This window comes from Mustela nivalis (genome assembly GCF_964662115.1).
Source record: "Mustela nivalis genome assembly, chromosome: 7".
Taxonomy (NCBI): Eukaryota; Metazoa; Chordata; class Mammalia; order Carnivora; family Mustelidae; genus Mustela; species Mustela nivalis.
Window position 1 is genome coordinate 119418874 of NC_139026.1, and position 72089 is coordinate 119490962.

The 72089-nt window shown below is 37.2% G+C and overlaps 1 protein-coding gene across 2 annotated transcripts; it reads left to right on the plus strand.

The window, feature by feature from the left end:
• Window positions 1–8754: 8754 nt before the first annotated feature.
• KIF5B (kinesin family member 5B) lies at window positions 8755–55812 on the plus strand. Of its 2 annotated transcripts, none has more exons than XM_082740783.1 (26): window positions 8755–9340; window positions 17481–17568; window positions 26013–26086; window positions 27035–27139; window positions 27815–27863; window positions 28430–28485; window positions 28578–28665; window positions 28851–28975; window positions 30044–30148; window positions 30433–30578; window positions 31327–31475; window positions 31914–32107; window positions 33534–33602; window positions 36197–36403; window positions 38857–39000; window positions 42986–43174; window positions 43756–43873; window positions 44408–44473; window positions 44572–44677; window positions 45553–45654; window positions 46690–46750; window positions 46863–46934; window positions 47106–47210; window positions 48114–48330; window positions 48856–49005; window positions 53303–55812. In XM_082740783.1, exons 1-25 carry the CDS (start codon window positions 9215–9217, stop codon window positions 48984–48986), a joined length of 2892 nt encoding a protein of 963 aa, XP_082596909.1. In that variant the 5' UTR covers window positions 8755–9214; the 3' UTR covers window positions 48987–49005; window positions 53303–55812. The 2 variants fall into 2 exon arrangements, with proteins under 2 accessions (XP_082596909.1, XP_082596910.1); XM_082740784.1 differs by having other exon boundaries at window positions 44408–44469; window positions 44568–44677.
• Window positions 55813–72089: the final 16277 nt, after the last annotated feature.

Here is a 72089-nt window from a genome sequence, read left to right on the forward strand (position 1 = left end):
CAGCTGATGTTGCAGGTGAGTTGCCTTACTGAAAACAGGGAGATGAAAGTGTACAAACTGAAGGCTGAGATCAGCCAATCCTATTCACTTCAAAGAAAACTGGCCACCAGACTAACGTTCATCTTGCAAGAAATTGGAGAATTCCTCTGTGGGGAAACTGACCAGTCCAAAAGAGATGTCTGTGCAAAATGACATTTATAATTTCTCTAGGGAGGTTGCTAGATCCTGCCTGATCCCAGGGCAGTGAGGCTATTAACCTACAAATACAACCTACATGCACAGAGCTTCCAATAAGTGTTTTAGTTTCCTACTCAAAGATGTTAGAATACCCGGGTCACCACACATTTGAGAGAGATGAAAACAAACCACAGAGAAAATTTACAAAACAGAAAAAAATCTAAAACCTAAACAAAATAGTTCCGCAGAATGATGAGAAGATACTGTTCTATGAAGCAAGAACAAATTTAAAACATTCATTTAGAGAATACAAATTCAGAAAAACATACACACACACTAACACATATACACATATGTATACACACACACACACACACATAAATTTCAGTCTGGGATCAACATACCAAAAACATGAGCATTTCCAAGAAATTTTATCACATATATGTGTACATGCACATATAAAATAACCAAGATAAGACTTAAAAATAAACATGAGGGGTGCCTGGGTGGCTCAGTGAGTTAAAGCTTCTGCCTTGGCTCAGGTCATGGTCTCAGGGTCCTGGGATCGAGACCCGCATCGGGCTCTCTGTTCAGCAGCGAGCCTGCTTCCTCCTCTCTCTGCCTGCCTCTCTGCCTACTTGTGATCTCTCTGTCAAATAAATAAATAAAATCTTTAAAAAAAATTAAAATAAAAAATGCACATGAAAGAATCTTCCAAAAAGAAGAACAAATCTCAGAGATGTCAAGTAAGAAAGACAAGAGAAGTATAGATTTAAAAAAAACCTAAAAGCTGCCTGGAAGAAAAATGCAGATCACATACAGATGATCAGGGCCAGAGGGAATCAGACTTTTCAACAACAAGAGAAGCGAGAAGACAGTTAAAAAAAAAAAAGTTGCAAAAGAAAGGCAATGTAATTATAATGCACAATTTCCTAAGCTGTGAATAATAATTACTTAGAATGTAAACACTGGGGGGGCCGGGCTGGCTCAGTCAGTTAAGTGAACAACCGAACAACCAACTCTTGATTTCAGCTCATGATCTCAGGGTCATGGGATGGAGCCCAGCACAGGGCTCCATACTCAGAGGGGAGTATGCTTGAGATTTTTCTCCCTTTCCCTGCTCCAGCTCTCTCTCAAAATAAATAAAATTAAATTAAAAAAAAGAAGAAGAATGTAATTGCATGCTAATTAACTAACACTGGTGATGGAAATATGTCGGAAAGATAAGGGGAAGAAAATATGTGTTTAGTCAGATGAGGGGCAGTATAAAAGAGTTATAATTTCATTTAAGAAGAATAGTAAATCAAAAAGTAGTAGAAAAAATGTCATTTAGGACATGGAGATAAATATCAGAAAAACTACAAGAATTAAAGTGATTGCTCTGGAGAATAGAAATGAAGATTAGAGCGGGGGGAGCAAGAACTTCTGTTCTTCACGGTTGTAATTTTATTTTTAAACCATGGATGTGCGTTATTTTGATAAACACGTTTTACAAGGATCTTCTAAAGAATTAAAATATGGTAACAAATAGAGTGCCCAGGTTTTCTGTCTGATTTGTGAAAGAATTCTAGTCTGGGAAACCAACTGCACAAGGTGGGATTTGGGGAAAGATAATAGGATTTGGATGGATGTAAGGTAAAGAAGTTCAGGGTGGGGAAAAAAAAAAGGTCAGGGTGAGATCACAGGACCTTGAAATTAGCAAGGGCCAGTTGCCAGGTGTCAAGAAAGTAAGATATTCAACAGTATGAAAATCCTACTTAAGTAAGGGAAAGTCAGATGATAAAAGGCATCAAATTCTTCTAAGCAGAAGAATTTGATTAAGTAAGAAAAAAGGTTCTTCTGTAGGTTCTTGGGCAATAAAATGATGTAATAAAAGCAAGGTTTTAGGAAATTTAATGTGAAAATTATTGTACATGAGATAGCGGACATGGGTGGGAATTGCCTGGTTTCTATCACTACTGTATCCCCAGCACATATCTCAGGTGTGTGACTCAAAGTAGGAGCTTAACCCATACATACTGAATGATCAAATGGGAAAGAGGCTGGGTGGGCACCGTTATAGTTATCCAGGAATGTAGTAGTAAAGGCTGGGACTAGGAAGGGGTAACAGCCAGGGAGAGGGGCAGGCATAGAGGGTGAGAGAGAGAGAGAATCTTAAGCATGAGCTCATGGTGGGGCTCAATCTCATGACCCTGAGATTATGACTTGAGTGGAAAGCAAGTTGGGTTGCTTAACTGCCCCTCTTGTGCACATTTCAAAAAATGAGACTAGAATTTCCCATTCTAAATGCCCATTTAAAAAGTCATTTCACAGTAAATTAAAAACAAATTTTCTTATAATAATGATGTTATAAGCAAGGGTTATATTCTTAGGCCCCCTCCAACTATAATTAATCTAAAATATAGTCTCATCTAAGTATATATACCATGAATAAGTAACATTCTATAGAGTCATTTCCAGGAGACAAATTTTAAGCTCTAAGTTGTGGGTTATTATGCCAGTTGTCTATTGTCATGTAGCAAATCTTCAAAACTGAGTTTCTTTAAACAAGAACCATTTTATGACATCTCGTGATTTTATGGGTGAGGAATTTGGGCAGGCCTCAGCTGGGTGATTCTTCTGTTCCAAGGTTGTCAGTTGAGATTACTCACTGATATTCATCTATTGGGTGTGCTGGTTTGGATAGTTCAAGGTGGCCTCCCTTACAAGTCTGGTGCCTGGGTAGAGATGGTTGAAAGGCTGCGATAAGCCGGGACTGTGGATTAGAGGACCTACATAAGTATAGCCTCTCTAGCATGGCATTCTCAGGGGAGCTGGTCTTTTTATGTTGTGGCTTAGACCTCCCTGAAAGAGTGTTTCAAGAGACCTAAGTGGAAGTAATAAGACTTCTTCTCATTTCATCTAATATAGCATGCAGTATGTCACACTTCTGAAAAGGCCAGCCTTCAAGGAGAGAGGTCTGAACCCAGACATGCATGGTTTACTGGAGGACCATTTTTGGTGGCTATCTTCCACAATGGAGATTCAGTGTTTGAAATCTGTATAGGAACTTAATTCCTATTCTTCTCAAACTATTCCAAAAAATACAAGAGGAAGGAAAACTTCCAAATTCATTCTATGAGGCCAATATCACACTGATACCCAAACCAGATAAAGACACCACAAAAAAAGAACTACAGGCCAATATTTCTCATGAATATAGATGGAAAAATCCTCAACAAGATAGTAGCAAACCAAATCCAACAATACATTAAAAAAATCATACATCATGATCAAGTGGGATTTACTCCTGGGATGCAAGGGGGTTCAATATTCCCAAAACAATCAATTTGATACATCACATCAATAAAAGGAAGGCTAAAAACCATATGATCACTTCAAAAGATGTAGAAAAAAATCATTTAACGAAGTTCAACATCCATCATGATAAAAATCCTCTGCAAAGTAGGTTAAGAAGGAATATACCTCAGTATAATAAAGGCCTTATATGAAAAACCCATAGCAAACATCATACTCAAACCTCAAACTGAGTTTTTTCCTCTAAGGTCATGAATAAGACAAGGATATCCATGTTAACCACTTTTTTTTTTTTTTAAGATTTATTCATTTTAGAAAGAGAGAGTGCATGTGCCAGCTCACATGTGCAGGGAAGGGGGAGGAGCAGAGGGAGAGGGAGAGAATCTAAAGCAGACTCTCTGATGATCCCAAAGTCAGGCTCAATACCATGACCCTGGGATCATAACCTGAGCTGAAATCAAGAGTTGGACACTCAGCCATTTGAGCCATCCAGGCGCCCCTCTTACCACTTCCATTTAACATAGCACTCGAAGTCCTAGCAATAGCAATCAGACAACAACAAGAAGAAAAAAAAATTATTAAAAGGCATCCAATTGACAACGAAGAAGTAAAACTATTTGCAGGTGACTGGAAAGAAAACTAGAGACAACCTGAAAGACTACTAGAACTGAAAAACTACTAGAAAAACTACCAGAACTGATACTTGAATTCAGTAAAGTCATAAGATACAAAATCAATGTACAGAAGAAATCTGTTGCAGGACACCTGAGTGGTTCAGTCAGTTAAGCATCTGTCTTTGACTCAGGTCATGATCCCAGGGTGCTGGGATCAAGTCTTGGGTTGGGCTCCTTGCTCAGTGGGGAGCCTGCTTCTCCCTCTGCCTGCCATTCCCCCTGCTTGTGTGCACGCGCACTCTCTGACAAATAAATGAAATCTTAGGAGGAGAAGTAGGAGGAGGGGCAGGTAAGAGGAGGAGGAGAAAGAATCTGTTAACATTCCCGGGCATCTGGTTGGCTTAGTTAGAAGAGCATATGACTCTTGGTCTCAGGGTTATGAGTTAGAGCCCCACATCGGGTATAGAGATTATTTGAAAATAAAATCTTAAGTAAAAAAGAAAAGAAAAAAAAAATCTATTGTGTTCCTATACCAACAACGAAGCAGAAAGTGAAATTAAAAAAACAATCCCATTTACAATTGCATCAAAAACAAAAAAAATTTGTTATTTGTAACAAGTTAATCTAGAAATAAGTTTAACCAAAGAGGATGACTTTCTTTCTTCAGTGTTTTATAGAAGAAATTCACCATGATGTAAAGAAATGGAAAGACATTCCATGCTTATGGGTTGGAAAAGCAAATACTGTTAATATGTCTATACTGCCCACAGCAATCTACAGATTTAATGCAATCCCTATCAAAATACCAATGTACATTTTCAGAACTAGAAGAAACAATCCCAAAGTTTACATGGAACCATAAAGAACTTGACCAAAGCAATCTTAAAAAAGAAAAACAAAACTGGAGGTATCACAACTCCAGACTTCAAGTTATATTACAAAGCAGTAGTAATTAAAACTGGCACTGGCATAAAAATAAACACATAAATCAATATAATGCAACAGAAAACCCAGAAATAAACTTACCAATATATGGCCAATTAATCATCAACAAAGGAAAAATGAATATACAATGGGAAAATGACAGTCTCTTCAACAAAAAGTGTTGGGAAAATTAGACTGGATACTTTCTTTCACCATACATAAAAATAAACTCAAAATGGATTAAGGACCTAAATGTGACACATGTAACCATAAAAATCAGAGAAATTGGCCATACCAAAGTTTTTCTAGATATGTCTCCTGAGGCAAAGGAAATAAAAGCAAAAATAAACTATTATCACTACATCAAAATAAAAAGTTTCTGTACAGTGAAGAAACCAATCAACAAAACTAAAAGGCAATCTACTGAATGGGAGAAGATATTTGCAAATGACATGACAAATGCAAATGATAAAGGGTTAGTATCCAAAATATTTAGAGAACTTATACAACTCAACACCCAAAATACAAACAAGCCAATTTTAAAATGGGCCAAAGACAAGAATAGACATTTCTTCAAAGAAGACATACAGATGGCCAACAGACACATAAAAAGATGTTCAATATCACTTATCATCAGGGAAAATGCAAATCAAAACTACAATGAGATATCATCTCATAACTGTCAGAATGGCTAAAATCAAATATACAAGAAATAACAAGTATTGGTGAGGATGTGGAGAAAAGGGAACCCTGTGCGCTGTAGGTGTAAATGCAAACTGGTACAGCCACTGTGGAAAACAGCATGGAGTTTCCTCAAAAAGCTGGGATCATACAAATGTAGTGATTCAGAGGGGCATGTGCACCTGAATGTTTATAAAGCAATGTCCAAAATAGCCAAACTATGGAAAGAACCTAGAAGTCCATCAACAGATGAATGGATAAAGACTACATTTTACACACACACACACACACACACACACACACACACGCAATGGAATACTATGCAGCCATCAAAAGAAATGAAATTTTGCCACTTGCAACTACATAGGTGGAACTAGAGGGTATAATGCTGAGCAAAATAAGTCAATCAGAGAAAGATAATTATCATATAATCTCCCTGATATGAGGAATTTGAGAGGTAGAGTGGGGGTGTTGGGAGATAGGGAAGGAATAAAATGAAATAAGATGGGATTGGGAGGGAGACAAACCGTAAGAGACTCTTAATCTCAGGAAACAAACTGATGGTTGCTGGGGGGAGGGAGGTGTGGAGAGGGTGGTTGGGTTATGGACACTGGGGATAGTATAGGATATGGTGAGTGCTGTGAAGTGTGTAAGCCTGACAATTCATAGACCTGTACCCCTGGGGCAAATAATACATCATATGCTAATAAAAATACTTTTTAAAAAAAGAAAAAAAGCTGGCGTCATGACTTGACCTGATGGCAGCCACTTAACTGAATAAGCCACCCAGGGGACCCTATGAAAATAATTCTTAAAGCCTATTGCTTAAAACCACTATTCCTCACTAATGTAACAGGACAACTTTTAGAAATATTTTGTTTTTCACATAGTATTTTTTTCCTTCTTGATCCTGTGCAGGGTCAGGCTTTTTATGCTTCCTTGTCCAGAAGAAGTTATGTATGTCATATCTGAAAGCAGAAGGTTCTTGCAAGACACTTCCCTTTCTGGATTTTGTTTTCATAAAGTTTGAGCTTCCATATCTGCTATGCAGAAGGAAGGAAGAGGCAAGAGTTGCAACTGAAGTGCCTTGAATAGCAGATGCTTCCAGAGCCTAATTCCTTGGCCCTTCCATCAATCTCCTTTCCTTCCCCATATCATGAAATCCCAAGTCACCTTTTTGGAACCCCTACACCATGGAGAATTTGCAGATCACTGCTCTGGACCAATAATTCCCCAGACCTTCTGAGCTGAAGACACATGGACATGCTGGAATAGAAGCTGAGGGACTTTAGAGACAGACTACCATATTTCTATTCCTCATGTATAGAAGATGAATAGTGGAGTGATAGGTGACTGGAACTGCTTTAACCTGGGAGTGCAGAAGAATGCTGAGGCTGGTAATCAAACTGGAAAGTTGAACTGAGTATTGGCAGGAAGAAGAGGATAATTAATTTGGTCTCTGGAATGTCAAATTTGACATGCATCCTAAACAAGGTAGCCTGTAAGCAGCTAGAGAAATGGGAATATTTAACATGCATCCTAAACAAGGTAGCCTGTAAGCAGCTAGAGAAATGGGAATGTCAGGTCTGTAGATAAGAAGATAAGAGAGTCAAGCAATTGTTGAAGAAATGGGCTCAGAGCAAAGAGCAGAGGGAAGAGGAGAGGGTGTTCAAGAGATCCTGCAGCAAAGGTAGAAAACTAGTGGCCCACGTGCCACGACCTCCTTCTTTGAGTGACTGCTAGTCTCTTGTTCACTGAAAACTTTGTTCCCTAAAATTATAGACTATCAGAATCACTGAAACTTTATCAGTATAAACAAAACATCCTACTCTTGCTTGGAGGATCTAAGACCTAGAGAAGCAGCACTGATGGACTCTCAAGCCTGGTGCAGAGCTTTGGGACAGGGGTTTCTGAAGACAACATTCCACATCTGCCTTAATTTTGTAGTTCCCAGGGAAACAGGACCTAAGGTCCACTTGTAGTCTAGACGTGATGTCAACACTTTGCTTTATTTAGAGCCTACTGAAACACAACTTCATCAAAATTTTGCCCTAACTCCACACTTCCTCCAGAGCTGTGTAACTCCATCTTTTCCTTTGGTGAGCTGCCCCCCAGCTCCTCAGTTGTGAGCTTTCTATTGCTGTGGATCAACAACAAACCTCTATCTGTTGACCTACGGGTTAACTTCTGGAGGCATGTCTTGAGCGAAGACAGAGAGCTCTGGAGGTTTTTATAATGCAATCATTCTTTTTACAAACTATAATTGAGACCCAGACGAAGGGTTCCTGATTGTCTTCGCAGTTCTCCTTTCACAGTACCTCAGAGCGACTTCCAGTTGAGAGCCATTATGGTTCTACCTACCATTCTATCCACCGTTCTAAAAAACAACTTCAACGGCTGAGTGGTTTCCCTTTGACATGCAATCCACAAATTTATCCAGGCCTTTCATCCAGGAATGACTCAGGTCAGTCATTCCTCCGGGCTTGAGTTCCATATATTTATTACCAGAGAAGTGGGACCTCTGACTGACTGAGGGCCTTCTCCCCGCTCACCCTACTTTTCACCTTTGTTTAGTAATTTTCTTCATTCCTTAGGATAAATTTCCTTTTTCTTTCTTGACTCGCCAGCCCACTCTCTCAGGAAATTGTAACCGCTTCAACTGGAGAGCCACGCGTCACCCTTCATTCAAATCTTTTCTCTGGCAAGGCGCTCTAATAAGGCGGACTAGGAACCAATTTTATCTCCAGACCAAATAGAAAGCAAACACTTCCTTATTAGGAATATAGTACTGTATTTAAATAAACTACAACGTAAGTTTTAACAAATCCCTTGACCCCTGAAGAAAAGAAAGCTAAACGCATCTGCCTTTGCTCTGGGAAGTTCTGCGGTCAGGTCAGGCATTGGAGTAACCGAAGGCACCTCTGGCAGTGAGCGGCCGGTAAAACTTGAATCCGCGACCCCTGGGCGAAGAGTGGCGGTAGGGCGGCGGCGCGGCCGGGCGCGGACGCGGATTGGTTGTCAGGGAGCCGGGACCCGCCGCGCTTGCGCCGTGCTCCTCGCGCCCCGCCCATCCCGACGCCCAGTCGCCGGTCTGCGGCCTCGGGAGTGATCGGGCGGCTGCCGGCGAGCCGGCGAGCGGACAGCCGGTCGAGCAAAAGGTGTGCCGGGCCTGCTGTCTCCGAAGAAGTAGGGGGGCGACTTTCCCGGGGTCTGGAATCCTTTTGAGCCCCTGTAGTTTGCCCAGTCCGAGGAGAGAGAGAAGCTGAGGAGCCGCGGACTCTCCACCCGTGCCGCCGCCGCCATGGCTGCCATGATGGATCGGAAGTGAGCTTCAGGGCGACGGCTACCGGCACCGGTGCTTCGAGTCCGGGTTTCCCGGCCACTCCCGCCGGGGGAAGCGCGGCGCTGCAGACTGCTGACTCTCCCGACCTTCGCGACCCTTACTTTCAGCTCGGGCCCGCTTCCTTCCAGACTGAGTGGCGGGGAGTGGCTCCCGGCCTGCGGCCCCGGCAGCGAGAAAGATGGCGGACCCGGCCGAGTGCAACATCAAAGTGATGTGTCGCTTCAGACCTCTCAACGAGTCTGAGGTGAACCGCGGCGATAAGTACATCGCCAAGTTTCAGGGAGAAGACACGGTCATGATTGCGGTGAGTGAGCCCGGTTCCCCCCGTCCTGCTCCTTTGCTCCTGGCTGGGCCCGGAGTTCTGGGAAGTGGCGGGGTGCAGAATTGAGAACGAGCAGTGGTGTCCCCAACCCCGCCCCCCGGTAGAGTTTGCCGGTTCAAATAACCCTGGGGAGGGAGACTGCGCAGCTCCACGGGTGTTGCTGGATCGCCCTCACCGGGTCTTAAGTTCGGAGAGAAGGGAGGCGCCTGGTCTCCGTGTGGGACACTCCCCCACCTGGGGCGCTGGAGGAACTGTCCGGGGAGAGTTTAGTGCATATTTGCGTACGTTTCTGCTTGTATGTGCGCACTTGCTGTTGGTGTTTTGGACTGCCCGCAAGTTTACCATTTGTAACACGTGCAGGATTAAAGTTCAGCTAGGAATGTTGAGGTTCAAGACCAGCCCTACTGTACCTTAAGTAGTAAACATACCTAGTTGTATAGAAACAGAAGGCACAGCTACGTGATGAACCATATTTCTCTCGGGAGGAGGAAAAATTATCGAATGACTGCAAATATACCTGTATCTCTTACGTTCACCCACCCGTCCTTTGAGTGATGAATGAATGCTCACGTTAACTATTAAAAATTGCGAATCGGCGACTGTAAAAAGACTGAGTTCTCTTTTGAAATAGGAGTGATCAAGTTTTCTTCAGTTTTCTAGCTGATCTGGCCAACTCAGACTGGGTCAAATAGGTGCCCAGAATGACCTATATACTCTTACTGGGTTTTATGGGGTAGCAGTATAGCAAAGAGTGTTAACTTTGTATCAGGGTATTACAAATGCAAGCTTTAAAAAGAAAATAAATTTGATCAGTAAATTGGATTTATTGTTAGTACTAGATCCCTACTTCTACCTTGAAAAATCGATTTTGATAAATCTCAAGGATGGAGAAGTAGTGTCCTTTGTGGTATAAAACATGACCAGAGTTGGTTGATTATTGTCAGGGAAACCAGAATATAAGGTTGATTTTTTTTTTTAACTTATTTTATTTTAGGTCTGATCTCTGGTCTTGAAAGGTATCTGCAAATATTTTACAACCCCCGTTCAGGAAGGTTAAAATGGGTAGGTAGTAGGACACTGCTTACAGAAGAGTGAATTGTGACTAAAATAAATCTATCTTTTTTGGTAATGCCATTGTGGCAGAATTTTTTCTACGTTGCTATCATGGTACAGAATCTAAATGTTAGTTTTTTTTTCTCTGATGGCATTCCATATTTAGCATATTGTTTGCACAGTTTAGTTTGGAAAAGCAACAAAGGGGGTCATAGGAGATGGGACACTGATGGTGAAGAGCATTGACCTACAAGACAGGATTGAAGTTCTTTTAAGAATTTTTATGTGAAAGTTTGCAAAGCTCAGCTTTAGAAATTGAATGTCATAGCTCTCTGTTGCTCTGTAGGCATTTGGCAAAGAAGTCATTAGATTACCAACAACTGCCAGCTACTACTGTGTGGCTGGTTTTTTTGTTAACAAGTTCATGAGAAAAACGATAAATGACATTGGTAAAACTACGAAGTTAATTAAGCACAGTAGTCATCCTTTTCCTTTAGGATATCTCTGACATGGAATCAGGAAGCTTGCAAGGCCTGGGTTAGTTGGCAAACTGGCTACTAGTTTCTCATAGTTTTTGTGATTATTCAGCTGCTCAACAGTGATTGATACATCAAAACGATTTTCCTTTTAGACTTGTATAAAGAATATCTTATTTTTGCAGATTTTTGTGTGTGTTTAAGCAAATCTGTAAGTATTACCAAGATTCATTGTTGGAATGATAGGATTCCCAAAATACATTGAGAAGGCAGCTTTCTGCCCAAATAAGACATAGGAGGAAAGAGTTAAAATAGTTACCACAGTAAGCACACTTGTATTTTAGGTTGTTTCCTTTGAATAAAGTTCTTATAAGTTCTTATTTAAGTTTCCTGAGCAATGTAAATAAATATAAATAATAATAGAAATAATGGATAAGTGATTGAGTTGTGAATCTGTAATAAACAGTTGGCCTTTAGGTAAACTTGTAAGCATCTTTAGTCTTTTTTTTTTTATTTTAAAGTTTAAGCAGAAATACAGCAGAGTCACCTAGCCTTAAGAAATGTAAGGCGGCATGTTTACTTCATTATTTTCAAAAGCTAATCCTGCACATACTAAGTTATTGGTTACAAGACATCTCAATTTTTTTTAATGAATTTTTTCAAAGGCTGTTGAAAATTTATGAGGTATAGCTGGGAGAGTGAAATTTTAAAGTTCTAAAAATCTCTAGATTTGTTTTGTTCATTTTACTGGATCCTGATTCCAAATAAACAGTTTTAAGAAAGGATTGCTGCAATGTGGCATTTAAAACTAAATTATTTTAAACGTGATCTTTTTAAAACATTTTGTATACAATCTTCTGGTTAAATCAAAATGTAAAAGGGTAAGTATTTTAGTTTATAATGTGATCGAATTATAGATATAGTCTGTGCTCCTGTAGAAAATAATTTCTGAGGATTCTCATTTTCATCTAAGTTCACTTTTGTCAAAACTTTATTCTTGTTACATCAGTGACTTTAATATAATATATCCTGTGGCAGGCAAATCTTGTAATCCTGTATTGTTGCTCTATGTTTTACAGTCTTTATACAACTCTTTAGGGTAATTAAGTGCTTGTTGAAGAGGTATAAATACCACATCACAAAAATGAATTAAGTGAATTATTTAAGGAAAACCTTTACTTGATAAAAATAGAATTTGCTTTAAATAAGAGAACTTATTATCCACAAAAGAGGACAAGGGTAACATCTTATGTAGTTGAAATAAGCCTGCTGAAACCTCCAGGAAAAAAAAATAAATAGAAAAAGTTACTCTTTTATGAATTGTAAAAGTGGAATGTGCATATTTGTATTGTTAAGTATCTTGACCAATCATGGTTCCTTATATGGTATACTGAATAGACTGTCAGAACCAACAACAGGCTGTTGCAGTTCATTGAAATTAAAGGAAAGTAAAACCTAATTAGATCATCTTGTCTAGTCCTTGTCTATAGCTCAACAGGATTTCTCTTTTCAAATGAACGATGTTATGGTGTTTGATCCTCATTACCATAAGAGTGAAAATTGAAAGAGAAGAAGCCTTCCTCCTGACTCTTGTTTTCAGCTCAGGTCATGTTCTCCTGGGTCCCAAGATTGAGCTCTGCCTCCTGCTCCACAAGGTTCTCTGCCCCTGCCCCTAGCCCAGGTTGCATGAGCATTCACACATGTGCATGCATGCACAGGCGGGCTGCTCTGTCTCTCAAATAAATCTTAGAGAAAGAAGCCCTCATCACATACCTGTACAATTATGATATGTTAACTAACAATCATTGTCAGACTAAGCAAAGTCTGGTAAGATACAATCCCATGTGATCTGAGGGTCACTATTCAGAATTCCAGAGAAAGGTATATTCCTGCTTAGGAGGGTGACCTTTATAACCAGATTTGGTGTTCAGTCTGGTCTCTCCAGATATAGACAGGAGCCACTTCACTTAAGAAATCTAAGATATAGGGTCCCTGGCCGGCTCAGTCAGTGGATCTTGTGACTCTTAACCTCAAGGTTGTGAGTTCAAGCCCTAAGTTAGGCATAGAGACTACTTTAAAATAAAATCTTAAAAAGAAAAAAAAAAATCTACGTTGTGGTTGCAGTACAAATAAGCTTATTCCTATTTGGTTTTGTCCCTTTGAAGCCTGTCAGGTGTGAATATATTTTATGAGTTGAAGTATCTTTGAAGGTTCATAGAAATAAGACTACCTAATATACATTTCAAGGCCAAGAACCAGGTTTTTAAGATACGGATGTCCAGATAATGAGCTTTCCTTTCTTTAATTTGTTTGAAAAGTTTTGGTTAGGAGATGTCCCTTAATTGTAGACTATTAGAAGTAATTTTTATATTTCATAAGTCTTGTTTTTCATTCCAGGAAGCTATTATCAGTTAGTAATTTCATGACTAGATCTCTAATTAAACATTTACCTTACATACCAAAATTATAGTTTAGTTTTGGAATTAAAAGATCTTTGTCAACTTAATGCTTAGCACTTAATTTTTGATTCAACAGTGATAGAACATAACACTTAATCCCATCTTAGTTATTTTTTAGTTTGCATGTTTGCTGTAAGGAATGCCATAGTAAACACCTGCATAAAGTACTTTTTAGGCAAGTTTTACTGTTACCCTCTTTTTTCTTTCTTTCTTTTTTTTTTTCTAATTTGTCAGAGAATGTGCAAAAGCAGGGAGTGCCTCAGGCTGAGGGAGAAGCAGGCTCCCCTCTGAGCAAGGAGCCAGATGGGGGACTCGATCCCAGGATCCTGGGATCATGACCTCAACTGAAGGCAGATGCTTCAGTTGACTGAGCTACCTGGGTGTCCCTGTTACCCATTATTTTTGGTATATTTCTTTCTAAATGGTTTATGACCACTCTTTTTACTGATGTAATAATGGGATAACTTCAAGCTCAGTGGTGTTTGTTCTTTATATTTTTTAAATGTTTATTTTAGTATGTTATTACTTCTTTTGGAAGGATGCAGTTTTCTTCATGCTATTGCCTATTTTCTGTTGATCAATTCAATTTGCTTCTTGCAAGCACAGTTTGAGTTAATCAATTTTTAATTTTTGTTTTCATAGTATATTTTTATGCATTTTTATTAAATGTGTATTTTGGCTAGTCGCAGTCTGTTCTTGACTCTGCCAGATTGTGAGTTCTTTAATGCTAGAGGTTGTTTCCATTTCAGTTCTGTTAACATTACTGAACCACTTGTATTTGATCCTATTTTACACAGTTTCTTAGCTTTATATTCAAGATTTTTTTCTTTTTTAAGATCTTACTTATTTATTTGAGAGAGAGAAAGCACAAGCAGGGGGAAGGGTAGAGGAAGAAGCAGACTCCCTATCCAGCAGGGAGCCTGATGCGGGGCTTGATTCCAGGAACATAGGACCTGATCTCAGGACCCAGGGATCATGACCCGAGCCAAAGGCAGATGCTTAACTGATTGAGCCACCCAGGAGCTGTATATTTCAAGATTCTACCCAGTCTTATTTTCTGTTCTTTGAACCCTATAGTCTGTACTAATTAAATAACATTTCTAAAATTCTTTTACTCGTTTACAATTTCTGATAACCTTACAGGTGCTAAATAAATGTTTTCTGGATACATGAAGAGGAAAATTTATTTTCTTTTCACATAGAAAAAATTAGTGTGGTTTATCATTGGCTGCTGATTGTTATTTTGAATGTACTTGTGTTTTAAAAATTGTTTATCACAAAAAAAATTGTTTATCACAAATACGTCTTGTATAATCACTAAAAGAATAGATTGTCTCTTTTTTTTCGTTGCACCTGTAAAATTGAAGGTTAATGTCTTTGTAGAATTTTAGCAAAAGGACACTTTTAGGGGTGCCTGAGTGGTTCAGTCGTTAAGTGGCTGCCTTCGGCTGGGGTCATGATCCCAGAGTTCTGGGATAGAGTCTCACATCGGGCTCCCTGCTTGGTGGGGAGTCTGCTTCTCCTCTCTGGCTCCTCCTGCTTATGTTCTCTGTGTGTGTCTGTCTGTCTCTCTCTGCCAAATAAATCAATCTATCTTTTTTTTTTTTTTTTTTAAAGGACACTTTTATGTTTGTCTCACAGGCAAAGAATAGACATTAAGATGCCAACTTTTAATTGATGCCAAAGTGAAGTCATCATAGTATATCCTTTAAGAATGCTTTCTGCTGCAGAGGGCAAACAAACAACAAAGAGATTTAAAGAGATTATTCTTACATGTTAAAAGTCTGGGGATGGGCCCCTAGTGCTGCTGCTTACTGAATCTGTTATCTATTGTCATCCTTAAGCTATTGATTTTTCTTCATGTTTTTAAGATGGATGCTACAGCTTCATCATTCCAGAAAGGAGAAAGGGCAGCTACAGCTGAGATGGTCCTTTTTATCAAAAAAAACAAAAAAACAAAACCCTTTCCCAAGACCCTTCAGCAGACCGTCACTTACTTTGTAGTATCCAGAAATGGGTCATGTGGCCACTGGTTGCAAGGAGACTAGGCTATCAGGTAGTTAGCTTCCCAGCCTATGTAATGGGAAGCTGCAAAGGGAAGGAGAATTATTAATGATTTTGGATAGCCATTTAGGAATGTCTGTTTCATTGTACTTTTCATTTTAACTGTTATTCCAAGTTTTGGGGAAGGAGATTGTGAAGCATAATTCCTAAAAAGTAAGGTCTTTTTTAGCAGAGGCCTAGGAAGTATTCTATAAAGTTAAGGATTTTTTGGATGGCCATGATTGTTTTGTATTTAAGGTCTAGATTCCTTCCTTTCCTTTAAGAAAGGGTAGAGAGCAAGCATATACTTTCAAATACTAGACCTCCTTGCTCTCTTCTTACATCTGTATATGTTATTTTTTCTTTTAGTTTACTAGATTGTTCTGGCCAACATTTAAACCTGCTCAGATCTTGTCCTTTAAAAAAAAAGTCTTTAGACCCTCAGCCAGATTTCTCTACTTGTTACTTCCCATTCTTTCTTTCTTTTTTTTCTTTTTTTTTTAGGACTTTATTTATTTGTCAGAGAGAGACACAGCACGAGAGGAAACACAAGCAGGGGGACTGGGAGAGGGAGAAGGAGGCTTCCCTCTGAGCAGGGAGCCCAATGGGACTTGATCCCAGGACTCTGGGATCATGACCTGAGGTGAAGACAGATACTTAAGAACTGAGCCACCCAGGTGCCCCTACTTCCCATTCTTTTTTAATCTCTTTCCACGCTAACCTTTTTAAATGGCTATTTTTCAATTTTGTCTTGACCTCACAGCTATATTTGACACAATCACTCCCTCAGTAATTTTTCCTTCACTTGCATGGATGCTATACTCTAATATTTTTCATTTCATCCCTCTGGCTCAACTTCAGACTGTGTCAGTTCTTTAAATGAGTCCCCAGGATCCTTTCAGGAGGCCCACAAGGTCAGAACTTTTCAAAATAATACTGCTGTTATTTGCCTTTTTACTGTGTTGTCATATTGGAGCTTTGCTCCATAACTTCCAACTTAACTTTTGGTTTATTGCATTCTGCAGCCTCATTTCTGCCTTAGGATCTTTTTTTTTTTTTTTTTAAAGGTTTTATTTATTTATTTGACAAGAGAGTGTGCACAAGTAGGGGGAGCAGCAGGCAGAGGGAGAGGGAAAAGCCGGCTCCCTGCTGAGCAGGGATCCAGATCCTTGGCTCCATCCCTGGACACTGGGATCGTGACCTGAGCAGAAGCAGCTAACCAACTAAGCCGCCCAGGCGCCCTCTGCCTTAGGATTTATGCGTCCAGTGCCTAGGGTACTTCCTGCATTCACCCTCCCGAGACTAGTATATTGAAGAGGCAAGCAATGAGCTAGGTGCTACTCTTTTTTTCAGTTCTTAAATATCCCTTCTCCAGAGTGGTTCCCTGGCATTCTTCTGCCTTCTCCCAGATTCAGGTTTTTCTCTTATATGCTCTCATAGCATTCTGTTGCATGAGTCAGAATGCTAGTCACATAATTATTTGTCTAATGTTTGTCCCACTATTACTTAACCTCCACTAAAGCATGTCTCTGTCTTGGTCATCATTCTAGTGAGATGTATGTCTAGTGTATCGGGCATCCCATAAAAATTTTTAAATGAATGAAATGACTGAAAAGCTATTGCAGTAAAATGAAAAGCCTAATGGGAGTAGTGGAGGGAGCTCTGAATTGGTGGGAGATTTGAATTTAAATTTTAATTTTGTCATTAACACCTTTTTTACATTTCAGGATTCTAGTTTCTTTATCGGCAAAATGATACTATTATTGAAAGTATAGTCTTAGTGCTTGCCAGAGTAGACAGTCCTTAAATAAAATTCACTCAGCAATATATGAGTGCTTGTTATAGTAGTGGTAAGCCCTGGAAATAGAGCAAAGACAAAAATAGACATTTTTGGTTTTGTGGAGTTCATTCTATTGGATTTGTACTTTGTGATCCTTAAGGTCCTTTCCACAAGATTCTGTGACACGAAGTAATATATATAGTAGGTACTCTATTTAGAAGGTTAAATATATAATGACATCTTTAAAGGAACTTAGAAGTGGCCGTTCACCTTTACTTTGTGTAGTTGAAATCTTTGTTTCTATTTTTCAGTCCAAGCCGTATGCATTTGACCGAGTGTTCCAGTCAAACACCTCTCAAGAGCAAGTGTATAATGACTGTGCAAAGAAGATTGTTAAAGGTAAATATATTTAACATGCTGTTGTCTTAACAAAAGGTAAAATTTTGTGATCTTTCCCATTGCCCAATTTTTTCATTTTTAATGCACTCCTTTTTTTAGTAGAAGAAAGTTGTTTAAATAATGAAAAGATCAGATACAATTAGTAAACACATTATGGCTCAAATTCCATGATCTAATTTTTTTTTTTAAGATTTTATTTATTTGACAGAGCACAAAGTAGGCAGAGCTGCAGACAGAGGGAGAGGGAGAAGCAGGCTCTCTGCTGGTCAGGGAGCCCAACATGGGGCTTCATCCCAGGACCCTGGGATCATGACTTGAGCTGAAGGCAGCTGATTAGCTGACTGAGCCACCCAGGCACCCCTCCACGATGTAATTTATATACAATACTTAGTGAAAGGTAGTATAAGAATATTAGAATTACACACTTGTTCTTGGAAGATGCAGTTCTATTAGATATTCCCAAGAGAATTTTTAAGGTAGCAGTTCTGGAAATGCAGCAGTTTGAGAATGATTACAAAATGGTTAAATGGGTTTCTAAATAGTAGTAGAAAATGGTAGCAATTGGTCATTCTTCCATTCCATTGTTCTTTCTTCCCCAAAGACTCCTCTTGTGTTCAACAGAAAAACACTTGAAGAATTTAACAGAGGTTACCAAGGGTGAGAAAAGTGCGTACGTTCCAGTTAATACTATTACTTTATACTAAGCTTTTTCAAGTTTATACTTTCTAAAACCATAGAACCCTGGAGCTGAGAGGGTGTGATTGATTATTTGGACTTCCAATTACTACATAACGCTCTTTTGTCAAAGGAATCTTCGAGTTAAATAGCCATTACTTTGTGATATAATTTATTCTACTTTTTGTCAGCTCTAATTGTTAGAAAGTACTTCTTAGATTGTGGCAAAAACCTGTCTTGTAACATTCCCTAGAGTGGAGAGGATGGAATTCAGTATAAGGGTGGACAGGTTAGGGTTAAGTAGGAGCACAAACAGTTCATCCAGTAAGAGGAAAAGAGGTAGAGTTTTGGGGTAGAACTAAGTCTATAGGTGTGATGGAAGATAATACAGATTTTCAAAATTCCATTTTGTCTATGAGCACGGGTACAAAGTTAGCCCAGAGTGAAGATGGGGTAGGCAGTTCTAAGAGAAGGAGTGAAGTTGTCTGGCAGTAGAAGGGAAGGGACAAAAGAAATGTGGCAGTATTGCCAGGCAGCATTGCCAAGGGCCCACTTGAGGTTAGCTGCCAGAAGAGCTGAATTTACCTAGTTGGGTTTTGCCAGGCGATTATAAAAGAGGGGGAGAAGGGCAAAAGAATTGAAGATGAATCAAGAGAATGATAATAGTGAACCATGGAATCTAAGGTGAATGAGAGGAAGGAGAATACAGCTGGGGGGAATGGGTTTGAGGGACAGTGAAAGGAAGTGGTAAGATTAGTTTGTTACAGTCTTTGTGAGCTGGAATGTTTTTTGAAATCAGGGTACTAGAAGGAATAATAGGAGGTAGGTACTTAATTAACATTAGGAAGGCAGTGTAGGTAGTAATGAAAAGGTCTAGAGGTTAGTTGGCATCTGGAGGAAACTAGGTATTTTAGTAGGATCATCTGCTACATGGACACCGGAACCATCAAGAATTAGAACAGGAATGGTATTAGTGAGAGAGTGGACTGGATGCTGAAAAACTGATAGAAGCTGTTGGAGAATTAACTTGATTCTATAAATGATTGCAAGAAGAACAGGCAGTGTCATCTTTTGTTTGTAGGCATCAAATAGTTTTCCAAGTGGATCTGTTACAGAACACAATTATATTACATTCTTTGTATTTCAATGTACTTTTTTCATCAGTACAGACTAAGATTTTACATTACTTTTTAAAAAATACTAAGGTATTGATTGATGAGCTCAAGAGCAATTTAAGTGTTTAAGGTCTTTTTCACATCTGCTGGAGCCAACATTAAATCCCATTTAATACTTGAAGTTTTTAAAATTTGACTGTAAGCTTTTTTTTTTTTTTTTTTTTTAATTTCAATTTATTTATTTGACAGACAACAAGAGAGGGAAACAGGCAGGGGGAGTGGGAGAGGGAGAAGCAGGCTTCCCACAGAGCAGGGAGCCCAATGTGGGGCTTAGTCCCAGGAACCTCAGGATCATGATCTGAGCTGAAAGCAGGCACTTAACAGCTGAGCCACCCAGGGGCCCTTGACTGTTAGCTTTTAAAGTGTGGATTCCCTGTTGTTCGTTTTAGCTCTTGATTATATTTTGAGTTTTGTTTTTATGGTTATCTCGTTAGGGATATGTGTTGGCTCTCAGCATATTTGGATTATTGAAATTAATCCAAATCCAGCAGGATTTTGGAATTCTGCTAAACTCCTTATTTATAGACATTGTAGTTTGAAAAATATTGCTCTAAATCATTTATAAGATGCTTAATGGGCTGTGGTCCTTACTAGTCTTCTAAAAGTTGCACTGGGTAGTCAGCCAACTTCCGATTCTCTTGTATAGTTCGCTGGTTTTTAGTTTTGTCAGCATGTCAACAAGAATATGATGAAAAACTTGGGTCCTTTTATGAAGTCATGGTACAGGAAATGAGTTTAGTTCAACTGTAGGTTTTCCTCAGTGAAATTTTGGTGTACCAAAAATAATCTATCATTTTTCCTTTTTGAAAATAAGTATAACATTTACAAGTTAGTCATCTTCTGTTGCTTTTGTTCTCCGTGGCTTTTAAAAATCAGCTATAGTAGCTGGGAAATTTTTATCTATGAAATATTCTCTTATAATTAGAAACTTGAGCTCACTTAAAACCATTCTTTTCATTGTCTCAGACCTCAGCCTTGAAGTCTCTCTTGACTGTTTATTCTGTTGTTTCATTTTCAGGATAATATTGAAGAAGGTGTTAATAAAATGGGACTACCCTCTGTCTTATATTGTCTGTTAACATTTTATTTTCTGGGCAGTATAGGTCTACTCAGACATTAGTCTTTTTCTGAATATTTTAAAAAGCTCATGCCCTATATAGTCTCTTAATAATGGTCTCATATCTTACCTTTCTTAGAACTCTTTGGAATCTGTTGTCCTAAAGTCCTAAGGTACATGTTTCTATTACCTTCTGTTCTATTTCTTTACTGTTTACAATTTTTAAGATGACGTCATTCATTTAGTGAAATTTCCCTCCTCAAAATTCAGGTCCTTTTACTTCACAGCAAATTCCTGCTTTACTGTTTGGAACTGAATGCTGAAGAGCAGTTCCCTTTTTTTTTTTTTTTAAACATTTTATTTATTTATTTCACAGACAGAGATCACAAGTAGGCAGAGAGGCAGGCAGAGAGAGAAGAGGAAGCAGGCTCTCTACAGAGCAGAGAGCCCGACATGGGACTCGATCCCAGGACGCTGGGATCACGACCTGAGCTGAAGACAGAGGCTTTTAACCACTGAGCCACCCAGGCGCCCCCCTTTTTTTTTTTTTTTTTTTTAAACAAAGAGCAGTTCCCTTTTTAAAAAATTTTTTAATTTATTTATTTGACAGACAGGGATCACAAGTAGGCAGAGAGGCAGGCTGAGAGAGAGGAGGAGGCAGGCTCCCTCCTGAGCAGAGAGCCTGATGCGGGGCTCCATCCCAGGACCCTGGGATCATGACCTGAGCAGAAGGCAGAGGCTTAACCCACTGAGCCACCTAGGCGCCCCAATGAATAGCAGTTCCTTTATTTGCTGTGTGGATAGGCTTTGGAATCAGATAAACCTAGATTGGAGTTTAGATTCTGCCACTTCTTAGCTCTGTGACTTTTGGGAAGTTACTTAACTTTTCTATGTCTGTGTTTCTTGTTTTGCAAAATAAGGGTCTGTGAAGATTTAAAAAGAGGATTCACGTAAAAGAACTTTACCCAGGGCCTGGTATGAAGAAGCAAGCACAACAGATACCAATTGCTGCTTGTTTCTTCTCTTCTGAGAGAAGAAATTACTTTGGTGATTTAATCAACAATAATTGTGCTTGGGATAATTCATAGCCTACAGTGTTTTCACTCAACAAAATTAGACTTCAAGTAACTATTTAGTAGAAAGCTCTGTCACTGTCTTCAGCTTCTGTGGCAGCTTTGCCACAGAAATTTATATTAGAAAAGTGTCACCTGACTTAACTCCTTTTGTCTTCATCCAAATGCTCTCAACCACTTTGGAGGAGACTGGATATAGTAGGTAGTGGGACTTGTCCAGGACAAGATTATGAGTGTGGAGGAGTTACCAGGAAATAAACATGGATTTAAGGAAAGAAATGAGGTAAATGGTGGGTTCCTGGTGAGGTCTGAGGATGGGAAACCAATTAAATACATGGCAGGGTGGAGTTGGGACAGTCATTGGCAAACAAACCTTTTGGAAGACCAAGGTTAGAAACTTCTGGTAGGTAGCAATCAGCAAAATGATGTGGGAGTAGGTATTTCTTCTGAGATGTAGATTTGATGAGCAAGCTGCCAAGGGTGGCCTGAAGCAACTGGTACTGTCTAGGCTCCTCTGTCAGTTGGCTGAAGCACTGTTTCATAATATGAATTTCTGTAAAAGTTTGTGTGTGTGTGAATATATATATATGTTCACACACACATATAACTTTATTATGTACAGAGTTATTCCTTTTTCCTTTCTGTAGCTTCATTATTTTGAATGAGGCTAACCCACTGGTATTCTCTAGTGAATTCCAAATCTGAATGATATCTTTTTACTTCCATGTATGAAGTAGTTGTCACTTACTCAGTACTTGCTGTATGCTACCCATCATACCAGGTCTTCATAGATTCCTCATCATACCAGGTCTTCATAGATTTCCTACCATAGCTTCCTGACCTGAACTGGCTGCCACAGCATTTACTTTTAATTTAAACAGATGTGGCCTGCCATATATTTATTTTAGTTCCTGTGTTCCTTGATAGTACACTGCAGTGGTTACCAGTATGTCCTTAAAACAAAGATTGTCTGGGTCTGCATCCCACCTCCATCTTGCTAGCTGTGGAAGTAGAGCAAATTAATATCTCTTTTCTCAGTTTCATCATCTATAAAGTGGGACTACAAATAGTACCTTTCATAGAGTTTGCTGATGATTTAATACATTAATTATGAAAAATTATAAGAGCCTGGCACATTGTATGTTCTCAAATATTAGCAGTAATAATTTTATATGAGGACTTCTAATTTTCGTAGCCTTCTCTTAATTAAGCCTTCCCCTTTGTTGATGAGGACGTTTCCTCTTGAGGAAGTTCAGAGAGAGGTGACTTTTCGAAGGTGTTAAGCTGTTGTCTTGCTTACTAAATGTTTTTCTTTTTTACAAAGTATGAGAGAAGTAGTACATACCCATAGTTGTCCATCTCTGTTTCTCACAAGAACAGCAAAAGTATATTTTAAACAGGGAGGGAGGCTTTAGAAAGGTGCTCTGTGTTAGTAATGGCAATAATGATTCAGCAAGCATTTGAGTTCTTACTAAGTGCCAGTCACTGTGCTTGGAGTTAAGCACAGCCCTGGCCTCAAGGAGTTTAAAAGCTGGTGAAGAAGGCAGATAAGTAAATTGACAGTTGCAATGTGCAGCTATAAATATAATGTTTAAATGTAGATGCTATAAGAACACATAGAATGAGATGACTGGTTTATATAGTTGGGTTGGAGGAGAAAGCAAAGTCTAAGCTAGTCTTAAAGGATGCACAGAGTAGGAAGGAAAGGAGGTTGCCTTCCTGGTAGAGATGACACATGGACCAAAGCATACCCACATGAGAAGAGTATCACAGTGTGGGGAACAGCATACATTATGGTGTAACTGAATTTGAATGTGAAATTGTCAGATTTGATCATTTTGACCAACACAAAACAGCAGTGTAAGAGGAAGGATGGTGGGAGGTGGCAAACAAGAGGCAGGACAGAAAGCGTCTAATTTTACCTGATTACAGATGTATGCTCTCTTGGATTTTCAAATAGATGAATATAATTTTTTTTAAAGATCCATGCTTAAGATAGGTACATTTCATTGTATATAAATTTTACCTCAGGAATAAAACTGGAAAATGAATCCTAGTTAAAGATACCTGCATGGTGAAGTATTTAGGTGAAAGTGTACTGAAGTCTAGTTTACTTTGAAATACATTAAAACATGAGATGAATGAATAGATACATGATTAAACAGTAAAATTATAAAGTGTTAATGGTAGAGTCTTGGTGGAGGTTATAGGAATGTACACTGTAGAATGTATTCCCTTTATCTGTATGTTTAGATTTGTTGGGAATAAGTCAGTGTAGAAAATAAAGTCAGGGATGGATTTGAAGGTAGGCAAAAATTATTTTCCTAATTAATAAGTGTTTGTCAAACTACTTAGTGATAAGGTGGCATTAGGAAATCACCTAATCTGTTGTTGTTAGTATCTCTTGCACCAAGAGCGGAGTGTAGATCATGGCAGGTGCTCAGTAAGTATTTGAATGTTGAATATTCCATAATCTCTGTAATCATGTGAAATTTTTAAGGTTATGCTTGACGTCCCGAAAACAAATGTATGCATTTGCTGTCCTTGTTGCCCTCATAGAATACAGTTTCACATAACCACAGGTATACTGTAATATCCTATTCTATAATATAGGTATATGCTACTACATGTTGATCTTGAGAGAGTCACTTGTTAATTCACCCACCAGTATTTTATGGATATAACAAAAATTTGGATTTTTTCCTTAGGTTTTATTTGATTGATAAAAACATCCTTAAGCAGAAGGTATGACATTGATATACTGAGAACAATTATGTGTAAAGGGAGTGAATTGGAAAGGGTCTGTACTTCATTCTCCAGATAATTTCTTATTCAGAAATACTGCATTGCCATCTTATTTTTTTTTAAGATTTTATTTATTTATTTGGGGGAGAGAGAAAGCATGAGAGAGAGAGAGCGCACAAATGGAGAAAGGTCAGTGGGAGAAGAAGACTCCCTGCCGAGCAGGGAGCCCTATGTGGGACTCAATCCCAGGACTCAAAGATTGCAACCTGAGCTGAAGGCAGTCGCCCAACCAACCGAGCCACCCAGGAGCCTTATTTTTTCTTTCTTTCTTTCTTTCTTTTTTTTTTAAAGGTGGGTTGGGGGGAGGGTTAGAGGTGGAGAGAAGAGTATTAAGCTGACACGGGGCTCAGTCTCAAAACCCTGAGATCATGACCTGAGGCCAGTCAAGTAGGATGCTTAACCTATTGAGCCACCCATGTACCCCCAATGCCTCCTATTTTAAATGTGATTTGAGTTCTCTTAAATTTTCCCAGGGAAATAAGTACCTTCTTTTTCTCATTAATAAATGTGCCTATAGGAAATTTGTTAATATCCAGTTAGTTGTGCCCAGTGTTGAGATTTTTTTTTTTTTAAATAATAAGTTTTAAAAAAGAATTGGCCTGCTTACTAATTTACTTAGCATGTGCTATTTCCAACATAGGCCTCTCTTTTTACTTTGGCTTCCTCTGGAATACAGTGTAATTTCATAGTACCTTTTTGTCAGCAAAACCAAAACAGAACAAACCAAATCCCTGAAAACTGAAAATCAAAAGGTCACCTTGTTACGCATTTTTTTTTCCCCTTCAGCCTAGTAAAGGAAGATACTTAGATATTAAAGATAGAACAGTTTTATTTTTAATTGCACAGATATTTTGAAAATTTATTTTTGAGGTACAGCTGGGCTTGATGCTTGTATAAGGAGGACTATATGGGTTTGTAAGCTTTAACTACCAGTTAACCACTAATCAGCAATCCTATTTGTAAAGATGAATTCATATCTGTATGTAAATTTGCAGAAAATTTTTCCTTTGAGATCACATAAAGCTTTGGAATACAACGTAAAGACTTTTGAGATGTGCACTTATGTAAGAGATGATCATAAACAATGAAATTTAAAATTTGTGTTTCATTGACCACAGAAAGTAATCTGGGCTAGAGAGAAAGTAATTGCTTAGGTGGATCATCACTAAGAAAATTACTATTAATATATTCTTCTTTCTCTTCAGTCTTTATAAATATTTCATGAACTAAACTTCAACTTTTATGGTGTCTTTCATATTTGTGTAAAGAAAATCTGAATCTTCTTTCTTCATCATTCTTCCAACAGCTATTTTCTTTCTTTCTTTCTTTCTTTTTTTTTTTTTTTTAGATTTTATTTATTTATTTGGCAGAGAGAGATCACAAGTAGGCAGAGAGAGAGGATGAAGCAGGCTCCCTGCTAAGCAGAGAGCCCGATGTGGGGCTCAATCCCAGGACCCTGGGATCATGACCTGAGCCACCCAGTCACACCCCTCCACCCCAATATTTTCTTGTGCAGATTTTATTATGCATGGATGAGAAACAGTTAATATCTATGTGAATTTTTTCAGTGTTTTCTAAGACTCTTAAGTAATTTCTTATGACTCTTTTTTAGAGGAAAAAAAATTCCCCTGAGGTATAAAATCTCTTATTTTCTCATAGATGTACTTGAAGGATACAATGGAACAATATTTGCATATGGACAGACATCCTCTGGGAAGACACACACAATGGAGGTAACATTTTATAATCTGTACTTGCCATGTAGTTTGCAGAATAGAGTGTGCATTCATTCATTATTTGTGAAATTATTTTATAATGCTTAAACATATTTACTCTTTATTGGATTCTCTGATACATATAATATACAGATAACCTTATTGTTATAATCTAATCAGTCCTGGAGTTCAAATAATGACATTATATACTTGAAATCCTATCGTTTTTTTTTTTTTTTTTTTTTGAAATCCTATCTTAACTTTGTTTTATTAGCATAACCACAGAAGATGAGCATTTTAGAATTAATGGAAATTTCCTGTTACTTTATAATGGAAATTTGAAATTTTAAATGTTTCATATGTTTTCATTTCTATTCAGAGCAATTAATTCTCTCCAAATATCTGCAACTCTTTAATAAGAATGTCTCCACAGTTTTTGGTGCTGTTATTAGTAAGATGTGGTCCTGCCTAAACTTTCATCTAGAAAACAGCCCATTTGTTATCTTATGCTGCTGCTACAAAGCATCTGCTTTTATCATTTATCTGAGCATTCTGTCTAAAATGACTGCTTATTTTAGTGTAATTCATATTACTTATTCCATAAAGTTACAGAGAACGAAGACATTTCTAGCATTTGTGTTGATTTGACTTGAAGGAACAATAAAGACATGTGGGAAGAAACAGACTAAAAACCTCTTTTGAAAATAAGTTTATTGCACAAGCATGGATAATCTAAATCCAAAATAAAAGGCTTAGAACCATTGGTAACCCTTATTGTTGACATGCAGTATTTAAATTACCAATGTGTAATACTTGAATTGGATTTTTTGGGGGTATTTGTAGAGCTGTTTTCACCAAAAAATGGCCACAATTACAATTACTGTCCCTTATTTACTGCAAATTGTAGATTGAAAATTTTTACTTTTAATTCATATTTCTTTGAGTCTCATTTCATTTTCTGTTTAGGGTAAACTTCATGATCCAGAAGGCATGGGGATTATTCCAAGAATAGTGCAAGATATTTTTAATTACATTTACTCCATGGACGAAAATTTGGAATTTCATATTAAGGTATAAGACTTGGGGAAAGATTGTGTTGTTTTACACCTAGAATAATTTTACTCCAAGAAATAATAAATGTTCTTCCTTTTTAAAAAATATTTTTAAAGTTCTTTGGACAGTTACAGTGGAAGGATCATTAGGGTTAGTAAACTGGGGTTCTTTATACCTTTAGATGACCTTAAACAGGGTCACAAAACCTCTTTTTTGTCTTTACCTCCTTCTCTATAAAAGTGAAGGAGTTTGTTACTAAACTCAAAGGTTTTTGTTGTTGTTGTTGTTGTTCTGGTAAAGTTTTTATTTTTAAGAGAGAGAGCGAGAGACCACAAGTGGAGGTGGGGGCAGGGAGGCAGAGGTAGAAGCAGACACCCTGTTGGGCCCTGGGATCGTGCATGACCTGAGTGAGCCAAAGGCAGCTGCTTAACTGACTGAGCCACCCAGGTGCTCTGAACTCAAAGGTTCTTACTGTTCTCTTGAGTCTAATTCATTTTAGATGAAGATACATAATGGAAATTGCTATTTTGTTACATGACCAGTTTAGAGAGTTCATATCTTCCTGGTAGAACATGAGCTGTGGCTGGGTTGTTGATAACTCTTTCCCCTAGTCTGGACCGATTAACTTTAATGAACAAGTGCATAAATTATTTTAAAATTTTAATCTTTTTTCCTTCATTTCTTTACCTTCAGGTTTCATATTTTGAAATTTATTTGGATAAGATAAGGGACCTGTTAGATGGTAAGTTACAATTTTGCTCTTAGCATTTTAAAATAGCATGTTGCCTTTTTTTAATAGTAGATATGAAATCATTTCTAAGAGACCTATATGAAATTGACTTAAATTGTAGGAAACAGGTATATTTTAAAGTTCTTTTAAAGTTAGTTGAATGCTTTTGACTTGTTGAATAACTTACTTAAAGCACATATTTATGGGTGTTTGTGTTTCTTAGGTAGTAATTAGAGAATTGAATTAGAGTTAGAGGTCGTGAGTCCTTGTCTTCTGTCAGCTGTCAGTTAGATTCACTGCCCTCAGACAGACTATTAAACCATTCTGGGTTATTGTTATTTTCAAATGTGTGTGGTAGAGGTTGCATTGGACCTAAAATTCTATATTGCTCAATTAGTTTTCTATTTAAATCCCCTACTGTTTCTGCAGTCTTTTTTTAATAGTGGTGTGTTGTATTTTTAAAATTTATCTATTATTAGGTCACTTGGGAAAGGAAACAATCAATTGAATAAGCTATTTCATAGCTAGTTTTTGAGTTGAGGAGAATGTTGCTGATACTCTTCATTTTTCTTTTTCAGTTTCAAAGACCAACCTTTCAGTTCATGAAGATAAAAATCGAGTACCCTATGTAAAGGTACTTATAAAATAATACAGAATGCTTGTTTAGAAAAGCCCTGTGATAAACAATTTTAAGGCTATTGACATACTTCAAAAAATATTTTATAGGGGTGCACAGAGCGTTTTGTATGTAGTCCAGATGAAGTTATGGATACCATCGACGAAGGAAAGTCCAACAGACATGTAGCAGTTACAAGTAAGTAGGATGTTTATTAATTAACACTAGTTAAGGTACAAAGCTGCCTTAAATGTCTTATGACATTTAAATGTCTTTATGAAGTTGATTAACTATATTAGATTTCTATGTAAAGTAATGCTTTAGAACTTATTAGTAAGGGAAAGCCATGTTTGTTTATAGTTGTTTGTGTTATTTCATTGCAGATATGAATGAACATAGCTCTAGGAGTCACAGTATATTTCTTATTAATGTAAAACAAGAGAACACGCAAACAGAACAAAAGCTGAGTGGAAAACTTTATCTGGTTGATTTAGCTGGTAGTGAAAAGGTAAAATCTTTATATTCTGGTAGATACTTAAGCATTTTTTAAAACTTTTGCTTGAATTTGGACTTTGACATTATTCATTGTTAACATATTAGAAACTATAAAATTGGATTTGCTAATATTTCTGAGAGTTAAAAGCTTTGATGACAATGCTTAACCAGTTCCAAATTACTGTCATTTGTGCCATAGTCCAGTTCAGTCAATAGGTGTTACCTTTGACTTACGATGTATGATTTTATTGAGAATTTATTTTAGCATATATTGTTAAAAATTTTATTAGGTATCCTTTTCCTTACCATACTGCCTGGGGGCTCCCTGTGAAAACTGGTAACTATCCATTAGTCTTCTCTGGTTTGGTTGTACCCTTTTCTTTCCCTTGGTTGATTATTTAATAATTACAGACTATACCATATACCAATCTGATTCTAGTTGATGTGAAAATTAAAATTAGTTCAAATATTTTAATAATTGATCTCTGTAACAATCTTGGCCATTTTGCTAATTTTTCTTCTGATTAAAATGACATGCCTATTCCCTTTTACTTAAGTCTTGAACACATCCTTCAAAGCCTGTCTTTGATTTTTATGAATTCTGAGAGGTCTTTCGTCAGCCAGTATTGTTAACATACTATTTTATTCTATCTTTAACATATGTATTTCACATCTTTTTAAAAGAAGTTTGCTTTTATATTTAAATTCAGTCTGTAATAGTTACAGTATCAACATTATACTTTAGCAAATGTTAAAAGCTTCCCCTTTTTTAATGAAGCAAAAGGGGTTAATAAATAGTAAATGGCAAATGTACATGTAAATTTGTTATTTTCAAGAGCACAAACTTGAAATAAAATTTGTTATCTCTCCTTATTGACATTCTTATCATGTACCTAGTTACTTGACCAAGTTCTCAGAAGTCTAATGCTCAAGAAATAGTGATAGTTTAGAATAAATACTTGCCAAATAAAATCATGAAGGTTTTCGTGCTGTTGTTTGTTGGCTATTGATGACCTGAACTTTTTAGAAAATTTGAAGAAGCTTAAAATTTTGTTTCATTCTTTTGAAATCGTATGTGTAGGTTAGTAAAACTGGAGCTGAAGGCGCTGTGCTGGATGAAGCGAAGAACATCAACAAATCCCTTTCTGCTCTTGGCAATGTCATTTCTGCTCTGGCTGAGGGGAGCGTGAGTGCACATCTTCTCTTTCCTTGTTGTTGTCTTCTGGGGATCCATATGTGTAGAGGCATGGATGTTTGAGTGAAAGATTCGGTGTGTTTGAATCAGTGTGTGTGAATTAGTTGTCTTACAGGAATTTATAGTATTAGTATGTAGATCTTAGTTCTTCTCTTAATATTAATCCGTTAAAATAACCAAAATCCCTTTGTAACTTACTTAAAGTGTAACATATTTCTGTAACAAATTTTATTCCTTAGAAACCCATTGGTCTTCTATGTTTTTTATGTTCATAGACATATGTTCCATATCGAGATAGTAAAATGACAAGAATCCTTCAAGATTCATTAGGTGGCAACTGTAGAACCACTATTGTAATTTGCTGCTCTCCATCATCATACAATGAATCTGAAACAAAATCTACACTCCTGTTTGGTCAAAGGTTAGTTGTTAAAATACAAAGTGTAAATGACAGGTCTTTTGTTTATTAGGTCTAGAAAAATGCAGGTAGGTATTATTCAAATCAGTGCATTTTGTAATATGCTAGGCAGCTCTTAAATTGAGAGATAATGTAAACAAGGTCCATTTTTAAAGCTGCTTGGATTTGAATTAAGTTTTAGTACATATCAAAGTTAAATGTTAACTTGAGTCAAATATATATGAGAAGCTTTAATTCAGCATTAAAGAAAATAAGCATTTAAATCAGATAATAAAGAAAAGCTTGACAAATATAACCCTGTATTAGCCTGTTGACATATGTGATAGGTTCACGTAATGGGATAGCCAAATATGAATTGCTTAACCTAGGAAAGTCAGTAGTGGTGATTTATCTTTGACCTTCAACAGTACTTTTTTTTTTTTATTAATTTATCCTTGCAAATAAATTGGGAAAATAGGGGCCCTTGTTTTTTTATCCTCATCAGGTTTTTTTGTTTTTGTTTGTTGTTTTTTTTAAGCTATTCACAAATTTGAGAACTGACACAAATTTACATAGTTTGTGAATAAGCACTATAGTAATTACAGTTCTTTGTATTAGTTATAAAGATAATTAAGAATAGTCAAATTGCATAACCAAAAATACATATATACACACACACACACACCACTTCATATACATGTAACACCTATGGATATCAATTGAAAATATTTAATTCAAGTTACTTTTTTTTTTCTGCTATTACTTCTCTTAGGGCCAAAACAATTAAGAACACAGTTTGTGTAAATGTAGAATTAACCGCAGAACAGTGGAAAAAGAAATATGAAAGAGAAAAGGAAAAAAATAAGACCCTGCGGAATACCATTCAGTGGCTTGAAAATGAACTCAACCGATGGCGTAATGGTAATAATTTATGAATATGTCATTTGTAGTTTGTTGAATATGAATGTAAAGCTGTTTTATAAATTTGAGACTAATAATATAAATAAAAATAACAAACCATATCCATTTTTACTTTTTAAGAATTAGGAATCATCAATTAAAATTTAATAAAATCTTTTAAATCCTAATTTTATCTGTATTGATAAATAGAGGCACAGAGGCCATCTTGGAAGCTATAGTAGTCACAGATGGCAAGGTTCCTACAGTAGGGTGAAGCAATAGAATTTGTAAGATTTGGTGATTGGATTTAGAAGATGGAGGTGAGTCAAAAGTAATTGCAGATTCTCAAATTTCAGACTTAGCAGATAAGAAAGTTGGTGAGAGCTGTTGAAATTGAATAAAATTTAATTCATTTTAGACAGGTGGATAGTTTATTAACTATGCTTTCTCTTATTTTAGGAGAGACAGTGCCTATTGATGAGCAGTTTGACAAAGAGAAAGCCAACTTGGAAGCTTTTACAGTAGATAAAGATATTACTATTACCAATGATAAACCAGCAGCTACAATTGGAGTTACTGGAAACTTTACTGATGCTGAAAGAAGAAAGTGTGAAGAAGAAATTGCTAAATTGTACAAACAACTTGATGACAAGGTAGGTATTGTTCATCTTCTAGTTTGTTTTAGAATGTTATGGCGTAGGTATTTTTATTTTTAATTTTAATTTTAATGTATATCTTTGGTTTCTGTTAACCTTATGAAAATCATTGTAAAGCTGACCCTCAGATAACACTGGTTTGAAATGCATGGATCCGCTTAGATAGGGATTTTTACAATAAATACAGTAATATATATTTTTCTTATGATTTTAATAACATTTCTCTAGCTTGCTATATTAAAATATGGATTATATTTAAATATAAAATAATTTTATTTTATAAAATATATAATTATAAATGTAAAATATAAATGTAAAATTAAAAATAAAAATAATTTTAAAATAAATATAATACATTAACAAAAAATATGTATTAGTTGTTCATTGGTAAGCTTTTCCATTCAACAGCAGGCTAGTAAGAGTTAAGTTTTTGGTAAGTCAGAAATTATTTGTGGATCTTTAACTCTGTTGTGGTGGGGGACAGTCAGTGTTACTAACCCTCACATTGTTCAAGGGTCATCTGTATTAATAAAAATATAAAATCACAGTTTCTGTTTTAATACAGAAACTGTGAGACATAATTATTTTTTTCCTTTTAAAAGAATTTTCAAAAGAAAATTTGGCATTGGGTCATTGGAGAGCCTTAATGAAACGATTTCTTAGAATCAGGGATCTAAGGACTCAAAGGTGATGCAGGAGATTGGAGAGGGAACAAAATAAAGTGGAAATAGTGTTTTCCTATTTTGATTATGTCCGTTAGTAGTGTGAAAAATAAATTATGAACCAGAAAAAGAAGGGGAAAACAAGAGCAGTGGAAAGACGAGAAGTAAATAGTTCTGGTTTTGGTTTTAGGTGATATGTTCTATGTGTTTTATTTTATTTTTTTAATTTTCTTATTTTTTTTAAAGATTTTATTTATTTCTTTGACAGATCACAAGCAGGCAGAGAGGCAGGCAGACGGGGGGTGGGGAGCAGGCTCCCCACTGAGCACGGAGCCCAATGTGGGGCTCGATCCCAGGACCCTGAGACCATGACCTGAGCTGAAGGCAGAGGCTTAACCCACTGAGCCACCCAGGCGCCCCTTATATGTATTTTAAACAGATATGGCAGTTTTGGAATAGCTGCCTGGCCATAATTTTCAGTAATAAATTTAAATGTTTATTGTTTTGCTTTTAAACTGTTTTTTTTTTTTTTTTTTTTTTTTAATAAACAAGCCTTTTTAAATTGGGTAATGTTACAGTTATTAACTGAAAGAAATTCCAGCTATTTCAACTTTTTTCTAGGAGATTGAAATAAGCTAGGCTGAATTTAGTGAAACAGTTCTGAAATATTTTGGTTGGGGGAATAGTAATCTTCCTATTTGTATTAGAAAATAGAATTTGGTTGTGAGCTACTTCATTAACTTACTACTTTAAAATTCTAGGATGAAGAAATTAATCAACAGAGCCAATTGGTAGAGAAACTAAAGACACAAATGTTGGATCAAGAAGAAGTAAGTTGAATACCTTATGTACTGCTTTTAAAAAAGCTTTATAGTTTGTCACTATTATTTAAACATAAAAGAACCTACAGAGCTTAGAATATACTGGAGTACATCAACAGGTTTTTTTTAAGATTCCCATGCTTCACTGTGCATATGATACATCATTGGATTAAAGCAAAGATTCACTTCCTCTTAAGGTTTTTCTGTTTTTTTCAGTTTGAGTTCTAACTGGAGGGGAGAGGAAACTTTATTCAGTATTCTTTTCATACAGTTCTACTGGAGTTTTTTTTTGTTTTGTTTTTTATTTTTTTTTAAGATTATTTATTTATTTATTTATTTGACAGAGATTGATCACAAGTAGACAGAGAGGCAGGCAGAGAGAGAGAGGAAGGGAAGCAGGCTCCCCGCTGAGCAGAGAGCCTGATGTGGGACTCGATCCCAGGACCCTGAGATCATGACCTGAGCCGAAGGCAGCGGCTTAACCCACTGAGCCACCCAGGCGCCCTCTACTGGAGTTTTTAACTCTGTCTTCTACTTTCCTTGCTTGACGTACAGTGCTGTTTTATGTCCTTATCTCCCCCGAAGCATGTCTTATTAATTCTTGAGAAAGACTTACTACACTGGGCTGGGATAACTTTAGACTGTTCCTCCCTTTGTGGAGAGTATTTCCACATGTAAATGAAGGAAGAAATACTAAAAACACAATGTTGTATTGTCATTCCTCACTTAAACACACATAGAGGTTTAAAGGGATAATTAAAGAAAGAAAATAACTTATCTCTGAATTGCTTGGACCTGTCTTTGAGAATTGTTTAATTCAAATTATTTAAGGTATGACTGTGGGATTGAGAATGTCATTGAATGAAACCTTTTTTTTTTTTTTTTTTTAAGATTTTATTTATTTATTTGTCAGAGAGAGAGAGAGAGCAAGAGCGAGCACAGGCAGAGTGGCAGGCAGAGTCAGAGGGAGAAGCAGGCTCCCTGCTGAGCAAGGAGCCCGATGTGGGACTCGATCCCAGGACGCTGGGATCATGACCTGAGCCGAAGGCAGCTGCTTAACCAACTGAGCCACCCAGGCGTCCCTGAATGAAACCTTTTTTACTCCTCTCCCACCATGTCTGCCTTCATCAAACCTGTACATTTTTGCCTTCTTTACTTTGATAATAGTTCTTTCAAGTTCCTCTTCTCTAGTTTGTCACCTAGTTTAGATCCTCAGTTTATCTTATCTGGCAGAGCAGGGGGATAATTAAAAAATGGTACTTCATTCAAGGTTTGTTTTGGAGATGGGGGCAAAGATTATATAGTTTCAATAAGGAAGAGATAGCCACCATCAGTCAACTTAGTCCTGGTCACATCATCTTTGTACTTCAGTTATGGCATGTTTTCTCAGAAAAGTCACTAATAAACATCTACACAATTCTTCATTATAATATTCTGTGCTGTTTGTTATAGGACATTTAACATGCATGGCCCCACTTCTTTATTTTTAAAGATTTTATTTATTTTATTTGACAGATAGAGATGACAAGTAGGCAGAGAGGCAGGCAGAGAGAGAGGGAGGAGGAAGCAGGCTCCCTGCTGAGCATAGAGCCCGATGCGGGACTCAATCCCAGGACCCTGAGACCATGACCTGAGCTGAAGGCAGAGGCTTTAACCCACTGAGCCACCCAGGCGCCCCTGCATGGTCCCACTTCTAAGTGCCATTAGCATTCTGCACCATTAGAAATACTCCTACAGGGGCGCCTGGGTGGCTCAGTGGGTTAAGTCGCTGCCTTCGGCTCAGGTCATGATCTCAGGATCCTGGGATCGAGTCCCACATCGGGCTCTCTGCTCAGCAGGGAGCCTGCTTCCTCTTCTCTCTCTCTGCCTGCCTCTCTGCCTACTTGTGATCTCTCTCTGTCAAATAAATAAATAAAATCTTTAAAAAAAAAAAAAAAAGAAATACTCCTACAAATTTCCAGATGCCTCTCCCACTTAAAAGCCACTGATCATAGATGTTTGCAGTATTCTAACTAGCCCCTTGGCTTCTCTGCAGTTCAAATTTTGTATGTTGATGCTAAGTTTTCCTAAGGCATAGCTCAGGTGCCACCCCTTTTTGACCAAAGAAAATCTAAACTTTAAAGCATATCTTCTAGATATCTACTAATTTCTTTTTCTGTGCTCATTATTCATGAACCTAGTATGCCTTTTCCTTTTCATTAAATTAATTTGCACATGACTAAAATTGGCCCAATTCTTGCCACCTTCTTCATGAATAACCTACAGAAATACTCTGTTTTAAATACTACCAAGCATAAATAAATACATACATACATACTGCCAAGCACTTTGTCACATCCACTCCCTCCTTTAGGGCTTAGTTAACATTCCGTCATGTATTGCATCTATTTATGTACCTTTTTTTTTTCTACTAGATTCTTCAAAGATAAAGTCTTTTTAATTTTCTTGCTGTCTCCCACAGTGTCTATCACAGTGCCTGCATATAGTAGTCAGTAAATCTGTTGAATGAATAAGTGTCCACACAGTTAATAGCATCCGCATTTTATTCTTTGTTAAATTTGTATACCTTTTTAAAACCTGTATACTTTTATTCTTTCATATAGCTTTTGGCATCTACGAGAAGGGATCAAGATAACATGCAAGCTGAACTGAATCGCCTGCAAGCAGAAAATGATGCCTCTAAAGAAGAAGTAAAAGAAGTTTTGCAAGCCTTAGAGGAGCTTGCTGTCAATTATGATCAGAAATCTCAGGAAGTTGAAGATAAAACTAAGGAATATGAATTGCTTAGTGATGAACTAAATCAGAAATCGGTAGGTTATAATTCTGTTTTCTTAATATTTTAGTAAAAGCATTCTTAATTGTAATTAACTAACTTCTTTCTAGTAAGCTTAATACTGATAGTATCTTTTCTTAAGGCATTCTAAGCCTCAACTTCAGTCCCTCCTTTATATAAAACCTTAGAGGTGAAGGAAGAGAGTTAACTTTTAGTTCCTGAAGATCTGTTAAAAGGTAATTAAAATGCCATTTGAAGACTTGTTGGCTATTCCCAATAGTCTTATGTTAAAGGAAAAATAAGTTTAACTTCTGATTGTTCAGTAGTGTTATTAGATGACTGCTAAGTAAGAAATGTGCACATATAAATAAGAGAAGGAGATACAATTTTCTATAACCTGGGTTTTGTTTACTGTTATATTCCCAGCCCCTGGCACAGAGCCTACCTAGTAGCAAAGTGAAGTGAAGGCTCTTCCTTGCGATTCTGCAATAAATAAGGATCTTTATTTGTTATTATTGCTATAAAACAGGATTTGCCACTCTCCTAGAGTGATGCCAAAGGTAGTATATAACTGTGATTGTGACTACTATACTTGCAGTAGCATCATGGAAGAGCCCTCGTACTACTAACATTTTATTACTGTCAATACCAACTTCTTGTCCGGAAACCACATCTAGAGTTGAACTCAGTGTCAGTGTTCACTACTTATTTCCCTATCCATGTTCACCTATTTAAAGAAAAGCAGTCAATCTATTTTTAAAGGTTTCATGCCCCTGATGAGAAATTCATTTTTCCCTGTTAATCTCCAAAGTTACAATTTAATAGTATGGAGGTCAAGGTGCCCTTGAGTTTGCATTATTTAGCACATCTAATTCCTGTTTGGAAGAACAACGGGAATTTCTTACAACTCTAAGCTGTAAGTTGGTCTTCGGTCTCCAGTTTCAGTCTTTATGACAGTTCTCTCTGTGTCTCAGTTACAAAGCTGAATCTGTCAGCACTACGTTGGTAGTAGAAGTGAGAATCCTTACAGTGTTCTATATGTGTACAGCATTGCTACTCAGTTGTTAGAGGAAATACCTGGTGATTTAGATATTAATATACACTACCTTATGAGACTTGACAGGTATGCCTGGTATTTTAGATTAAACTGGGTGGACACACTACTGGTACTCAGAAACTTAGGGAAATGTCCAGAAGAAACAACAAACCGAAATAATGGCATCTTTATTAAAAGCAACTGCATATTTTTTTTTTTTTAACGATTTTATTTATTTATTTCACAGATAGAGATCACAAGTAGGCAGAGAGGCAGGCGGGGGTGGGGGAAGCAGGCTCCCCACTGAGCAGAGAGCTCCAGTGCGGGCTCCATCCCAGGACCCTGGGATCATGACCTAAGCCAAAAGGCTTTAACCCACCTGAGCCACCCAGGCACCCCAAGCAACTGCAATTTTTTTTTTTAAAAGATTTTATTTATTTATTTGAGAGAGAGACAGTGAGAGAGAGCATGAGCGAGGAGAAGGTCAGAGAGAAGCAGACTTCCCGTGGAGCTGGGAGCCCAATGCAGGACTCGATCCCAAGACTCTGGGATCATGACCTGAGCCGAAGGCAGTCGTCTAACCAGCTGAGCCACCTAGGCGTCCCGCAACTGCAATTTTTAATGCAACTTACTGACTTTTAATATCTGACCTGTGGTATAGTGATTAGTTTTAATATGGCCAAATGGGGCTGGACTTTTCAAAATTATGGTGATTTTGTTGCTGGTAAAGCAGCTATTGTTTTAAACTTAATTAAACTCAGTAATGCTACTTCATCACTATCTCCTAGATAATTGCTTATGTCATAATATCAAAGAAGTAGTAATTATCAAGTGGACTTTCCCAGTGACTGTATATGTAGAAAATAGATAAAACACGCAAACCATCTAGAAAATTCAGTTCTATTCTTACATTATTTTGCTCAGACTCTGTTTCCAAAGATAAGACATAGACTATGGTAATAAAAGAAAATTCAATCTAATTATTTTGGAAGTTTCTCACTTCTAGGTAGAAACATAACCCAGTCTCAAAAATTAGTGAAATGGGGGGATGCTTGGGTGGCTCGGTTGGTTGGGCAACTGCCTTCAGCTCTGGGATGGAGACCCATGTTGGGTTCCTCCCTCTGCTTCTGCTGCTCCCCCTGCCTGTGTTCTCCTGCTCTTTCATTCTCAACTAAATAAATAAAATCTTTAAAAAAATATATAGTGAAATGGTACAAACTATCTGGTTTTCAAAGAGCATAATCTGGCTACTTTACAGAGTCTGCTAGGTCTAAAATATTTTCTAAGTTTAAATTGGGAGCTATCCCAGAACTCAGTAGATCAGTTAGTTCAAAAAACTGAAAGTAGAAAATAATGCTTTTGTGAGTCCTGGGTGAACTGAAATACCTGTCAATATTTGAAGTAATCTTTCACTTACTAGGTTTAACTGTGCCTTTTGTTTTGGGTTCTGTTAGGCAACCTTAGCAAGTATAGATGCTGAACTTCAGAAACTTAAGGAAATGACCAACCACCAGAAGAAACGAGCTGCTGAGATGATGGCATCTTTACTAAAAGACCTTGCAGAAATCGGAATTGCTGTAGGAAATAATGACGTAAAGGTAAGCATACTAACCAAATACTAAGTATGATTATCAGTAGAGAACTCATACTTCTGTTTACTACTTAACTTTTACAAAGTTCTTTTCATACCCATTATCTCATTCAAAACAACAATGTGTAGTAGATGTAGCTATTAATTTCATTTTAAATAGGTGAGGAAAGAGGAAGAGAATATGAGATGCTCAAAAGCAGTATCATTTATTTGGATCCCTGTTTGGTTCTTTTCTCTACCATGTAAAGATTTTACATTTAGAGATCATGTGAATAAATTACTGTACATGAAAGTATGTAACTGGGGAACAGTGAAGATTAGCTAAGGGAGTTAACTCATAAATGAATTGGCCTGTGGTTGCTTTTAAATGTTTGAAAAGATTAAAAAAAGATGAGCACTACTAATTTTAAAGTTCTGCTGTGAAAAATTTCAGACATGTAACAGTAGAGAGAATACTACCTTGAACTTCAGAGTTACTAGTAATCAAAATGTTGCAGTACTTATATGTCTTTTACTCTTTCTAATCTTTTTTAAGATGCTAACATTGGTTATGTTAGCACTGGGCATGTGATAAGAAGAAAAGATTAGTGACCTGGTAAATTTTAAAACTTAGACCAAAAAAAGCAAACTAAAACTCTTACCTGCAAACACATGTATATAATATGAAAGATTTGTATGTTGCAGTAGGTATTTGTTTGGACTTTTTCTTCTTGATTAAAGCTTAATTATGTAATAAAGAACAAACTTACACTAGGGTTTATTGTGACAGCCTACTAAGAATAAGATGCCCAGTTTAACAAGATTTGAAAATGAAATAAAAGTTTCCAATATGGAGTACACATTCCTTCTGTTAATTGTTATTCAAAGCTGCTGTGTGTTGATGGAGACAAGGATTCATCTCCTAATCATTTTTTAATGTTGGCTCATGCCATTGAGACAAAAGAAAAATGTTAAATACTGGGTGACTTGACTTACTCTTTCTTCCCTCCAGAATGTTCCATCTGAACATTGAGGGTGAACTAATATGATAGAGCTATGTGGGACTCTTCGGGGATGAAAAAGTAAATTTACTTCATACCATTAAACACAAGATAGGTGTTCAAAATTTGTTCTAGATTTGCGCCTTCTATTTATTTATTTATTTATTTAGATTTTGTTTCATTTGAGGGACAGAGAGAATGTGCAGGGTGAAAGGGAGAAGCGGGCTCCCTGCTGAGCCAGGAGCCTGAGATGGGGCTCAATCCCAGAACCCAGGGAGGGATATGACCTCAACCAAACGCAGATGTTTAGCTTTCTGAACCACTGATGCGCCCGCAGCTTCTTTTTAGAAAAGTCTTTCCACTTTATGTTCAACTAAGTCTTAATTTAAGTGAAAAAGTGGTAAATAGAGAGAAAAGAGAAGGAATTGTTTCTTTTCGGTGGCAGCGCCATTGATAAAATACAGGTTCCTTGACTCCCTAGACTGTTTTTTTTCACTATACCATTAGAGCATTTTGATCTAAGTCAGCCTCGCAAATAGGTTCTTTGGAAAAAAAAAAAAAAGAAAGAAAAAAGAATTCTCAGTATTTTTGTCATTTGTATGTAATTCTTTTCCTCTTAACATCATCATTAAGCATTGCTTTTGCTTTATTAACTTTGTGGTTTTTACATCATGATTCACTCTTTGTGTCGTACACTTAATGGATTTTAACAGATGCATGTTACAAAATATATATAGAACAGTTTTCACTTCCTTTACAAATCCCTTGTGCTTTTTGCCCTATTAACCTCTCTCCCCTGAACAACAGCCAGTGTAATCTTTTCTGGTATAGTTTTGCCTTTTTCAAAATACCATATAGTTGGAATCATACAGTATTTTTCATTTTCAACTGGCTTTTCTTAGCAACGTGCAGTTAAGTTATTTCATGGCTTGATAGCTCATTTCTTTTATCACCAGATACTCCGCTGTGTGGATATACCAGTTTATCCATTCCTCTATCAAGGGCCATCTTGGTTACTTGAGGTCTTTGGCCATTACACATAAAGCTGCTATAAACATTCGTATGCAAATTTTCCTGTGGACATAACTTTTCAATTCAGTTGGGTAAAAATACTTAGGAGCATAATTGCTAGAACATACGTTAAGAGTTGGCTTTATAAGAAACCCCCAAAGTGTCTGTAGCATTTTGTATTCCTGTCAGCAGCGAATGAGCGCTCTTGTTACTTCACATGCTGACAAGTATTTGAGGTCATCAGTTTTTTGGTTTGAGATGTATATGTATAGTATTATCTTACTGTTTTAATTTGCAGTGAGATTGTTTGTTTTCTTATCTTGAGTTTTAAAGAGATCTCTGTATGTTTTGGGTAGCAGTCCTTTACAGGTAAGCGTTTTGCACATATTCCTTCCAGTCTGTGGCTTATCTTTTCATTCTCTTAACAGTATCTTTTACAGAGCAGAAGTTTTTAATTTTAATAAAGTTTAGCTTACAAATTCTTTCTTTCAGGATTGAGTTTTTGGCATTGTATCTAAAACTCATGTCCAAACCTAAGGTCACCTAGATTTTCTCCTGTTGTGGAGATTTTTGGTTTTATATAATTTACATTTAGGTCTGTGATCCATTTGGAGTTTTCTTTTTTCTGTAAGGTATAAGGTCTGTCAAGCTTTGTTATTTACATCTGGATTGATAGTTTTTCTGTGACAGCTCATTGAAAAAACTGTCCTTTGTCCACCGAATTGCCTTTGCCCCTTTGTCAGAGATGGAATGACTGTATTTGTGTGTGTGTGTTCCTGGGCTCTGTTCTGTTCCAGTTACCATCTGCTCTTTTGCCAGTCCCACACCATCTTGATTACTCTAGCTTTAAAATAAATCTTGAAGTTGAGTAGTATCAATCCTCTGACTTTGTTCTTTAGTAGTGTTTGGCTATTCAGGTTTTTGCCTTTCCGTTTAAACTTTAGTTAGCGTCTGTTGATAAACTTGCAGGGATTGTTATTACGATTATGTTAAATCCGTAGATCAAGTTGGGAAGAACTGACATCTTAATATTGAGTCTTTCTATCAATGAATATGGAATATTTCCCATTTTGTTTAGTTCTTCATTGATTTGTCATATTGATTTTATATTTGCTATATTACATTTATGCCTAAGTATTACTTTTTTCTTTTCATTCTAAAGTCTGTGCCACTGTTTTTTTTTTTTTTTTTTTTTTTTAAAGATTTTATTTATTTATTTGACAGAGAGATCACAAGTAGGCAGAGAGAAAGAGAGAGGGAAGCAGGCTCCCTGCCAAGCAGAGAGCCCGATGCGGGACTCGATCTCAGGACCCTGAGATGACCTGAGCCAAAGGCAGCAACTTAACCCACAGAGCCACCCAAGCGCCCCCACTGTTTTTTAAATTTCACATTCCCTTCTTCATGGCTGATATAAGAATGTGACTTTTCTTAAGTTAATCTTGTATTCTGCAATATTAACTATAATGGCTTACTATTTCTAGATGTTGTTGTTTTTTAAACAATCCTGTCTTCTACAAACAAAGGCAGTCTTATTTCTTCTCAAGCTCCACTTAATTTTGACATTGAATACTGTACTGGAATTTTTAATGAAACTTAGGGAATATACAGTCACCACGGTTCTTCTTTATTGAACTTAAAAGTCATCCTTTCTCTGCCCCTAAACATCATTACTAAGTTTTATACTGGGCTTACATATGATTATCAGTGAAGAGGAAATCTAAAAATTGAAAGAGGCAGTGTCTTCAGTTTGTTTTTAGGTTGCCTTTGTTGTTTTCCCTTGTAAGCATGTATTAACATTAAGTTTTAGAAAACAAGAAAGGTAAAAATTAAGCTAAGTTTACTTATCCTTTATTAAGAACAATATTTAATGAAAGAAAAACTCCATACTTTTTAATGAATATTGGGTAATATCTATTTTGTTAAAAGATTTTAGAGTCTAATTAGGTAACCACAAACTGGACACTTTCGGTTTTAATTTTTTATTTTATTTTTTTCTTACAGCAGCCTGAAGGAACTGGCATGATAGATGAAGAGTTCACTGTTGCAAGGCTCTACATTAGCAAAATGAAGTCAGAAGTAAAAACAATGGTAAAACGCTGCAAACAGTTAGAAAGCACACAAACTGAGAGCAACAAAAAAATGGAAGAAAATGAAAAGGAATTAGCAGCATGCCAGCTTCGTATCTCTCAAGTATGTATAACAGAACAAAGTTTCTTCACTTTGAACAGCCATGTATACATTTTATTGATTATAAAAATTTTAAGGAAAATGACCTTCTGTGGGTTATTTTGGATAACAGTAAAAAGGCCAATTAGTTCTTCCCTCGTTCACTGCAGTATATGAGTGAATTTAACTGCATTATATTTAGTGACATGTATATGTTATATATAGAAATTTGCTAGAAAATGTGACTGATTTGGCTTTTGAAAAATCTAGAAGAATACTGGGGTAGACAACTACAGAACCATTTTTCTGGCTTTGGCAACTGAATGGATGAGGCCATTCACCCAAGGTAGGAGTTGTAGAAGTAGGGGAAAAGAGTAATCTTAGACGGAGAGACTAGTAAGGATATTGCCTATTTCTGCCTTCAGTACCATAGTTTACAAGTGTTGTAAGCTATACAGGGGACCGTTTCCTTAATTAAATTATCATTGTAATATTACATGTTTAGATATACAGAGAAAACCTGCTAAGTTCAGATTATCCCTAAGAAAAATGTGCATGAGATTTTTATTTTTTGGCACTTCATATCAGTACATTTTTCCCAAAAGCATGAAGCCAAAATAAAATCATTGACTGAATACCTTCAAAATGTGGAGCAAAAGAAAAGACAGCTAGAGGAATCAGTTGATTCCCTCAGTGAAGAACTAGTCCAGCTTCGAGCACAAGGTATTAACTTTTGATTTTTTTTTATGAGTTCTATGTATATTGGTTCTTTCTTTAGTATAATTGTAGTAAATTAAATTTACACTGAAAGTAGTGGGAATATGGATAACTTAGAACAGAAATAATGTATTTTAAAATGGTTTTGAAACCTATTTTTAAAATTGTGTTTGAATATGGAAGTGGCCAATCTAGGAATTTCCCACAAAGTTATGAGGGGTGTGTGTGGTGGGGGGTGAGGGCAGTGTATAAATCTTAACATAGGGGGATAGAGAAAGCTTTCTTAGCCCCTACCATGCCCTAACCCATCTGTTCCAGGATTAGGCAAAGAAAATAAGCTAAAATATCAACATAAAGGCTATAACTATATTATTAGTAAACATGTTCTGAGGCCGGAGAGCAAGATATACTATGGAGCATTTAGATAATTTAAAATCAAGTACTGCCAAGCAACAGATCCGTCATAAAACCTTTGACTCCTTGGTTTATAGGAAGGACTTTAAGGCTTATTTCTTCCCTATTTTCTCTCTACCCAAACAGAGAAAGTACATGAGATGGAAAAGGAGCACTTAAATAAGGTTCAGACTGCAAATGAAGTTAAGGCAAGTTTGCTGTAACGTTGGATTCTAATTTTAATCCATTGTTCTTATTCATAATCTTGATTGATCTGATTTAAATCCTTTTCTCCCAATAACTTCAGCAAGCGGTTGAACAGCAGATCCAAAGCCACAGAGAAACACATCAAAAACAGATTAGTAGTTTGAGAGATGAAGTTGAGGCAAAAGAAAAACTCATCACTGATCTTCAAGAGTAAGTATACTTTTCTTCCCTCTGAGATATTAGAAGCTAACTCAAAAAGATTGACTATTTAGCAAGAGGAAATACTATCTTTTCAGAAGTCTCCATTTTTCATTGAAAATTTTCATTTTGCCTTGCACGTAAAGAATCTTTAGTTAAGAGCATAACTTCTTCTAAGTTCCAGGTGAAATTTTTAGAAAATTGGGTACCTGGGTGGCTCAGTTTGACTCCAGTCATGATCTCAGGGTTATGGGATTGAGCCCCATGTCAAGGCTCCCTGCTCACTGGGGATTCTGTTTCTCCCTCTCATTCTCCCTCTCTCAAATAAATAAAATCTTAAAAAAGAAAAAAGAATTTTAAAAATCAACTTCCTTTTTAAAAATTCCCTAACAGAGAAAAATTTTTGGAAATGTGGGTTTTAGAAGGTTGGGGTTTCTTTTTTTTAAGTTTTTATTTTAATTCAAGAACTTAAAAAAAATAATTGTATTTTTGGTTTTTCATTTTCTGTGTTTCCATGGCTGTATGTATACATAGCCTAGAATTTATAAAAATTGGAGGTCTGCAACTAAATCATGATTTGAGTAGGAACCAGAGGAGAGTAACAAAAAATGATGACAAATTTTGATATGTGGGTCTTAATGTTAATGCCTTAATGATAAGTACAGAATGAGATTCATGGCTTCAAACCAAAATATGAGTAATATTTCATAACTAAAAGTAGCCAGGTCCTCTTCCTTCCCCTGTGGGGGACAGGATTACGGGTGGTCTTGAGTATTTTAGTAGAGAAAGGATGGAATTTAAGAATTTGAAAGAATTTTAATGGTGCCACTCAGAAAATTGATAGTTTTTTTGATATTGATATTGTGTTACGTTTTTCCTTTTGTCAGCCAAAACCAGAAAATGATGTTAGAGCAGGAACGTCTAAGAGTAGAGCATGAGAAGTTGAAAGCTACAGATCAGGAAAAGAGCAGAAAACTACATGAACTTACGTGAGTAAATGTTTTAATTCAAATTTAAAAACTAACAACTGGGGGCATGTGATTGGTTCAGTCAGTTAAATGTCTGCTTTCATCTTAGGTCGTGACTGTGCTTGAGCCCTGTGTCAGGCTCCCTCTGCTCAGTCAGGAGTCTGCTACTTGTTCTCACGTGCTTTCTCTCTCTTCTCTCACTGTCTCTCTCTCTCTCAAATAAGTAAATAAAATCTTAAAAAAAAAAACAAAAAAACAAAAGTAAATTAGAGGACTGCAGGCATTGCTCTTGGATGTACCCAGTGGACACATTTTTAAGTTTTTATCAGCTAAAGGATATTTTTCTTAAACCTTCTGAATTTTAATATATACCTTAAAATTTGCAAGGTCCTATATTCTTCACTGATGGCAGGCCCAGACTTCTGTCAGGATTTCATTATAAAAATATACCTTAAATATCATTAAGTCATTTAGAAGATTTCAGAATCTGCCACAAAAGCCTTCTGTGAAATTTAAAAAGAAGTGTTCCTCATTTCTTTTACCTGGTGTACTGAGAGTATACTTAGTACTCAGTTTTCTAGAATCTCAGCAGGTAGAAAATTCATGACTATAACTTCTCACTTCTTGAATTTATGACAGATGATTTACAAATGGAACTGCTCTTATTAGTACGGTCACATGTCAGGACCAGCTTTCAGAGTTGGTGTTATACAGTCTGCCAAATCTCAACCGTAGTTCTGTTTAGAATAATTTTAATATGAAATACATAAAATGTTTTAGTCTTTAATAATTTATAATTCCAAGTTTAAGCAGAATTATTTTGGATAAATAGTAGTTAGTGTGTTCTGTGTGGTATATTCTAAAATATAAGAACCATTCCTTCCTAATTCTTTGAATTCTGCTACATTTTATTTCATCTCTACACTGCTGTAGTAGTAAGTTCTTTGTCTAATAAACTATAGATTTAGAAGGAGATTGTAAGGCATGTAAAATTTATTTGAAAATAAAACTAACTTCATGGAATCAAGTTGAAAATATGTATATTCTGCTGTTTAGAGTCATGCAAGATAGACGAGAACAAGCAAGACAAGATTTGAAGGGTTTGGAAGAGACAGTGGTAAGAAAAGCTCGAAAATAAATAAGATGGTGGGATGTTTAATGGGTTTCCCCTTGGTTATACTAAATATTTAACAACCAAATTCCAAAAACATTGCTGTTCTTAATTCAAGGCAAAAGAACTTCAGACTTTACACAACCTGCGGAAACTCTTTGTTCAGGACCTCGCCACCAGAGTTAAAAAGGTAATAAGATAATACTGAGGTGGGCATTTATATAAGTGGTGCTTTCTATGTCTAATTATTTATATCTGTAAGTGAGTAATTTTACGTTGTCATAACAATTTTTGTATAGTTGAGGTTAGAATTTTTTAACTTTAAATGCTTTCATAGTATTCATTGACCTTCTTTTCTTAGAGTGCCGAGATCGATTCTGATGACACTGGAGGCAGTGCTGCTCAAAAGCAAAAGATCTCCTTTCTTGAAAATAACCTTGAACAACTCACTAAAGTGCACAAACAGGTAACAAAGAATCTATTTTATAGGTAACTGCAAAATTATAAGAAAAAAATTGAGGAATGACAAGTGTTTGAGTATTTCCGAGGTCTAAGGAATTTTCATGCCCTGAGCTATTCTATTGCTTTATCTAACAATTATATAAATAAATCACTAGCAATTTTTAGGGAAGTTAATGTTTTTAACAACCCTATTATCAAGAGGCCAATGAAAATGGGTATTTATTTTCTAGGATTTCAGGCATGTCAGTTTTTCGTACTTATTCATGATAATTTTAAAATATTGAGTAAATAGGACTTTGCAATTAAAATACAGTAATTTTTGTCTGTCATTTAATGCCCCAGAGTGTGAACTATATGAAATAATGAGGCAGTTCATTTTTTTAAAAAATTGTGCTTATTGTGTGGGTCTTTGTTTTTGTTGTTTTGCTTTTTTGTGGCTTATAATATGTGATTTAATTATTTTTAAAGTTTTTTAGCATACGGAATTGCACATCTTTGTTCATATAAGTGTGATGTTTGTACTAGAGTAAAGGGAATTTTTAGCGGTTTTGCTTTCCACAATTATTTTAACGCTTAAAATGGTATTTACCAGATTAGTACCTTGTTAAAGAGACCTAACACTATTATACCTTATGGTCATTGCTTAGTGAGGAGACAAAATAATTTCCCCTTGCGCCCCCCAAAATTGAGTGAAATTATATCTGTGAGAAATACATATATAGATTATATGCATGGATGTATGTATTCTTTGTGTGTTGCTGCCTAAGTTAAATTGGCTAAATGGAAAATGTTAATATAAAATGTAGTTTTACTTTTTTTTCTAAAGAGAAATTATGAAATGTTTGTATTTTCTCAAATCATCTTGTTAAAGCTAAACTACTTATTTTCTTTATGTATGTACTTGTAGTTGGTACGTGATAATGCAGATCTTCGCTGTGAACTTCCTAAGTTGGAAAAGCGACTTAGAGCTACAGCCGAAAGAGTGAAAGCTTTGGAGTCAGCACTGAAAGAAGCCAAAGAAAATGCATCTCGTGATCGCAAACGCTATCAGCAAGAAGTAGATCGTATAAAGGAAGCAGTCAGGTCAAAGAATATGGCCAGAAGAGGACATTCTGCACAAATTGGTTAGTAGAACACATTAAAACCTTTTAAACTTTGCTTGGTTTGAATGTTTTTATTTACTTGAAAACATAATCTGATTGATTGATTATGTGTTGTCATGGAGGTATTTGTATTTCTAATTTACCAAAGAGTGGCATTGTTGGGCATAAAGAGCAGATTGAGGGATAGCTACATTCACAGGACAAGAAAATAAATGAGAACTAGATGGACATGCAGGAATGGTCAGAAGTGGTGAAACTCTATAGAGAGCATTCCTAAAGCAAAGAGAGACTTGCAAGAAAGTAAGTTGTCAATAATAATATTACATACTTTAGAGTAATCATTCATATAGGAATAAGGTTTTTAAGAGGCTGGGGATTATATAGGTCCCGGTGAAAAGGTCATAACCAAAAAGAAAATTTTCTGAGGAACAGAATAGCAAAGAAAAACCACATTTGGGAATTGTGAATGAAAAGGAGAGACCTAAACTGTCACTACAGTCATGTGTTAAGATTTATTCTAAAGTCAGTTCTTCTTTTTCATATTAGCTAAGCCTATTCGTCCCGGGCAACATCCAGCAGCTTCTCCAACTCATCCAAGTGCAATTCGTGGAGGAGGTGCATTTGTTCAGAACAGCCAGCCAGTAGCAGTTCGAGGTGGAGGAGGCAAACAAGTGTAATCTTTACACATTACTACAGGTGTGTAGTTTAAATCTGGCTTTTAAATTATAGCTCTAAATGGAAATGTTCAGCCATTGATTATTAAAATATTACTTTTTTTGGATTTTCGTATTAGTTGGGATTTTTTTTTTAATGTGTAAGATATTGGATTGTTTAAAAGCTCTTATATTCTGTCTAGTGGATATAGCATGGTTTATAACTATTCCCTTTTATTGGACATTTAATTAAGTTGATTTTTTTCTATATTATCAAATGTGTCACATTTCAAATTTCATATATGGAAATTTCTATTTGCAGAATTTCAAGTGTGAAATACCTTTTTGTGTCCCCTCACCTTTTAGATTATTTTCAGAAGGTTCCCAGAAGTGGAATTAAAAGAAAGTGTGAACTTTTTTTTTTTAAGATTTTATTTATTTGACAGCAAGAGAGATCAGAAGTAGACAGAGAGGCAGGCAGAGAGAGAGGGAGAATCAGGCTTCTGCTGAGCAGAGAGCCCGATGGAGGGCTTGATCCCAGGACCCTGAGATCAAGACCTGAACTGAAGGCAAGACCCACTGAGCCACCTAGGCATCCCAAGAAAGTGTGAACCATTTTAGGCTCTTGATACATTTTAATACATGGCTCGCCAGAAAGATTAGGTCAAATTGCATATTAGCCAAGGATACTGTCCATTTTGTTGCATCTTCGCCAGCATGGAATATTAATAGTTTTTTGTGTTTTGTTTTTTTTTTTTTTTAAGATTTTATTTATTTATTTGAGAGAGAAACGGGAGAGAGAGCAGACACACATGAGTGGTGGGAAGGGGCAGAAGGAGAGGGAGAAGCAGGCTCCTGCTGAGCAAGGAGCCCGATGTGGGGCTCAATTCCAGAATCGTGGGATCATGGCTGGAACCGAAGGCAGATGCTTAACCGACAGAGCCACCCAGGTGCCCCTGAATATTAATAGTTTTTAAGCTTCTGTTTTAATAGTCCAAAATAAACATCTTGTTGATTTATTAAGAACTCGGATTGTTTCGGGGGTGCCTGGGTGTCGCTCTCGCCAGCAAGAACGACCAGGAGACCTCAGCGAAGCAAGCTTTATCTCTGCGTAGCTGTTGGGATCCCCTCTCCCCCGCCCGTGCATGTCTATATATATACCAAGGTTGCACAACCAATCACTCGCAGCCACATAGATACAAAATCCTAAGTTCTCCCTACTGGCTCGCATGCAGCCGCCATCTTAATGGCGTGTTTACTTTTGAGCACTGAAAAAGTCCTGCGGCGCCCGGGGCCACCCGGCGGCGGCGACAGCTTGAGGCAGTGGCAGCCGAGGCAATGAGCGGGCACGGCGGAGCCCAGAAGCATCACCGCACATACGCTACAAGCCGCTCGGGTACTGACACATGGGTAGCTCAGTAGGTTAAGCCTCTGCCTTTGGCTCAGGTCACCATCTCAGGGTCCTCTGCTCAGCAGGGATCCTGCTTCCTCGCTCTCTCTGCCTATTTGTGATCTCTGTCTCTGTCAGATAAAATCTTAAAAAAAAAAAAAACAAGAATTTGGATTGGTTTTTTTTTTAAGTTATTTCTTTGTCCTTTCCATTTATCTGTTGCAAATGATTTTCCTAACAGATTTGTCTTAATCTGTTTCTGATCACATGAGTGATTGTTCCTTGTAGGAGGATAAAGACTTCCTGCAAAGTAGGATATATATATCATCCAAAGATACTGTCCAATACATTGTATCTTTCTGGTGCTTTCTTTGCATATTAGAATATTTAAATTAATTTTAAGGGACACCTGGGTGGCTCAGGTGGGGAGCCTGCTTCTCCCTCTCCCTCTGCCTGCTGCTCCCCCTGCTTGTGCTCTCTCTCTCACAAATAAATAAGATCTTTTAAAAATTAATTTTAAACTGTTGATGAATACTCTTCTACTACTCCTAGTACATATGTTTCTTTGTAGCCTGCTTTTTAAATTTTTATTTATTTTCTTAAGGATTTTATCTATTTGACAGAGAGAGACACACAATGAGAAAGGGAACACAAGCAGGGGTAGTGGGAGAAGGAGAAGCAGTCTCCTCACTAAGCAGGGAGCCTGATGTGGGGCTCGATCCCAGGACCCTGGGATCATGACCTGAGCTGAAGGCAGACGCTTAACGACTGAGCCACCCAGACGCCCTTTTAACCTGCTTTTTTAACTTAGTAATATGTTCTGAACATTTTCTTGTACAACACAACTAGGTAGTAAGCTGCTGGTATTCCATCATACAGCAGAAACTCCAATTTTTTGTTGTTTAGAAAAGTGACAGTTTAAATCCCAACTTTCCTATTTTTATGAACATCAGCATATTACTTTTTTTATAGTATTTGACTTTTTTTTTTTTTTTTTTTTTCTCCTTTAAATTTCTTAAGCATGAAAATAAATTATGTATCTATGGTCTAAAACTAACATTTTTTCCATAACCACAATACATTGCATACAACAAAATATTTTTAATACTATCTAATGCCAGTCCATATTCATATTTCTCTAATTGTTTTTTTCCCGCCTAAGGCCTTTAGCTGGTTTATCTAAACCACGGTATAGTCCATGACCACTGTTTACATTCAGTTAGACCTCTGAAGTCTCTTTTAATCTAGAAGAATCCCCCCTTTTTAATGACATTGGTTTACTGAGGAGACTAGGCCAGTTACCTTGAGCATATGCCTCCTCTGGGTGTGTTTCTATATGTGATAGCCTTATTTCTCTATTCCCTATATAATGAAAGCTTTACGAGGTGGGGCGTAAGCATCTTTAACAAGACTACCAAATAAATTAGTATGTGTTGTGTCACATCCGTAGACATACAGTAGATTGCTTTCCTGCCAATTAGAGACGGCCTCTGTTTTTCCCTGTTTGGAGTAATGACTTGCTGAGCCCCTTTGTTAGTGAAATGTAAGTCACTTTTGAGAATTATGCAAGTTAAAATGCTGTTACCTAGTACAGAGCAGCTGTTCGGTAATAGGCAGGCTGCCTTTTCTGGAAGTGTAGGTGGGCAAAGGGATTTTCACAGCATAAATAGAGATACAGATAAAAGTTTATTCCTTTTGGGTATTGTCCTCACATTAGAATTCACTTGTAAACTTTGAACTCCTATCTTGTTTGCAGAGAGGTTAGACCAGGGCCTTTTGTTAGGTATAACTTAAGTTTTAGCTAGAAAGTAGAATGCTGATCCCAGTGTAATGACAGCAGTTTAGCACATGAGGGGGATAGCTAACCTAGCCAGACTAGGGTTTGAAGACTTGAAGTAGTAATTATAGAAGTATAGTTGATTACAGGATTGTTTCATTGCTGGTCCAGAAGGATAGTGGTTTTATTTTTTAAAGCCTTGGATCATTCAGTCTTAAACCATGATTGCGGAGTATATGAGCTTCATAAGTGATAAACTGTTGAAAAGTTGAATAATATGTAGAAAAATGTTTAAATTATTTTTACTTATTAAGCAAAACATTTCAAAACACTGGGTTTATTTCTGGAGAAGACAGAATTAAATCGGTGTTAATAATACCGATTCTGTTAGAACCCAGTTTTACATGTCTGTTTGTCTTTCTTCCGTAATACTGTCAACAAGTTGAGTTTTGGGGTGCCTGGGTGGCTCAGTGGGTTAAAGCCTCTGCCTTCAGTTCAGGTCATGAACCCAGGGTCATGGGATCGAGCCCCGCATTGGGCTCTCTGCTCAGCGGGGAGCCTGCTTCCTCCTCTCTCTCTACCTGCTTCTCTGCCTGCTTGTGATCTCTTGTCTGTCAAATAAATAAATAAAATCTTTAAAAAAAAAAAAAACAAACAAGTTGAGTTTTCCTAAACACACAGGTAAATGGGCGGCTTAATACAAGAATGCCACCAGGTGACAACAGCTGGAGTTGTTTATTTCACTGCTTCTTTTCCTACTGTATCTATCTTGTTTTTACCTATCCCTCTCTCCAACCCACACTTCTTGGTGGTTTGTTTTTTTGTTTTTTTTTTACAGCTACCATGAATATAACATGGTTTTTGGCTTAAGAATGTCATTGACACCGTCCACTGACTTTGATTTTATTAACCATCTTTTTTTTTTTTTTTTTTTTTTAAATGTAATTCTTACATATGCTCACTCATAACTCTCTTGGGGAGATAAAAACAAAGAGCTTCTTTGAAGCAGAAGCTAAATAAAAAGAAAAATGATCAAATCATTTGGGGGCAAGTGGTCTAACTATTGGCTAAAATGTTTTTAAATATATTGTTATGTTTTATTTACTTGTTTCATTCTTTTTGTGATTGTTTTAAACTAATTTATATAAATAATTTTTTTGCATCTATTTTCAGGTGTTGAAAATAATTGAAGAATGAAGAGGACATAATATCAGGCAGAGTCATTCAGTGACTATAACCTCTACCCCCTGGGAATTGTAGAATTATAACCCTTTTTTAATGTATAAATTATACCTGGCCTGTACAGCCGTTTCCTACCCACTCTTCTTGTAAACTCTGCTGCTTCCCAACACAACTAGAGTGCAATTTTGGCGTCTTAGGAGGGGAAAAGATGACAGTTTACAACTGTGGTTCTATTTATTACACAGTTTGTCTTTTGTGTCTTAAATTTAGTCTTCATTGTGCCAAGCTAATTGTATCATATAGGATTGTGCTTTTTGTACTTGTTTGTTTGTTTGTTTGTTTGTGTTTGTTTTTTAATCTCAGTTTAAGTTACGTAGCTGCTACTGCTTCTTACTTTTCTTTTCTTAATAAAATGTCTTCCTTACTTTAGGGAAAATGGAACATTTAGATTAAATGTCTTTAATTTCACCACCTAAAACACTACATGCCCACAAAATCTGTCAGGTCAGTACTGTACTTTAAAATCCCTTGAAATGATTTCAGAGTTAAAATTATTTGTACTGTGTCTGAAGTTGCTTCTGAAAACTACTGTTTGAGCACTGAAACCTTAAAACTGCGTAACAAGGCATTTGAGACTGAGCACGGCTAATTAATTGTCTTCATGAAATGCCTGTTGCTGAATTATCTTGAATAGAAATATTTTATAATATCAAAAGCAAATCTCTATTTAAGAAAGAGGATTTGGAGAAGGAATTCTATTTCTCTTCCCAGTTCTATAATCAACATGGCGGGATGGAATGAAAACACTCTACTTCATTCTGGTGAGCCTGTTAATTAATGTAAGAATTAGATACTGATTTGTCATCTTCTTATAATGAAATGAAGTAAGATACTACAGGATTAAACAGCATTTATATTCTTAACTACTGTATTGGTTGATCTAAATTTATAGCCAATGGAAATTGAGAAAAATTGTGGAGAACTTAATGGTGAGCTTATAAATCTAGAGGTGAATTTTGGTCTGAAATCCCTGAGGTATTTTTAACCTGCTACATGAAGTCATACACTATAATTTATTTCTTATTTAGTTAGTCTAGAAATAGCAAAGTGCAAGTCACTAATAATCCTCAAAGAAATTTTGTTGGCTATAGCCCATAATTTGGTAATTTGTACTAAGTGTACCCATTTTTGCCACTTCTTCCTCAGCTTATCAAACGACGTCAAAAGTTTATTTTCAGAAGTTCAAAATGTAGTAGGGAGGGAGATTTAAATATTTGCCTCATCTGTGTGTGGGGTGACTATACTTATATTAGCAGAAATTTGCAGATAATGATGATTTTAAGGTGATTCAGTCAATAGAGAGAGTTGGAAAATTCTGTATTGGGATCTGGCTGGCAGAATTAACTTTTTGAAAAAAGTTTTATACACAGATATTTGTATTAAATTTGGAGCCATAGTCAGAAGACTCAGATCATAATTGGCTTATTTTTCTATTTAACTATTGTAATTTCCACTTTTATAATAGTTTTGATTTAAAAGATAAATTTATTTATTTATTTTTTTAACACTCAAAAGTCCTTGCTGTTGTAGTCTGCAACCTTCAAAATGATGGTGTTGCTTTTCAGATTGGTCAAAAGAAACACTCCAGAAATTGAGATGAAAACTTGGTGTGCAGCAAGATTGAAGTAATACAGTTAACTTTAAAAAAAAAAAAAAAAAAGAAAGTGCTATAGCCTATTTATGGTGATAGTTTTCTAAATGGAGAACTGTTGGGCTGCATTTACATAGACATTATTTTGTTTCAAAAGAAAGCTTGCTTCTTTGGCAGTATTCTTAAATGAAGCAGAATTTTTTTTCTCTTTTATCTGAACATTATGGTAGTTTCATTCTTGTAAGATGTATCACGGGTATTGGTGCTGTGTAACAAACAATTGTAATTAGCATGTGGTTCAGAATTCACAATGTTAGGGTTTTTTAAAATACTGAAATGGTTCTTTTCTATTTATAATTTCAGACTTTCACAAAGTGTACAAAGAATTTCATAAATTAGTTTTTCAGTGAATTGCTCTTTTTGCTATGGTAGGTCATTAAACACAACATTTACTCTTATAAAATTTCTGATCATCTAGAACATTGACACTTGTTTCAATTTGCGGGGTCTTTTTTTTTTTTTTTTTTTTTTGACTTAACGTTCCTCTGAATGGTATTGATAAATGGTTCAGAAGAGAAACTCAATGAAATAAAAGTAATATTTATTCATGGTGATCAATTAAATTATTTGTCTAATTTAAGCAAGCTACTGTTCATAACTTTCAATTTGATAGAAGGTGACAGAAAAGAATCTGAATATACCTGTGGAATATGTTGGTTTATTTTCAGTGCTTGAAGATACACTCAAAGATAATTGGTTTGGGAAGACGCCATATAATCTTTAAGTTTTAAGTTAACCTGCATGCTGTAAATGTGTTTTATGTTTAAATAAAGAAAAAAAATTTTTGAAATGTAACTTTCTTAAAACTTATTTAGTGAAGTATTAGGTTGATTTCATATGACTGAGTGGCCTTTGTCTTGCAGGTGGTGACTAAAATGTTATATTTGTTTATATTTTGTTTCCTAATGTATTGCATACTCTTTGGACAGTGGGTATTAAGTATGTAGGCTAAAAAATTAGAACCAGAAGTGAATCCTCAATCTCACCTGTTACTTTAGTGTAGCCTTCCTGCATGGTTCTGTTCATCTGATCCCGATTGTTTTATTAACCTGTATAAGAAGTGTTTGTTTTTCAGTACTTACTCAGTGGTCCTTAATGGTCATTCAGACCTAGTTGAAGAAAACTAAAGAAAGACTATTCATGAATTCTAGTGGTGATTTGGCTTTTTGTTGGGGGTGGGGGAGAGAGATAATCTTAAATTCTTCGTTATAGAAATGTTTAATCACATATAAAAGCATGTAGTAAATGATGAAGATCCAAGTACCTATCACTCCATTTCAATAGTTAATTGGCTCGTGGCTAATCTTGTTCCATCCATAACCACACTTGTGTGTCCCCCCTCCCCTATTATTTGGACTCAATCCCAAATGTCATATGCATTTATTCATAAGTATTTCAGCATATACATTAAAATACATACTCTTTAAAACACAAAAAAAAGTTTCCTAAACAAAATTTCAATGTTTATAAACTCTGAATCAAGAGTTTATAATCAATTATAATCCATTTACTAGAGTTGTGTCCCCTCCATATCTCTTTCTCATTTTTTTCCCCTTGTAATTAGTTTATGAGGAAAACAGGTTATTTGTCCTGTAGAAATTCCCATATTTTGCTGATTGCATTCCTTTGATACTAATGCCTCCGACCTTTGTATTTCCTTGGAAAGTAAATTTATCCTGAATCTAGAGACTTCAGATTCAGATTGCTGTTTTTGTTGGCGTAGGGGGCAGCATTCTTTCATAGGTGGTGGTATTCCATCAGGTGGCACATAATGTCTAGTCTCTTGTTGGATTATTAACTGCCATTGATGATCAATCCCTTTATCAATTTATTAGGGGTTGGCAGTATTCTAATTTGATAATTATTTGTTAGTTGTCATAGAGAACTTTGCCTTCATCTACTATTTGGTTAACCAGTGGTATAGTTAGTATAGGAAAAACAGGGTAAATGATTTATTCTTTTCCTTTACTTGAAAGTTTCAAAATTATCATTTTATTATCATCTGATAGTGGTGACCAGTTGTGCCTTTTTTCCTTGTTTTTTGTATGTTATTTGGTTATTTCCTTTTTAAAAAGAGTGCTCTATGAGCCTCAAGTCATTTTTCCCGTTCATGGGGAGATTTATTTATTTATTTATTTAAAGATTTTATTTATTTATTTGAGAGAGAGACAGTGAGAGAGAACATGAGCGAGGAGGTCAGAGGGAGAAGCAGACTCCCTATGGAGCTGGGAGCCCGATGTGGGACTCGATCCCCGGACTCCAGGATCATGACCTGAGCTGAAGGCAGTCGTCCAACCAACTGAGCCACCCAGGTGCCCCCCACGGGGAGATTTAAATGGAAACAGATTCTTAATAAGGTTTATCTCCCACACTGGGCGCTGATGCAGTCTGTCTTATCAGGGCCTCAGTGTGCTAGCCATTTCTGTCTCATCCAGCTCAATAAGCTTAACAGTGTCGATGTGATGTTCTGTGGAATGACCAGATACTCAGATTGCTTCTAACTTAGAATAGAGGGTAGGAGAGTTAACACGGGCCTGGAGCAAAATTGTACATGTATGTTGTCTGCTACATGTGAATGTAAACTGCTTTGGGTCCTCTTGTAATCTGAAAGGAGCGCACTGCATACTGATTTGGCTGGTAGGTGTGGGAAGGGAGGGCACAGCAGATTCAGAGGCTTCTATTTGGCTCTGGCATAGCCAGTGTCCTAAGTTGCATGTGGGGAGTCCTGCCACTTATGGAGTATGTCAGTTCTAGTTACCCTTGCAGAAATAGGGAAATGACCCAAGGGTCGAGTCTGCAGAGCATATGCTTTTTTTTGTTTTGTTTTTTTAGCTATTCTGTACATTACTCTTTCTCTTGGTAAGTGTACTTTTTAATCCCCATCACCCTTCAACAACCTTGCCTCTGGTAACCATCAATTTGTTCTCTAGTTAAGAGTCTATTACTTGGTTTGTCTCTAATATTTCCTTGTTTTATTAGTTTTCTTAAGTTCCACATATGAGTGGAATTGTATTTGTCTTTCTTTGACTGTCTGATCTCATTTAGCATTATACTCTCTAGGTCCATCCATGTTGCAAATGGCATATCATTCTTTTTTTATGGATTGGTAATACATACATGTACATACACACACAGTATCTTCTTTATCCATTCATCTGTCATTGGACACAGGCTGTTTCCATTCTTTGGCCATTGTAAATAGTGCTACAATACATAATAGGGGAGCATGTAGCCCTTTGAATTTTTTTTTTAATTTTTTTTGCAATTTGGGGATAAAAACCAACAGTACAATTACTGGATGATAGCACAGTACTATTTTTAACATTCTGAGGAACCTCCATACTGTGTTCTACCATGGCTGCACCAAATTGCATTCCTACCTACAGTGCAAGAGCATTCCCTTTTCTCCACATTCTCACCAATACCTGTTTTCTTCTGTCTTTGAATTTAGCCATTCTGATAGTTGTGAGGTAATCCCTCATTGTGCTTTTGATTTGTATTTCCCTGATGATGAGGGATTTAAGCATCTTTTCCTGGGTCTCTTGGCCATTTGGTCATTTTTAGAGAAATGTCTTCTGTGTGTTTTTAAGTTGGATTATTTAAGTGTTATATAGGGTTTCTTTTGTGGGTTTTTTTTTTTTTTTTTAAGATTTATTTTTAGAGAACAAGCAAGTGGGAAGAAAGGGGCAGAGGGAAAGAATCTCAAGCAGACTCTCCACTGAGCACGGAGCCCAGTGCAGTGTGCATATCAAGATCCTGATATGACATGAGCCGAAATCAAGAGTCAGACACTTAACTGACTGAGCCAGCCAGGTGCCCTATATCGATTCTTTATATATTTTGGGTGCTAACCCTTTATCAGATATATAACTAGCAAATACCTTCTCCCATTCAGTGAACTTTTAGTTTTGTTGACTGTTTGTTTTCCTGTGCAGAAGCTTATTTTGGTGTAGTGCTAAAAAGGGTTTTATTTCCCTTGGTTAGGAAGGGAGACAATTCCCCTGGGAGACTTAACTAGAAAGATGTTATGACCAATGTCAAATTACTGACTCTGCTCTCTTCTAGGATTTTTGTGGTTACATGTCTCACATTTAGACCCTTAATCTATTTTTTAATAACATATAATGTATTATTTGTTTCAGGGGTACAGGTCTGTGAATCATCAGTCCTCCCACAATTCACAGCACTCACCATAGCACATACCCTCTCCATTGTCCATCACCAAGCTGTCTTATCCTTCCCACATGCCTCCTCTCCAGCAACCCTCAGTTTGTTTCCTGAGATTAAGAGTCTCTAATGGTTTGTCTCCCTCTCTGGTCCCATCTTGTTTTCATTTTTCCCTCCCTTCCTCCACCCAGGACCCCCTGTCCTGCCTCTTAAATTCCTCATTTCAGAGAGAGATGTAATCGTTCTCCTTCTCTGATTGACTAAATTCACTTAGTGTAATACCCTCCAGTCCTAGCCATGTCATTGCAAATGGCAAGATTTGGGGGTTTTGATGACTGCATAGTATTCCATTGTGTGTGTGTGTACGCACCACAGCTTTTTCCATTCATCTGTTGATGACCATCTAGGTAGGCTCTTTCCATAGTTTGGCTATTGTGGACATTGCTGCTATAAACATAGGGGTGCATGTGCCTCTTCTGATCACTTTTGTGATCAGATACATTTTTATCTTTAGGGTAAATACCCAGTAGTACAGTTGCTCAGTTGTAGGGTAGCTCTATTTTTAACTTTTAGAGGAACCTCCATTTTTCCAAAGTGGCTACACCAGCTTGCATTGTTTTGCAGAAATATCTATTCATGTCTTCTGCCCATTTCTTGGATAATTTGTTCTTTGGGTTTTGAGTTTGATAAGTTCTTTCTAGATTTTGGATACTATCCCTTTATCTGATGTCATTTGCAAAAATCTTCTCCCATTCTGTCAGTTGTCTTTTGGTTTTGCTGTTTCCTTTGCTGTGCAGAAGCTTTTTATTTTGAAGTCCCAAGAGTTCATTTTTGCCCTTGCTTCTCTTGTGTTGGCGATGTTTCTAGGAAGAAGTTCTAGGTCGAAGAGGTTGCTGCCTATGTTCTCCTCAAGGATTTTGATGGATTCCTGTCTCACATTGAGATCTTTCATCCATTTTGAGTCTATTTTTGGGTGTGGTGTAAGGAAATGGTCTAGTTTCATTCTGCCTGTGGCTGTCCAATTTTCCCAACACCATTTGTTGAGGATGCTGTCTTTTTTTCCATTCAACATTCTTTCATGCTCTGTCGAAGATCAGTTGACCATAGAGTTGAGGTTCTATTTCTGGGCTCTCTATTCTGTTCCATTGATCTATGTGTCTGTTTTTGTGCCAGTACCATACTGTCTTGATGATTACAGCTTTGCCTAGAGCTTTAAGTCTGAAATGGTGATGCCACCAACTTTGGTTTTCTTTTTCAACATTCCTCTAGCTATTCGGGGTCTTTTCTTATTCCATATAAGTTTAAGCATTATTTGTTCCGTTTTTTGAAAGTTGACGGTATTTTGATAGGTATTGCTTTAAATGTGTAGATTGCTCTAGGTAGCATAGACAATTTCACAATATTTGTCCTTCTAATCCATGAGCATGAAAGTATTTCCATTTCTTTGTGTCTTCCTCAATTTCTTTCATGAGCACTTTATAGTTTTCTGAGTACAGATTCTTTGCCTCTTTGGTTAGATTGATTCCTAGATATCTTACGGTCTTATTGGTGGTGTATAGAAATGCAACTGGTTCTCTGCATTGACTTTATATCCTGACACTTTACTGAATTTCTGTATGAGTTCCAGCAGTCTTTTGGGTATTCCACATAGAGTATCTTATCATCTGCAAAGACTGAGAGTTTGACTTCTTCATGGCCAATTTGTATGCCTTTTATTTCTTTTTGTTGTCTAATTGCTGAGGCTAGGACTTCTACTACTATGTTGAATAGCACTGGGGATAGTGGACAGCCCTGCTGTGTTCCTGACCTTAGGGGAAAAGCTCTCAGTTTTTCCCCATTGAGCATGATAATTGGTTTTTCATAGATGGCTTTTATGATATTGAGGTATTGAGATATCATATCCCTATACTGTGAAGAATTTTGATCAAGAAGGGATGCTGTACTTTGTCAAACCCATTTTCAGCATCTGGGAGTATTATATGGTTCTTGTTCTTTCTTTTATTAATGTATTGTATCACACTAATTTGTGGGTGTTGAACCAACCTTGCAGCCCAGGAATAAATCCCACTTGGTCCTGGTGAATAATCCTTTTAATATACTGTTGTATCCTATTGGCTAGTATTTTCCTGAGAATTTTTGTATCCATGTCCTTCAGGGATATTGGTCTGTAATTCTCCTTTTTGATGGGGTCTGGTTTTGGGATCAAGGTTATGCTGGCCTCATAAAATGAGTTGGGAAGTTTTCCTTCCATTTCTATTTTTTGAAACAGTTTCAGGAGCATAGGTATAAATTCTTCTTCAAATGTTTGGTAGAATTCCCCTGGGAAGCCATCTGGCCCTTGGGCTCTTGTTTGCTGGGAAATTTTTGAGGACTGCTTCAATCTCCTTACGGGTTATGGGTCAGTTCAGGTTTTCTATTTCTTCCTGGTTCAGTTCTGGTAGCTTATTACATCTCTAGGAATGCATCCATTTCTTCCAGATTGTCAAATTTGCTGGCCTATTGTTGCTCATAATATGTTCTTATATTTGTTTGTATTTCTTTGGTGTTGATGTTGAGCTCTACTCTTTAATTCATGATTTTATTAATTTGGGTCTTTTTTCTTTTTTATAATCTGGTCAGGGGTTTATCAGTCTTATTAATTTCTTTCAAAGAACCAATTCCTAGTTTTGTTTATCTTTTCTACTGTTCTTTTGGTATCTATTTCATTGATTCCTGATCTTTATTTTTTTTCTTTTAAGAGTTTACTCATTCATTTGACAGAGACACAGGTAGAGAGTGGGGAGTGGGAGAGAGAAGCAGGCTTCCCACAGAACAGGGAGCCCGATGTGGGGCTCGATCCTAGGACACCGGGATCATGACCCAAGCTAAAGGCATACAACTAACCACTGAGCCACCCAGGCACCGCTGCTCTGATCTTTTTATTTCTCTTCTGCTGGGTTTAGCCTTTATTTGCTGTTTGTTCTCCAGCTCCTTTAGGGTGTGTGTTTGAGACCTTTTTGTTTCTTGAGAAAGGCTTTTATTGCTATATACTTTCATCTCAGGACTGCCTTTGCTGTATCCCAAAGACTTTGAACAGTTGTGTTTTCATTTTCATTTGTTTCCATGAATTGATTTTTAATTGTTTAATTTCCTGGTTGACCCACTGATTCTTTAGTAGTAGGATGGTCTTTAGTCTCCATGTATTTGAGATCTTTCCAACTTTCCTCTTGTGGTTGAGTTCTAGTTCCAAAGCATTGTAGTCTGAAAATATTCAGGGAATGATTCCAGTCTTTTGGTACTGGTTAAGACCTGATTTGTGACCCAGGATGTGATCTGTTCTGGAGAATGTTCTATGTGTGCTAAAGAAGAACGCGTAATCTGTTGCATTAGATGGAATGTTCTGAATATATCTGTAATGTCCATCTGGTCCAGTGTGTCATTTAAAGCCTTTATTTCCTTCTGGATCTTTTGCTCAGATGATCTGTCCATTTCAGTGAGGAGGGTGTTAAAGTCCCCTGCTATTATTGTTGATGTGTTTCTTTGATTTTGTTATTAATTGGTTTATATAATTGGCTGCTCCCATGTTAGGGGCAGAAATATTTAAAATTGTTAGATCTTGTTGGACAGAACTTTTAAGTATAATATGGTGTCCTTCCTCATCTCTTATAGTCTTTGGCTTAAAATCTAATTTATCTGATACAAGGATTGCCACCCCAGCTTTCTTTCAATGTCCATTAGCATGGCAAATTATTTTCTACCCCCTCACTTTAAATCTGGAGGTGTCTTTGGATCTAAAATGAGTTTCTTGTAGACAGCATATTGATGGGTCTTGTTTTTAATCCATTCTGATATCCTGTGTCTTTTGATTGGGGCATTTAGCACATTTACATTCGGCGTTCTATTGAAAGGTATGAATTTAGTGCCATTTTATTGCCTGCCAGGTGCCTGTTACTGTCTATTGTCTCTGTTCCTTTCTGGTCCATTACTTTTAGTCTATCTCTTTGCTTAGAGGACCCCTTTCAATATTTCCTGTAGGGAGAGTTTGGTGTTTGCAAATTCCTTTAGTTTTTGTTTGTCCTGGAAACTTTATATCTCTCCTCCTATTTTCAATGACAGCCTAGCTGGGTATAGTATTCTTGGCTGCATATTTTTCTCATTTAGTGCTCTGAATATTTCACACCAGTCTAATATTTCTACTGCTGTATGTTCCAGACTCTTGTCCCAACCTGCTTTTAGGATTTTCTGTTTGTCACTGAGACTTTTAAGTATTACTACTAGATGATGGGGTGTGGACCTATTTTTATTGATTTTGAGAGAGGTTCTCTGTGCCTCCTGGGTTTTGATGCTTGTTTCCTTTGCAGGTTAGGGAAATTCTCTGCTATAATTTGCTCCAATATACCTTCTGCCCCCTCTCTCTCTTTTCTTCTTCTGGGATCCCAATTATTCTAGTATTGTTTTGTCTTGTGGTATCTCTTATCTCTCGAATTCTCCCCTCATGGTCCAGTAGTTGTTTGTCTCTCTTTTTTTCAGCTGCTTTGTTCTCCATCATTTGGTCCTCTATATCACTAATTATCTCTTCTGCCTCATTTATCAGTTTATCATTTATCAGGCAGTAAGAACCTCCCATTTTTAGTTGCACCTCCTTAATAGCTTTTTTTTATTTCAACTTTGTTATATTGTAGTTCTTTTATTTCTTCAGAAAGGGATTTTATTTTTCCAGAAAGGGATTCTCTAGTATCTTCTATGGTTTTTTCAAGCCCAGCTTGCATCTTTATAATTACCATTCTGAACTCTAGTTCTGACATCTTACTAATGTCTGTATTGATTGGGTCCCTAGCTATTGGTACTGCCTCTTGTTCTTTTTTTTTTTTTTTTTTTTTTTTTGAGGTGAGTTTTTCCACCTTATCATTTTAGCTAGAGAAGAACAGATGAATGAGAGAATAAAATACTAAAAAGGTAGTAACGGCCCCTGAAAAATATACCTTAGCCAAATCAGAAGAGACCTGAAACCAGGTGGAGAAGAAAGGAGGAAGGGAATATTTCATATATATATATTTCATATATATATATATATATATATATATATATAAAAATTTTTTTTTTAAGACTGTTGAGTAGAACAGAGCCACATACTTGATTTTGGGTGTATTTTGGTCCGTTAAAAGAAACTGCCTCCTGGGGCGCCTGGGTGGCTCAGTGGGCTGAGCCTGTGCCTTCGGCTCAGGTCATGATCCCAGGTCTTGGGATCGAGCCCTGAGTCGGGCTCTCTGCTCAGCGGGGACCCTGCTTCCTTCTCTCTCTCTGCCTGCCTCTCTGCCTACTTGTGGTCTCTGTCTGTCTGTCAAATAAATAAATAAAATCTTAAAAAAAAAAAAAAAGAAACAGCCTCCCAAAATTTTAAAGAAAGAAAAACATACACACACACACACACACACACACAGAAATAAGGGTAAACATGTAAAGAGGAAAATTAAAAAGACTTTTAAAAAGGAATTGATAAGTTGTTTGAAAAAAAGAAAAGAGAAAAGGTCAGGCTAGAGACTAGAACAAAGCCATACACTAGATTTAGGGTATATTTTGATCTGTTAGAAGAAACTGTATCCCAAAATTTTAAAGAAAGAAAAACTTAAATGTATATAAAAAATAAGATTAAATACAATGAAGGGATAGAATATGATTACAACAATGAGAATTTTAAAAGATTTTTTAAAAGGTATTGATAAGATTAAATAGTTTTAAAAGGTTAAAATAGGAAAGAGGAAACATTAAAAAATAGAATAAGAAATTTTTAAAAAAAAATTTAACTTTGAAAAACTGAAAAATCATGGGGAAAAAAAGCCATGAATTCTATGTGCTGTATTCCCCTTGCTCTGAAGTTTTGCAATTCTCATTGATCAGTGAACTTGGTCTTGGCTGGATGTTCTTGTTGACTTCTGAGCTACAGGCCTACAGTGATTCTCACTTGTCTTTGCCCAAGGCTGAATTGCACTGCCCTTGCCAGGGGCCAGGCTAAGTAATCTGCTCAGTTTTGCTCTTGGTAGCTTTTGTTCCCTGATCACTTTCCGTACAGCTTTGGGGGATGAGAATGAAGATGGTAGCTTCCCATCTCTGGCCATAGAGGAGCTGAGCGCTCAGGGTCCCAACACTTAAGTGATTCCTCAGAGAAAGCTGTCAATCCTTCCCATCTCCCTGGTCTCTGGCTGCACTCTGCTCATCCAGCCTATGATTGAGCGTTTTATCTCTGGTGCACAGCCTTGCTTGGAGTCTTCAAACCCATCCAATTTCTGCAGTGTGCTCCTGTGCTGCTACTCCCAGGGAAGGAAGGTGAGTTTCCCAATATCTGCCAGTTGTGGGGTCCCTGCTTGAAGAGTAGTGGCATGACAGTGCTAGGGATCACAGTTTATGGCAACCCTGAGCTAAGAGCTCACTCCTCAGCTCCATCTCTGCAGCCGGCTTCCCCTCTCTGATACCTGGGAGCTCTGTCACATTCAGGCATCCCCAGTCTTCCTGTGACCCTAAGAGTCCTGAGCCACAACTGTCCCTGTGAGGGCTTCCCTCCCCGCCACCCCACCCGTGTTTAGCCTCTAGAGTGAAGTCCCTCAGTGGAGCAGATTTCTAAAAGTTCCGAATTTGTGACTCTGCTGCTCTGCCACTTGCTGGGAGCCAGCCCCTACCCCCGCAGTCTCTCTTCCCATATATCGCTTCGGATTCACTTCTCTGTATGTCCTACGTTCCAGAAACTCATCGATTTTCTGTTCCTAGTATTGCTGCTCTTCTCTTTGATCTCCTGTTGAGTTTGTAGGTGTTCAGAATGGTTTGATTACTATTGAGCTGAATTCCTGGGACCCCATGAAATTTAGGTCTACTCCTCTGCCATCTTGCTCCTCCCTTAATCCATTTTTTAGTTTATTTTTGTGTGTGGTGACAAAAAGTGTCCAGTTTTCCTAACACTGTTAAAGAGACAGTCTTTTTCCAATTGCATATTCTTTCCTCCTTTTTGAAGATTAACTGACCACATAATTATGGATTTATTTCTGGGTTTTCTGTTCTGTATGTCTATGCTAGTGCCATACTGTTTTGATCATTACAGCTTTGTAATATAATTTGAGGTCTGGAATTGTGATATCTCCAGTTTTGTTTTTCTTTTTCAAAATTGCTTTGGCTATTCTAGATCTTTTGTGGATCCATACAAATTATAGAATTGTTCTAACTCTGAAAAATGCTGTTAGTATTTTGATAGGGATCGTATTACATTTGTAGGTTGCTTTCAGTAGACATTTTAACAATAACAATATTCTTCCAATCCATGAGCTTATGCTGTTATAATAAGAGCACTTAAATATACATTTATAACTTGGCCAATACTTATTATTTTTAAGTTGTTATTATTATTGTGCCTATTATTACTTATTATTATTAAGTTATTACTGTGCCTATATATGAACCCCTCCCTCCCACCATGATGATGCTTCAGATTTCTGGGTGTCAGTATCAACTCCTACCTGTGTCTGATAGCCCTCCCTCAAAATATGTGGGTATTCCCCTTTCTCCATTGTACAATTCTGAATAAATGGCCTTAATTCCTTTTGGCACCAGATAGGCAAGTGTTTTAGTCTGTGCATGCTATGTTGTTGCCAGGTCCTTCTTGCTGGGTTCTCAACCTTTTATTTGTGTGTTCTGAGTTGGAAAACTAGCTTGGCTAACTGGGGAAGGGATTGTGACTTTATTAGGGCAACTACCCTCAACTTCCCTGTCATCTTCCATAATTAATATTCTGATGGTAAAAACTGCCCATATATGTTGCCCTACACATACTGTATTCTATTAGTCATATCTATAATTCTCTGTGAGTCCATCTCCTTGGTTGCCAGGCCAGCCCCCTGTTGCACAGTATAATTATATCCATCTGTCTTATGGTAGGCACCACCACCTGGCATTTATATTGGAGAAGGTGGGGAGAATTTCATTCCCTCCCCCCCCCCCCCACTGCTACCAATGAATCTAGTTCTATGACAGGTATCAGTCCTACCCTATAGAAGAGAGCCACTGTTGAACTTTTTACCTTAACCAAGTGATTGCCAATAATACATGTGGGTATCTTGTACTCCTCATATGTGAGGAGGGCACTTCACCAGTGTTATTCTCCCCCCAAAACTCCTAACTCCAGTCTAATTGTGAAAAGAACACCACACAAACCAGTTAGAGGATCATTCTACAAAATGCTAACCAGTACTCTTCCAAAGTGCCATGGTCATGAAAAGCAAGGAAAGACAAACTGTCACAAATCACAGGAGACTAAGGAGACTTGACAAGTAAAAGCAGTGTGGTATCCTAAGACTAGATCCTGGAGCAAAAAGACATCAATGGAAAACCTGGTGAATAAGTAACATACCAGTTAATTTCTTAGTTCTGATGCACTGCTGATGTAAGATGTTAACATTAGGAGAAACTGGGTAAAGGGCATAAGGGAATCCCCTCTATTACCCTTACAACTTCATAAATCTAAAATTATTCTGATATAGTAGCCTTATTTAATAATTTATAAAGCCACAAGGTATGGAGATGACAGCAATAACATTCTAGAAGCTGGAAAGCAAAACTTAGCAGACCCCAAAAACCTGCCTCCTAAGCCAACAGTGGGGAATGCCAAGAAGCAACCCAATGTCCCCCCATGGAACTCCCCAATGTTCTTGAAAATGATACCAAGTACCAGCAGAAGGAGCCTGAATATAGCATTAGTTGAAAGTATTTAGGACTTTCAGTTCGATCCCCAGATGGGACCTTCAGTACTACACAGTTTGGCAACTGCCTTTCCAATGTCCCTACACAAGCCTGTGTGTTCATTTAGAATGGGTCAAATGGAGGGTCTCTATACTAGGAGACACCAGGAAGAGCTGAGGGTAAAGTGACCTACTGAGAAGGAGTAAGGAGCATGCCAGGTATTAAATTATTGCCCCTCGTCCCCATATTCACCCTTAATTTACCCAATTCCTATGTTAAAGGCCCATCCCGTATCACCTTAGAATGTGACCTTACTTGGATGATGGAGTCTTTTCAGAGGTAATCAAGTTAAAGGTCACCAGAGTGTCTCTAATCCAATATGTCTAGGGTCCTTGTAAAAGACTAATCTGACAAGAGGGAAGATGATGTGAGGAGACACAGGAAGAACACAGGCATTTACAACCCAAGGAGAGGCCTGGCACAGATCCGTCCCTCGGCCCTCAGATGGAATCGACTCTGTCAACACCCTGATTTTGAACTTCCAGACTCCTCAGTTGTTGGACCATAAATTTCTATGAAGTCAGGCTGTGGGACCTTAATTATGGCAGCCGTAGCAAACTAATACAACTGGCTACACTACAATATTGAGCTGGACCCTTCCCGTGTTTCTGCTTTTCTCCTTTCTTAGCTGACATGCCTTAGCTTGCTTTTCCTTGTTAATACCACCCAGTTGTTAGTGGTGTGTTTGTTGTGGTTTTGGGTGGAGACATCCAGTGGCTCGTAGCCGCAGGGTACACAGTCTCTAAGAGAGCTTGCAGCCGTGACCACATGACTGCCTCTGGCCCGTGGATGGGCTTCCAAAGCCCTGACTCCCTCTGTGAACCTACCCTTCAGCCTCATGGAGAGAGGCATTTCCTACTCACCTAGCCTCCCTAGTAGGAGCATTCTAGGCTCACCCCTTTTATATCCCAGTGATACATGGTTCTTCTCAATCCCAGTCATGGTTCCCTGCTTGCCAGCTCTGTCCTAACTACAGTCCAGAGGGATAGTTCCTGCTCGCCTGGGAAGCCTAGCAAACTTCTTCATCCAGTGGGCTGCAATCACACCTTCACCAATGAGATCTGAATCCCAGACATGGGGGTGCAGGGAGGCCTTCTAAGTGTGTTTCTTTTTGGGGTACTCTCCCTTAGCCCTAGAGTGTTCTTTAAAGTTGTCTGTACCCATTTATACTTAATCCCTTTGGACCATGACTGATACAGAAAGTGATATGAAAATTTATTATCAGAATATTTAGAACTGGGCAACTGAGTGGCTCAGTCCTTAAGCGTCTGCCACTGGCTCAGGTCATGATCCCAGGGTCCCGGGATTGAGCCCTGCATTGGGCTCCTTGCCCAGAGAGCCTGCTTCTCCCTCTCCCTCTGCCTGCTGCTCCCGCCCCCCACCGCCCCGCTGTGTTCTCTTTCCTCTCTGTCAGATAAATAAAATCTTTAAAAAAAACAAAAGAATATTTAGACCTTCAGCCCTTTCCCCCTCACTTGGCTACCTGAATGCTGGCAGCCAGGCTTATGGTCCCCATCCAGAAGATAAGATTCTTCTGTGAAAAATTTGACAGCTGATACTGGGGATACCCAGGGAAGCAGTTTTAGAAATGTCAGTCAACAAATTCTACTTATATCAATCAATTGCTCCCATTCAGCTTCCCATTAAACCAATATGTGCAGACGGCCATGGATCGTCAGCATTCGAGGAAAGCCTTTACAGTGAAAGAATTTAAAAAAAAAATTAAAAATAATAGGGAGAAAAGTGGGTCTATGAAGGGAGAAGAGAACATTTTAAAGAGCTACCACTAATATTCTCAGGTTTTGAAATTGTTAAAAAAAAAGTTTATCTCCACTAAAAAATGAACAAAAAGGGGCACCTGGGTGGCTCAGTGGGTTAAGCCTCTGCCTTCGGTTTAGGTCATCTCAGGGTCCTGGGATCGAGCCCCACATCAGGCTTTCTGCTCAGCGGGGAGCCTGCTTCCCCGCCCCCCTCTGCCTGCCTCTCTGCCTACTTGTGATTCTCTCTCTCTGTGTCAAATAAATAAATAAATAAAATCTTAAAAACAAAACAAAACAAAACCAAGGGACCATAAGAAAGAAATAGAAAACAAAAGTCTTACCTTACTGAGAGGAAGAGGGTTAGGGTATGTGTGTGTGTGTGTGTGTGTGTGTGTGTGTGTGTGTGTATGTGGTGTGTGTGTATGTGGTGTATGTGGTTCATGTCTCATCTTCCACAGTAACAACTGATAGTGCTTAACCATGAATTGAATTATCAAGAAGCAGGGATTTGGAGATGAAAAAAATGAAAGTGGCTGCTTCTGGAGAGTGGAAAGCAAGAAAGGTGGGGCAGGGACTGCTTTTTAGTTTTATTTTTAATTTGGGGGTGGGGGAACTACTGCTTTTTGAAACAAGTTTTCTAGAGCATGTTTGACTTTTCAGGGCTCAGCTTGGTATTCTGAGTGGCTTGACCACTCAGAACCAGAATTCTGCCCTAACAGAATTTAACTTGTTCATTTGTAGAACAATGAGTTGTCATTTGAAAACCTCAAAGGTGACTCTTCCATCTCTTATTGCTCTAACATTCTTTGATCCCAAGTAACTTTTTCTAGACTTATGAATATAACATCGGGTGCCTGCTTCAGCAGCATATACACTAAAAGTTGGAACAATACACAGAGGATTAACACGACCCCCTGCACAGAGATTACATGCAAATTCATGAAGCATTCCATATTTTTAAGATGTTTCTCTGAGTTCAAATAAATATATTATATATACAAATATAAATAGATATATAAATATCTCACATGTGAAGTGTTTATTTCAAATTAAGCCTTCATAATCACAGACTATATCTACAAAAACAAATTCACAAGCTCTCTCAAATGGAAGTAAACATTTATTGAAAGTACTTCCTTATTAAATAAATGCTTCCAAATTTTAAAAAATTTAGAATTTTTTTATTGTAAAACACACAAAGTTTACCATTTTAATCATTTTTAGGTGTACGATTCAGTGGTGTTGGAAGAGAAGTGCTTTTTAAAGAAAATGTATGTAAAAATTAGCTCAGGATTGGAATTGGGTCATGTTGTATACCAAAATATTTATTTAGTGTTGCTCATTTCATATTAGCTTCATAAAATAAAGTTAACATTATAAACTTTCAAATGTTTCCACTGTAGGTAAGATTAGATGACAACTATTTAAAATATTCAAGAAATTAACTCATTTTTTTCACCCACTTAACAGTTGGGAGCCATTTGGGAAAAAAAAAAAAGTAATGTAACTAAATCTAAGCAATCCCAAATAAATGCCCATTGTTTCTTGAGAGAGAGAGACAAGACATCACCAGTATGAGCTACAGAAAACACCCACATTAACATCTTGGATATATTATTTTCTCGCTGAATAAAAAGTTAGGCACAAAGCTTTTCTATACAATAACTGGAATTGTGCACAGTCTCTCTCCACACTGCTCTGAAAATGAACTTTTGTTTTATGCAGATGTAGGCGAATTAGAATGAACAAAAGGCACACATTTGAAGGCTGAGAACATTCAACTGAAAAGGAAAAACGGAATTTTCTTCCATAAGACATAACTGGTTTACAGACTTAAGTGCAGCGGGCAGGTTAGAAGGTTCCAGCTGTCCTGTCTTTGAAAGTGGCACTCCATCAGCAAGTATTTTCTAACTGCTCCTGCCAAGGATGATGACAAGGCCTATCTGAAAGATAAAACAGGAAGAAATGGAACCTCCTTCTGGTCTCTCTGGCCCAGTATTAGTGTCAAGGACCAACATCTTCCCACGGCCACTATTGCAATAGCTCGCTCATGTTAAGGTCTGAGCCACAGAGAATGGGGCCCACAGGGAGCTAATGGGGCTGGGAAAGTGCTGCAGACCCTTTCACAGAACATTTATGGGAGAGGAAGCCTGTGTAACCCTTCTTAAGAAGACTGATGGAACGATACTGGGTTGTTAGGAGTGTTGAGGCCACATCGCCGAGCCTGGACACAGAGGCAACCACGAGCCCTTCCTGCCCCATCTCTGCCACCCCACAGGCTCCAAAAGGCTAAGTTCACTCTGAAACCCAACAATAACTCCACTGAGACTCTGAAGTGAGGACAACTGCGCTGTCTTGCATGGTCCCCGTTGTTGGTCAC

Coding starts and splice junctions, on each gene's coding strand:
- KIF5B (XM_082740783.1), top strand. CDS start 9,215: ATGGCGGACCCGGCCGAGTGCAACATCAAAGTGATGTGTCGCTTCAGA. Junction 17,569..26,012: donor TGCAAAGAAGATTGTTAAAG/GTAAATATATTT, acceptor ATTTTCTCATAG/ATGTACTTGAAGGATACAAT. Junction 26,087..27,034: donor GGAAGACACACACAATGGAG/GTAACATTTTAT, acceptor TTTTCTGTTTAG/GGTAAACTTCATGATCCAGA.